A 72,089-nucleotide genomic window follows, 5' to 3' on the forward strand; every position below is an offset into this window, starting at 1 on the left:
AGCGAGAGCGTGGAATATTCAAACCGTTGGATATTCGATTTCGCCAAGAAGGTTTGTCCGGATTCCGCCCCGGCACAGAAAATCTACCGCGCCGCGTCGCCTTACAATACCGCGAACGAAACACCGTTTACGATGGTGGAGTTCTCACTTGCTCTCTTATCATGTAACAATAAAGCCCCGGGGCCAGATAGAATCAAATTCAACTTATTGAAGAATCTGCCAGACTCTGCCAAAAGACGCTTGTTGAATTTATTTAATAGGTTTCTTGAGGGTAACATTATCCCACATGACTGGAGACAGGTGAGGGTCATCGCCATCCAAAAACCAGGAAAACCAGCCTCCGACCACAATTCGTATCGTCCGATTGCAATGCTGTCCTGTATCCGGAAGTTGTTCGAGAAAATGATCCTGTTTCGGCTCGACAATTGGGTCGAAACAAATGGCTTACTGTCAGATACACAATTTGGCTTCCGCAAAGGCAAAGGGACGAACGATTGCCTTGCGTTGCTCTCAACAGAAATTCAAATGGCATATGCTAACAAAGAGCAGATGGCATCAGTATTCTTGGATATTAAGGGGGCTTTCGATTCAGTTTCGATCAACATTCTTTATGAGAAGTTGCACCAGCATGGTCTTTCGCCAATTTTAAATAACTTTTTGCTAAACCTGTTGTCTGAAAAACAAATGCATTTCTCGCATGGCGATTTATCGACATCACGATTTAGCTACATGGGCCTTCCCCAGGGCTCATGTCTAAGCCCTCTCCTCTACAATTTTTACGTGAATGACATTGACGAATGTCTTGTCAATTCCTGCACGCTAAGGCAGCTTGCAGATGACGGTGTGGTCTCTATTACAGGTCCTAAAGCCGTCGACTTGCAAGGACCACTGCAAGATACCTTGGACAATTTGTCTGCATGGGCTCTCCAACTGGGTATCGAGTTCTCCACGGAGAAAACTGAGCTAGTCGTATTTTCTAGAAAGCGTGAACCAGCGCAACTACAGCTTCAATTAATGGATCAAACTATTGCTCAGGCTTCAACATTCAAATATCTCGGGGTATGGTTCGGCTCTAAAGGTACCTGGGGATGTCACATTAGGTATCTGAAACAGAAGTGCCAACAAAGGATCAACTTTTTCCGTACAATAACTGGAACATGGTGGGGTGCCCATCCAGGAGACCTAATCAGGTTGTACCAAACAACGATATTATCAGTGTTGGAGTACGGATGTTTCTGCTTTCGCTCCGCTGCGAACATACACTTCATCAAACTGGAGCGAATCCAGTATCGTTGCTTGCGTATTGCCTTGGGTTGCATGCACTCGACCCATACAATGAGTCTCGAAGTGCTGGCGGGCGTTCTACCGCTGAAAAATCGATTCTGGGACCTCTCATATCGATTGCTCATTCGATGCGATATTCTGAACCCATTGGTGATTGCAAATTGCGAAAGGCTTGTCGAGCTTAATTCTCAGACCCGATTCATGTCCTTGTACTTCGATTACATGGCACAGAACATCAATTCATCTACATATAACGTCAACCGTGCTCATCTCTTAGATACTTCTGATCCAACTGTATTTTTCGATACATCCATGAAGGAAGAGATTTGTGGAATTCCGGATCATATTCGCCCACAAGTGGTCCCAAATATTTTCTATAACAAATACCATCAAGTCGACTGCGCCAAAATGTTCTACACTGACGGATCAATTCTCGACGGGTCCACAGGCTTCGGTATCTTCAACGAAAATCTTGCTGCCTCATTCAAACTCAATGATCCTGCTTCAATTTACGTCGCAGAATTAGCTGCCATTCAGTATACTCTCGGGATCACCCTCCCCTCAGACCATTACTTCATCGTTTCGGATAGTCTCAGCTCCATTGAGGCCATCCGTGCGGCGAAGCCTGGAAAGCACTCACCGTATTTCCTGGGGAAAATACGGGAATATCTGAGTGCTTTATCTGAAAAATCTTACCAGATTACCTTGGTTTGGGTCCCGTCACATTGTTCTATTGCGGGCAATGAGAAGGCGGACTCTTTAGCCAAGGTGGGCGCATTAGAAGGCGACACTTACGAAAGACCAATTTGCTTCAACGAATTTTTCAGTATCTCTCGTCAGAGGACGCTCGATAGTTGGCAAACCTCATGGAGCAATGGGCATCTGGGACGGTGGCTACATTCCATTATCCCGAAGGTATCAACGAATGCTTGGTTTAAGGGGTTGGATGTGAACCGGGACTTTATTCGTACGATGTCAAGGATCATGTCCAACCATTACTCGTTTGACGCGCATCTCCGTCGTATAGGGCTTGCTGAAAATAATCATTGTGTTTGTGAGAACGGCTATCACGACATCGAGCATGTTGTTTGGCTGTGCGCAGAGTACTGTGTTGCCAGGTCCCAACTAATAGATTCCCTTCGGGCCCGAGGTAGATCACCCTATGTGCCAGTCCGGGACGTCCTGGCAAGCCGTGACCACCCCTATATTTTTCTTATCTATATCTTTTTGAAAACCATTGATGTCCAAGTTTAATACATTTTACCCTCTCTCATTCACAGTAGAATCTCACCAACCTATCCCTGTATCTACAATATGGCATTGCTTCACGAGTCTTCGGTGCACACTCTTCTTGATAACCGTCTATCCAGAACATCATGACATACCGCACATGCAGATGATATAGAGTGCCAATAATTATCCGAAATATCGACCCTCCCCTCGCCCCTGCGATTACAGGCTGGAAACTACAACACTACAACAAAGTGTGCATATCCGCCACAATGATCAATCAGCAAACGACGATGTCAATTACACAATATGTATCCCACTTCCTACCTTTTTCCTTTACTTACATAAGAGGGGAGCAAGCCGCCCCTAAATACGGCTTTCCCTTCCCCCACTAACATGTGACATGTAATATAAAAAAAAAATGAATTATCGGCCTCGTTAAGCTACAGCCTTTGGGCCTAAATAAACGTATTTTAAGATATAAGTGTGTCACCTGATGGCAACGGCGTATATTATCGCATTTAAATAGTAAGTGTAAGCTTATTAAATAGTAAATGTTTCGCCCATGTAAACCATGCTTTTGACAATTTCGGTGACATTATGTGTAAAAACATGCAGAAATATCTAATTCAATGCATGGCAAATTTGGAAGGTTTTGGATGGTAAGTTAATGCTTGAAAATATTTATTTGCATAATTGATATATTAGCAAGTGTGTACAGATAATGTAATTTATGTTCCTTATATTTTTTTGCAGCTGTATGATTTATATCGGATGCAAAAAGAGACGCGGTAATGATGAATTTGTTTAATTCGTATATGAAAGAATAATATTTTATTATCTTATTTTACAGAATGTATATCATTATAATATATTTTTACATTCAAATAAAAAGATACTTAATCAAACCAAAGAATCTTTATTGTCATTGATATACAAATGTTCTCCCATGTAAAAATTAATATTTTTGCGCATGGCTTTTATAGGAAATGATTTAATATTCAAGTTGATGCCAACTTAAATTCGATATGAATTTCATGCAATATTTATTTGTCGCACACTTAATTTGAATACGTCATGCATTTGAAACTTAAGTGTGCGGTTTATTGGATCTAACGTGTTTTCAAAGAAGTGCGTTATTAAGTGTCTGACACATGAGTTCTAAGTGTCAATACAGTTGCGGCAAAATTAAATGTTAAACACTTGAATCTAATGTGCGGATTATTTGAAGTGTGGAATTATTTTTAGCCAAACATTTGAAAAGAGCCTAATTGCAAAATGTTAACAAATTAAATTTTCATGTTTCCCATTAAAAATACCTAACCAAACACGTGCATAACGCAATAATTATTTATATTATGATGAATTTTGATAACGATTTTATCACGAATTAAAAAAAGGGCCTAATTGATTTTTATGACTGAACTGATTATAAAAGGGCATAACTAGCAACACAGAATTATTGTATTATAACCTAGGGGCATATTACTCTAAGAATGTAAAACAAATTTGCATCAAATAAAAAAAAAGCATTTAATTTCCATTTTTGTAACAACTTTGCACTCCCTCACAGAAAAGTTTGTTCAACAAACGTCCTACGCTGATCCACTTTGTTCGACGTTTTGTCGAATGTAGGGCAAGTTTTTTGTAGGGGTTCGATGTCTTGCACACAAAGCAAAATACATTACACGCAACGCAAAATACATTATGAATTTCTATTTTGATGGAAAGAAATGCATTTAATTTCGCTGAGTTTTAAAAATGCATCACAAGTGATCTACCCCCAGATTAAAACTGATTGTAAAAGGCTTAGGAAAGCAGCTCAACAACCACCTCGATGAATTAATCGAACTAGAACTACTTTAAGCCCAACTTTTCCATAATTTGCATACATGGCCAATGGTTTTACGATGTTCAATGGGGCCAATCTGACTATCAAATTAGATTTCACTTAATGCTTCTAACTTTCGGTGTAATATCAGACCTGAAAAGCATTTTCTTGTATTAGGTATACAAGTAGAAGCAATTTGCTCAATCAAACGCAATAAAATAGTTTCAATTTTCTAAGGCTGTTCGCAACGCTTATTATTTTGTTCTATATGGGCTGTTCTATTTTACATCACCGACTAAAACAGATCGATCGCAATGCTGAGATGCAGTTCTATTTTTCGAGCACTTTTTAGATCAGATTTAAAACAACTCGCCTAATAGACTAATAGTCGTTACAGTTGAAACCTGGAAAATCTAACCAGCGACAATCGTTTTTTCTCTTGTTTAGTACCAATCCATGATGTCGGAAGTTGTGCGCTGTATAGCGCATCGTTGTACGAATATAGCGCACTACTTCCGACGTGATTCCATTGTTTAGAACCAGAGAAAATACGATTTTCACTGGTTGGATTTTCCAGTTTTCAATTGTAACCAGAATATTGTTTTAAATTTTGCACAATTTGAAACAAGAGTAGAACACTGTTTCAAATATTTTTCATTAGTATGTGTGACAATTGACAGCAGAAAACGCAATATGTGTCACACAAGTGATAAAGAATAATAAAACCGAATAAACTATATTTAGAACAGGTGGCCAGATCATCGCATTGGGAAATCCGTGTTCTAGATGTATTTTGACAGATCCAAATTATCCGACATTTTGAAACAAATTTACATCACAGCATTGCGATAGGATAAATAGGATTAAAATGAATTATTTGACTACAAATTCTTTTGCAATTTTCTCAATGTTTACGTTTTGCAGATAGGCCCTTTTCAAAAGTTTGGTTGGATATCAGTCGCTGAGGGCAAAGGCCTTAGTAGAAAGGTACGCAAAGAGTGTGCAGAGAGTGAAGCCAAAAAAGTCTACCTATCGAACAAAATTAGAATCCAGCTTTGCTGTAAAGATGTAGAGTTTTTGTCTTCACTCTTTGCGCAACTATTCTCTATAAACTGTGGCTGAGGGTTGCTGTGATGACACCAGGAGGGTGTCACTCCTGTCATCCGCTATTGAGATATACACGGTTAAATAAAACAACCTGCAGAAAAGTTCTTTTAACTTACTTTTGAGTTGTGTGTCGCTTTCGCACTTACTAGTGTTGTCAAAAACAAAAAGAGAGATTCGACTCAGTCGAGGTCTTCCGTGGAGGAAGGTACTTTTGAGTTGTTTGGGGTGAACTCAAAATTAGGTAAATTCAACTTAAATTTGAGTATGAAAAACCTATCAATGAGTTGTAATTTTTGCCGTGGTTAAATGGAAACTACCTTCAACACGGTTTACCTAATTTTAAGTTCCCCCACGATACCACGAGATTGAGTCAAAGGAACTCAATTTTAGGTAGTTTTTCGTTTCCGTGTACAGACTTTGATATTGCGCACTTCCCACCAACCTGGACTCCGCACTTTCAAAGTGCGAGTGATCTCAAAACTGCGAGCTGTCAAAACACATGTATTTCCAGTGATAGAGATGGACCTTTCATAGACAGACCAGTCGAACTAACCACCCGCATATTTGGTGACCATTCCTGTAAGATAACCGCAATGGTATTTGAACCTTAAAAAACCATTCCCTGAAGTTTCCTCTTATCATTAACGAAACGATAAACCAACGCTACCAGCAATCATATTGACTATTCCACTTATGGTCAGCGCCACTTGTACCATTTACCGAATAGGTCGTTAAGTAACGTTACCATTCAAAAATGCTGATTTCCTCGAACAAATTTTAGGGCATATTATAAGGTGAATGGTGATCTTATAATCCATTTTTGCGGCACTACATTATGTTTATTGGATTTTTTTTTTGACAATATGACAAATCGTGACACAAAACAAACATGGTACCATACCACAAATCGTTTCAATCATTTGGTGTATTGTGACCACAGATAACCATTTCTCGAATAGTACAGTTATAGTTTTCGAGTGACACTATGCCATGGGCAAAATGTGATGAGTGTGTATAATAAACTACTTTATCGACACTATCAAATGCGGCAGATGTAAAAAGAACTTTATAAATGTTTTTTTTTTATTCACCCAAGAGCCTCTTCCCCCTCCCCCCTCATCAGTTCGAATAACTTTTTTTATTCTATCGATTTATGGTAATCTGTGATTTGATTGCATGCCGTCCTCCATGTTCGCTTGTTGATATCTTATGGTGGTGGTACTGCCGCTTTTACCAATTGAGCTATTTCTGTAATCTTGTGGAACGTATTTTGGTCTTCATAATAATCTAGCCACAATCGACTTTAGGAAAAGGGTAAATCGACATGTCATATACTAATAAACGGTTGATGATTACAAATGGCCATGAATGTAAGAGCTGAATAATTACGGAGCATACCGTATATGGTTGGAACTTCAATTCAAATTTTCCCTTAATTTTCCTTGAATTGGTTTAAGAGGAGGTTTGCGAGCCTTTCGGTGATGGTGAGCCGTGTGTTTGATACAATACATTCATATATAATATATAAACCGTTGAATCTGGTTGGTTAGGCAAATCGAAAATCTGGATGATGCATCCGTTATTAGAATTGACCGTCTCTCCTCGTCTTGACAGGTGTAGCAACTTCCGGCAGCTGTGTACTTACGTTGTTAAAAAGACTCGTGAAGTATACGAAAAATGTAATACATTTAGATTGATCCACTTAAGAAAAAGGTATAAGCTCGGGTATTAGAGCAGGATTAGAAATTCTTGGGTTGCTAGAACTGCAATACATGGTGTTAGCCCTTCTCTAGAAGTCCATCCTAAATTCGTGAAGCTCCTTCCTACTAACAGAACTTCTTAAACGGCAGTGTTACGATGTGATATATTTCGCCATATACGAAATTTGATTATGATTAGTTTTACCATTTTGCTGAATGTGCTTATAAACAAATTGTTGCTATAGATGAAATGTGAATTAATCTAATCGACCTTCGCTGAGTAAAACATTATTGACAGCCTTGTGGATTCATTTCACCTTTTACAGAAAGGTATGAAACTTTAGATTTTGTCCAAAAACGAAACCTATACGCCAAAAATTAAATTTGGAATTTCTTTTATCCAACCTAAATAATCTGATTTCCATTTGGTAAGAAATAATAATAAAGTATTAAAGCACTTTATTCATGGATAAATTATTTTTTTTCCCAATAAATATGTGCAATAAACAAAGATTTGTTATTTCATTTTAACAACACATTCAATTCAATATAAAGGATTACTGTAAACTGTAACCAAACGATTCGACTTTAGTAAACTCCGCTAGCGAATGACGGATCCCAATAGTAGCATGTCTGTAATAACATACGTACATGGAACTATTGAGAACCAGAGCTACAGGTCCAAAGCCCTGGTAAAGGAGGATGGTTGTGATGATCCGGGCCGAGATCACCACGTAAAGCAAGGTAGGGCATAACCCCAATTCCAAGGCGTGAAGCGACCCGTACCGAGGGATGAATGATCGAGGGGGTGAAAAAGATGCTCGATCGTTAACGGAGCCTGTGGGGTACCTGGGCAACCCCCACAGTAAGCGTCCCTTACCACGCTAATGCGGAGCTCTGGCGTGGCGGACATATATTTCTCGCGCTACTCGTGGGACTATACATGGAGGTAAATAAGAATAAAAATAAACAGACGGAGGTGCCCCTTCGCAAGAGGGGGTTTGGCGAGGTCTCCCCCCCGTGGGGAGAGTAGTGGAGCGATGAGTGCTGCATCCGAAAGCACCAGTGACCCCCCAGCAGCGGTAGGCAATATCCCTACCAACGCATCGGAGGGGCCAATAGCTGCGATGCGCAAAGTAGCGAAGCAACTCGATTCTATAATCGACTTCGCTAGCGCAAAGCAGAACATAGCCAAGGAGTTGAAGTTGAGCCTCTTGGAGCTTCGGAAAGCTGTTCGTGTCGCAAGACAGGAACAGCAGGCATATGTTGAGAGGGTGGAATGTCGGGAGAGGCCCGACAGAGAAACCCAGACAGTGGCCTCCAATAGGGAGGAAAGAGAGAAGGTCGATAGAGGTTCACAGACAGTGGCCTTTACCTTCTACGGAGCAGCCACGTCGATCGGAGCGGCGACCGAGTTCCCCTCGAAGGGAAAGGGCAATCGCAAGACGGCATCGAATGCGAAGCGCCCTAGGAAGTCGCCAGGCGAGGGTGCCAAAACCGACACCACTCGGCGTGCAACCGTCAAGGTCAAACGCCGCCTGGGTGAGGTAAGCGAGGGCGAGAGTGACCTCGCTGTGGAGAGCGATGGTACCAGCAACCCGGCACGACCGGGGCAGGGGGGCTCAAACCCCTGGACGCTGGTTACCAAGAAAAAGCCGGCACCGAAACCGGAGGTACCGCGGCCTGCGAGGAAGGCCAAGGACAGAGGCGAAGCCTTGTGGTTAAAAACCGACAAGGACAAATACGCCGATGTCCTTAAATCGATGAAGGCGGCCGAAAGTCTCTCGGCCCTTGGGCAGGATGTGCGCAGCGTAAGACGCACCAACACGGGAGAGATGCTCCTGGTGCTGAAGCGAGGCGCACAATCAAGTGCAGTATATAAGGCCTTGGCCCAAGAGGTCCTTGGTGAGGGCGCCCAAATCAGGTCGCTAGGTGCGGAAACAACTCTCCAGTGCAAGCACTTGGACGAGTTCATGACCGCAGAAGACGTCGTCGCAGCCGTCAAGGAGCACTGCGGCGTCACAATCGAGCGGGCCTCTGTGCGATTGAGGGATGGACCCTCTGGCACCCAAGTAGCCTACCTCAGGCTACTGAATGCGGATGCCAAAAAGGTAACCGAGAAAGGGAAGCTGAAGATCGGCTGGTCGGTATGCCCTATTAGTATACCCCAGCCGCCTTCAGTGGACAGGTGCTATCGGTGCCTAGAATCCGGCCATAAAGCTTACGAATGCAAAGGCATAGACAGGAGCAAGCTATGTCGTCGATGCGGCGAGGAGGGGCATAAAGAGCGGGGGTGCACTAAGGCATATAAGTGCCTTATCTGCACCGCTAAGAAGCAAGCCCATAAACATGCTATGGGCGGACCTTCGTGTCCCTTCGGCGAGTTAAATAAGAAGAAGCCATGAGAGTCACACAGCTAAATCTTAACCATTGTGCAGCAGCCCAACAGCTGCTGTGGCAGTCGGTCTCGGAGTCGAGGACAGATGTCGCCCTCTTATCAGACCCGTACAGCATCCCTGCCGGCAACGGCAATTGGGTGTCGGACGGGTCTGGAATGGTGGCAATCTGTAAAACGGGAAGGTTCCCGGTTCAAGAGGTAATACACCCCTCCGCCGAGGGTGTGGCGATTGCCAAGATCAATGGTGTGTTCTATTGCAGCTGCTACGCCCCACCAAGGTGGCCAATAGAACAGTTCTACCAGATGATCGACAGGCTCTCGTCGGACCTCGTGGGCCGGAAACCGGTAGTAATAGCGGGAGACTTCAACGCTTGGGCAGTGGAGTGGGGCAGCCGCTGTACAAATAGCGGGGGTCAAGCGCTAATGGAAGAGTTTGCGAAACTCGATACTGTGCTAGCTAATGATGGCTCCGCTAGTACATTCCGTAGAAACGGAGTGGAGGCGTGGATTGATTTGACCTTTGCCAGCCCGAGTCTGGCTCCAGGCATGGAATGGAGGGTAGACGAAGGCTACACCCATAGCGATCATCTAGCAATCCGCTTTAAGATCAACTATGGTGTGCAGCATCCGAGGGCGGGAGATCCCTGTCAGGTACGCGGGTGGAAGTCCAATCACTTCGACAGCGAAGCTTTCACCGCGGCCCTGGGACTGGAGGCCAACACCGACAGTCTAAGCGGGGATGCGCTGGTAGCTGTTCTATCACGCGCGTGCGACGCCACTATGCCGAGAAAAACACTGCCAAGAAACGGTAGATGCCCGGTATACTGGTGGAGTGCCGAGATTGCAGCTCTACGGTCAGCCTGTCTCAGAGCTAGACGTAGGATGCAAAGAGCTCGCACCGAGGATGCAAGAGAGAACCGCCGTGAAGCGTTTCGAGCTGCGAAATTAGCCCTTAACAAGGCTATTAAAAGCAGCAAGAGAGCGTGTTTCGACAACCTGTGTGAGAGTGCCAACGCGAATCCGTGGGGTGACGCCTACAGGATTGTGATGGCCAAGACCAAAGGGGGCTCCTCACCCCCAGAACGGTCTCCGGACCGGTTGGCAACGATTATCGAAGTACTCTTCCCGTCTCGAGCCACAAGCCCCTGGCCACCTGCACTACGAGACAGTGCGGGCACGGTCGAAATGGTGGCTCCAGTGACGAATGAAGAACTACTCGCAGTGGCCAAAAGCCTAGCAATGAACAAAGCTCCAGGGCCGGATGGAGTTCCAAACAACGCTCTCAAGGCAGCGATCATAGCGAACCCAAACATGTTCAGGCTAGCTATGCAGAGATGCCTTGACGAGTGCCGTTTCCCCGATAGATGGAAAAGGCAGAAACTGGTGCTGTTGCCGAAGCCCGGGAAGCCGCCAGGCGACCCATCGGCGTACAGACCAATCTGTCTGATAGACACGACTGGCAAACTGCTTGAGAGGATCATCCTCAACAGGCTCACCCCGTACGCGGAAGGTACGGACGGTCTGTCAAGCAACCAGTTTGGCTTTCGGAAGGGTAAGTCCACAGTGGACGCTCTCAACTCAGTGATAAATACTGCCGAGATAGCGATCCAACGAAAAAGGCGAGGTATTCGATACTGCGCGTTAGTGACACTTGACGTGAAGAACGCATTTAACAGCGCAAGCTGGGATGCCATCGCGCTCTCGTTACACCGGTTTAGCCTACCGGTGGGTCTGTACCGGATCCTGGAAAGTTACTTCCAAAACCGCGTACTGATATACGAGACCGATGCCGGTCAGAAAAGGGTTCCGATTACCGCCGGAGTCCCGCAGGGCTCGATCCTAGGCCCGGTGCTATGGAACCTCATGTATGACGGGGTTCTGAGACTGAAGTTCCCTCCTGGGGTCAAGATCGTCGGCTTTGCTGACGACGTAACCTTGGAGGTCTACGGGGAGTCAATTCCTGAGGTAGAACTAACCGCAGAACACGCGATTAGCACGGTGGAGGAATGGATGAGCGCGAGAGGCCTGGAGCTCGCTCATCATAAGACGGAGGTAGTTATCGTCAACAACCGCAAGTCGGCACAACATGCAGTTATCCATGTGGGAGAAGTCGCGATCACTTCACAGCGAAGTCTGAAGTCTCTCGGAGTCATTATAGACGACAAGCTGACCTTCGGCAGCCATGTCGACTATACGTGCAAGAGAGCGTCGACTGCTGTTGCGGCACTATCGAGAATGATGTCCAACAGCTCAAAGGTGTGCGCCAGTAGACGTAGGTTACTGGCAGGCGTTGCCGTATCTATCCTCAGGTACGGCGGCCCGTCATGGTCAAGAGCACTGAGGGTAACCAGTTACCTACAGAAACTGGAGAGCACCTACCGCGTGATGTGCCTCAGAGTGATATCTGCCTACCGCACGGTATCACACGATGCATCCTGCGTGATAGCGAGCATGATGCCAGTCGGGCTGGTCATTCGGGAAGATGAGGAGTGCTTTGAGCTACGTGGAAATAGGGGAGCCCGCGAGCGCACCAGGGTGACCTCGGTCGCCAGATGGCAGCGTGAGTGGGACAACTCCTCGAAAGGTAGGTGGACCCACCGGCTGATACCTAGCATATCGAGCTGGGTGGGAAGACCCCATGGGGAAGTTCACTTCCACCTGACACAATTCCTGTCAGGCCATGGCTGTTTCCGTCAGTACCTCCACAGGTTCGGGCACGCGGAGGTCCCAGTCTGCCCGGACTGCCCAGGTGTAGATGAAACTGCCGAACACATACTGTTCGTATGTCATCGGTTCGACGTCGAAAGAAGAGCAATGCTTGACGTCTGTGGCTGGGACACAACCCCGGATACCCTTATTCAGCGGATGTGTCAAACGGTGGAGAAGTGGAACGCAGTCTCGGCTGCTACCATCCAGATTGCCAGTAGGCTACAGGTAATCTTCAAAATAATTTATGAAGAGGTGCCTATTAAGAAAAAAAGACGACACGGCAACTCGAAGCATCCCGTTTGGTATAATAGACAAATTAAGAGTTTGAAAAATAGGAAGCAAAAAGCCCATAAGCTATATAAGAAAAACCAAAATAATGAGGACTTGGAAAAATATTTCGACATTTGCGATAAACTAAATATGGCCATAGATTCTGCACTTGCGGATTATAATTCAAAAACGGAACAGCAGATCAAATCTTGTCCAAAGAATTTTTTCAACTACGTCAAAACTAAATTAAAATCAGACAATTTCCCATCAACAATGCACTTGGATGACAACGTACGTGATAAATCGGAAGAAATCTGCAACCTATTTGCAACATTCTTCCAAGAAATATATACGACTTTTTCTGAACAAGACCGTGATCGCGATTACTTCGCTTTTCTTCCCGATTTTCCTTTGGATATTAGTGTCAATCATGTCATAGTGGAAGACATTTTCAATTCTCTAAAACATTTAGATGTATCAAAAGGATCTGGCCCTGATGGAATCCCACCATTATTTATGAAAAACCTAGCAACCGAGTTAACTGCCCCATTGTTCTGGCTGTTTAATATGTCTTTGCAATCTGGACAGTTCCCTAAAATATGGAAAAAATCTTTTTTAGTGCCTATATATAAATCTGGCAAAAAATCTGACGTACGTAATTATCGTGGTATAGCCATAATCTCCTGTATTCCGAAACTTTTCGAATCAATCATTAACGAAAAAATATTTCTTCAAATAAAAAATAGAATTTCCAACCTCCAGCATGGCTTCTTCAAAGGTCGTTCGACCTCAACAAACTTACTAGAATTTATTAATTATACACTGATTGCAATGGATAATGGAAACTACGTGGAGGCACTTTATACAGACTTTAGTAAAGCATTTGATCGCATTGACATCCCAATGTTACTTTATAAATTGACAAAGATCGGCATTGAGCCTGGGCTACTTACATGGTTAGAATCATATCTCTCCGAACGTCAGCAAATAATTAAATTTAAAGGAAAGCAATCTAATCCAATTAAAGTCACCTCAGGAGTTCCACAAGGCTCTCATTTAGGCCCTCTATTGTTTATTTTATACGTGAACGATATCTCCTTCATTCTCAAAAAACTGAAAATACTAATTTATGCGGACGATATGAAACTTTATTTGGAGATAAGAAATGCCGAGGATATTAATACATTTCAAAACGAAATACAAATTTTCCACATGTGGTGTCAAAAAAGCCTCTTACAACTGAACGTGAAAAAGTGTAATTCAATAACCTTTAGTAGAAAACGACAAACACCGAATGTTGAGATTACCTTAGGAAATCAGACTGTAGTAAAATGTGAAAGAATTAGGGATTTAGGTGTTATATTAGATTCAAAGTTAAATTTTATTGATCATTATAACACAATTATACACAAAGCTAACAACATGCTCAGTTTTATAAAACGCTTTAGCTATCATTTTGAAGATCCTTATACAATAAAAATATTATATATTGCATATGTTAGGTCGATATTGGAATATTGCAGTATTATTTGGTGTCCTTTTTCAAGTAGACATGAAGAACGAATAGAATCGGTACAAAAACAGTTTTTATTATTTGCCCTTCGTAAATTAGGATGGACAGCATTCTCTCTGCCATCTTATGAAGCACGCTGCTTGCTTATCAATATTCAAACATTAAAGGAGCGTCGCGAATTTGCAATGCTCTCATTCATTAATAATATCGTTTCGCATCGTATCGATTCAACTGAAATTTTATCCAAATTGAACTTTTATGCACCTTCACGACAGCTACGAAATCGAAGTATATTTTCAATAACTCCTTTTCGCACAAACTATGCAAAATATAGACCCATAAATCGAATGATGTCTATTTATAATCACTATTGCGACTCAATTGATTTTACAATGTCTAAACTGAAACTAAAGCAATATTTTATACACAAAAGAAATTCTAACGCGTAAGAGGATTCAGTAAAAGCCAAAATTGCTTCATTCACGAAATATACACATTAGTAATTAAGGAAATCTGTAGTCTACATCGATTGACGAAATAAATAAATAAAATAAAAATCTGGCGAACCGAGCAACAGACGGCGGGCACGGCTAACTAGTGATTGGTTAGCTGGAGCGAAAAAGGCCAAGCGCAAAATAAGAGAGTGAATGGTCTGTTCATGCCGAGGTAGGTTGGCGCAGCGAATGGCAACCGCGTAAGGGGTAAACCCAGCCACCCCGAAGCAAGACAGAAGAGTGAGTGTATAGGCGTATAAGTGGACTGCCTCATGCCAAGACGGGAGGGTCGTAGCGTAGTATGTTGGAACTAAGCTATCGATGCCTCATGGCGTGGCAGAGGAGTGAAAGGGTGAGCATCCAAGTCAGTCTCACATTGCATGTTAAGGGTGAGCATAAAAGTCAGCCTCACAGGTTGGTAGAGGCTAGCACAAAAGTCAGCCTAGCAAGGAATGAAAAAGGTGAGCACAAAAGTCAGCCTCGCATGGTATGTCAGAAGTGGGGCCTAAGGAAAATGTCCCACATGGGATGCCAGAGGGAGTGACAAAGGTACAATAGAGTGGCACGATTGAGAGTGAATCAGGTGATAGGGTGAGCACCCAAGTCAGCCTCACATGGATGGGTAGGGCGAGCACAAAAGTAAGCCTAGCAAGGAATGAGTAAGGTGAGCACACAAGTCAGCCTCGCATGGAACGTAAAAGGTGAGCACAAAAGTCAGCCTCATGTGGGAGTGTTTGAGAGTGAATCAAAGAGTGATTGAGAGAGCACCCAAGTAAGCCTCATACAGGATGTATGATCGCGTGAGTGAGAGTGAATGAGTACATTCAGTACAGCCATCCCCCCAGAAGTAATACCGAGAGGTAGTTCCTGGGAGGAATGATGGCGGAGCCCAATGGAGTTTAGTCGGTATTAATGGCTGGTCACCATTCGAGTCCGACATGCCCCCAGTGCACCCCGTGTGGTAGATTGGACCCTACCGTTAGCACGTGTACTGGGCTAGGACATAAAGGTCTTCTCCATTGTAAAAAAAAAAATCGATTCGACTTGATGTGAACATTATGGTAATCTTGTAAGGAAATTGTAACGATACACGTTTTTCTTTAAAGCAAACCTTACAGAACCATATGAAAACGACTAGTATAATTGTGACTTCAATACAAATCGTTTAGATATATTTTTTTAATAATCCTGCGGAAGCACCTCAATTCTTTTCTAACTTACAATATTATATTATAACTATTCCCTATATTGTAATAATAACTCGTATCTTCATTCTATATTTTCATATAATTTTACTGGAAAACGCATTTATCGTAATATCATAAATAGACTTTAACGTATGTGGTTACCATAGCACTTATGATTTTTGTATAATATGGAGGATTCCAGATAAAGTTTTTATTTATGCGGGCAGTCTATGAGAAGAATTTAATGAAAGAGTGGTAAGTGCGCAGTGCGCTTAGAATCCAGTTTTTAGTGCCACAAACAATAGTAGTCAACATATGTTGGCCTAGCCGGCTCTAGGCCCATGTCGCCCGTGCAATAGCATTGGGTTGTTTTGATTTCAACAAAGGCAGATGTTGGCTAGGACAAAATGGCTGCCTAGCAGGAGCCTGGATGACACTGCATATGCTTGTTCATCAGTAGTTGAATATGTGTCAGTCGAATTATTTATCTATTAATTAAATATTAATTAATTAATAATATATCTATTACCTTATCACACATTACAATTAGTCCAAGCCCGATTGTTGGTTGCAAGTACAACCGGGACCGTACACTCAAATCTGGGATCACCAGCACTGACGCAAGTGCATGTGCTTCCAACAACTCCCGATTCGCTTCTTTCCTCATGCCTTAGATTTTTTTTTGACGAACAGAACTCGCAGGATGTGATTTCTTCAAGTCCGTGTTAGGAAATTGAATGTGCAGAGCCAAAAAATAATTGGAGAGTCAAAACTTCGCAAACCTTAGCAACACACTTCCAAGTTGGTACGATAATTTGTTTCTGTTAACTAATCAACAGCAGTGTTATTTCGTGCACATACTAGAATCGATTCGCCATTTGAATTTACCAGCTGATAGACGTTTCACAGTTTTACCCGCTAGGGCAGCTTTTGAATCAGCTATTTTATTTAACGACCTACATCTGGGAACGAATCAAATCAGGCAAGCTCGGAGCACTGAAGCACATTGGCAAATTGTTGATACGGAGTGTAACATCATTGGAACCATTTTGATGGCCGTATCCCAATATCCACGAGTAGATCTACAATTAGAATCGCTATTATCAGTGCACATTCTCTCAAAGCAGAAAAATACCTTCTTAGATAAAATCCACCGCATAGCGTAAGGCGCACTCGACCTGTGACTGATGTTTGTATTTCAATTAAAAATAAATATCCTGTCTTGTCCGTAAATATTGGGAACTTTCATTGCACACCAATGATTTTTGCAGTTCGCTTGTAAATCCCAACATCAACCTTCATGTCAACATCGAATAGACAATTGTTTTCTTGTTCAATCCCATATTCCATCGAATCTCAACGTTCTCCTGTGTCTGGTTTTCTTTGGAATGCATATTACAATCTGCTTCGAGCTTCTCCGAAAATATGTTGGAATCGAAAATATGTGGAGACTGATGGTCAAAATAAGGTCATTGAACTGGCGACGATTCCTTCTCAATGAGTTTGTTTTTCCAATATTGGAATATTGCATCCACGGTACAAGCTTGCTGATATGCGCCGCCAAAACCTGACGTGCTCGTAGATCCTCTCGATCGATGGAAACCTTCACCGTCCAGAATAAGGAGCATCTGTTCTTGTTCCCAGCTTAATATCTCCTTGATGTCGTTCTGTGCTGCACATGGTTATCTGTTAGCTAGGAGTAAGATAATTAGAGTCCATGACTATACTGCCGTGATACGCATAACAGTCCCATTTGCTATGGATTTCCTATGCAGGTGGGACTGTTATGCTTATCACAGCAGTATAGTCTGTATAAGGCGTTTGATTACCTGCAAAGCTGACAGCAACACAACCGAATTTACCTTGGTAGGGATGAAACCAAAGATAAACACACTACACATACCACACTAGTAGCACTCTAAGCGGTTCATCGCCAAAGGAACTATCGCCGTGCAAGGTATCTCCGCCCGGACCGAGGTGATTCTGCAGCCGTTTTGCACATCACTAGTATGCTTGGCCCTTGAATATCACAGAACGGACATGGGTGCGAAAGAAGTTTCTGATTTTTCACTATTACATCGCCTTCGTGCTACAGCATACTGATGCCAATAATCTCCGATGAATTCGAGTCTAGTCGACGTTCGAATTTGTTAGTGAGCTGCAAATTATAATTGAAACATTGTAAATCTTCATACTATGTTGCGTTTCGGCTTCGCCTCATCAGAAACCGACACTAACACATTGTCGGAATAGATTAGCGCCGGCTTGACGCAAATCCCTTAAAACTAAAACACACTATGTGTTTCAATCAAACGACTGATCAAACGTGATGTCCCGTTCGAGCAGAAGTTCTGTTTATGCCGATGAGACACAAGTGAAGCCGAAACTTGTCTTGGCTTAGCAGGCCTATGCGAAAGCACTATGCTATATTTCACCCTAAAGCTAAGTATGCACCTCTTGCGAAATGAAATTTCCTATGCAAAACCTATGCATAAAAAACGCCGCGAAATGCTCGCGAAAAAATTTTTCGTTTCGATTTCGTAAGCGGTACGCACCTCTCGCGAAAACGATAACGAAAATTGAAGTTAGTCAAGACACGGTTCGACAAACGATAAGATTTATATCATTTCCGCGAGATAGCGCTGGTTTCTACGCGCTGTCACCAAGGCAAGCTTTTTCCTTGCGAAATAATGATCGGATGCATTGTTCCGCTCGGAGGCTTGCGGAATTTTGACAGATGGTGATAAAAAAAGGTAAAAAATGACACTGATTTTACTTTTAAGTTGTAGTTGTATAGGTTTTCAAAAAATTTAATGACAATAGCAATCAAGGTTGAAATATTTTATTTTACACGAAACAGGCGGGTACAGCCGAATACAAGCGCAGATGCGACCACCGTAATTGTTAGAAAGGCACAATGTCTCGTGCTCTAGCATCAGCAGTAACTGCTCCAGACTCAACAACAGCAAATTCAGTACCTAACCATGCCGACTTGAACATCCAGCATCTGGCAATCAGCCAAACATTAAGTCGATCTAACCGCAGCAACACCAGCAACTTTAAATTCAGCAGCAGCCACAACCTCAAAAAAGAACCATATTGTAATTATATCAGTGCAGAACCCACAAAGCAACAATCTTGATCGCTACCGGTATTAAGTTCCAGCCTTGAAACCAGTTCCTACATTGGCATCAAAAGCAGCAGACTTCCTTCATGACAGGAAACCCAACGCAACAGAATAATATGTGATACGTGTTGGTTATATCTCCAAATGATAAACAATTTGCATCTAACTTATCCAACATCCCCAAAGTGTTTAATCAGAAAGGAGTTATTTCATGTACAGTGTACTCTTCAGGAAACATTGTTTATCAGCCCACTGTTTCGCAAAACGTGTCTGATCTAGGTAGTGGTACAATGGTCATCAACAGTTGCCCTGATTTAATGTAATCTCAGCCTTTGTTGTTACCAGCTCCTTACATGAAAATATCCATGCCTTGACAGTGCTCGTGATTCAACCATCTCAAAGCCAGCAAGCAACCCCCTGCTTATTGCCAACATTTCACAAGCAACATCCCCTTCAAAAATAACAGCAGAAAAATCTATAGACGACAATCATCGTCTTACCGGTTCGTAATAATAACGTTCAAACGACGCTTTTACCTCAGGGTTTGACGCTAATTAAACAATCTGGGCAACAACCGCAACTAGTGCAAAGTTCAGAGAAAGAGAATACGGAAAAACTCTAGTCCACCGGCAGTAGAACCAGCGTTGGTTACTCCCGTACAAACGGCTGCACCTGCAGTTTTGAGTTCGGTAGCTACGGAAATTCTGACTTCAGCAGGTTTTGAAGAAAAATAAGCTGAAGAGAATGCAAGAGAAAATGGAGAAACAGCTTGCCCCATGATGATGCAGAGGCATTCAAGTAAGTCGAAATTTGGAGAAAATTTTGATTAGGACATAAGTAACATTGATATGCGATCCTCTCTTTGTTTACTTTCTTTTCCAAATATTACGACGTCACTTTAAAACTTTGCACTAATTTTCCAGAACATCGAAAGCCGATTTTTTACTAGAATTTTAGGCAAAGAGTAGAGTACTAAATATTGAAGCGATTGAGCAATTAACAGAAGAGAAAAAAAAACCCAAAGAGAATCTCATTGTTACTTACGTCGTATTCTAAATTTTCTCTAGAAATATTCAGTGTCAGCTTTAAAATTATCCATGATTAATCTTTTAGCCCGGTGGATGTAAGTTTGCTAATGAAATTTATTAGCAAAGGTCTAGTAGTAAGATCTGGCGGTGCAGCGGAAGGATCTTTCTTCGCCGTTATACTCGGTTAAAACATTCGAAGCTTTGCACATGAAGCCGGAACTACTTCAAAGAGCATATGCTATGTGTTTCAACACACCTTCCAAGATTCAGCAGACGGCTCGGTTGGCCGATCCGCCACAGAACATGATCGCCCAGAGTCAGTCGGGAAAAGGAAAAACCGCTGCCTTTGTGCTGGCAATGATCAGTCGAGTCGGTCCGCTACAAAACTATCCGCAGATGATTTGCCTTTCACCCACGTATGACCTGGCAATTCTGAAGGGGGAAGTAGCTGCCAAAATGGCAAAGTTTTGTCCGGAAATCAAACTTCGTTACGCCGTTCGCGGTGAGGAGATCGTCAAAGGGGCGAAGCTGACCAATCATATCGTTCCGTACGATCACCCGGCAAGCTCGTGGACTGGGGTAGAAAGTTCTGGGCGTTCGACCTTTAGAAGATCGCAATTTGATTGTGCTGGACGAGGCGCGATCTGTTCTTGGCCACGTACGAGCGGGAGGTGATGAAGTTCGCCGAGTACATAGTACCCAATCCGACCGTGATTCGGCTGGCGCGGGAGCACGAATCACTCGATAACATCAAACAGTACTAAGTCAAGTGCCACAACCAGAACGAGCAATATCAACGAATTTTGAACAAGCTCCAGGTAAACTTATTTTCGTCATGTCGTATGTCCGGTAATCTAACGGTGGAGCGATGATTGGTCGTTCTGGATCGATTCCGAGCCGGACTAAAGAAGGTACTGATTAGAACGGATGTTTTGTCTAGGGGTAAGTTCCACTACTTGATTCTGGCTGCAGCACCAGGTTTCGGAGAGATTCTTTCGCCTTAGATATCTATGTCGAACATATGACAATTCTCGTCAACTTCGACCTGCCAATGGATCAGTAGGGACGAGCCTATATCGAAACGTGTCTGCATCGATTTGGACGCACCGATAGATTCGTGGACAGTGATCGAAGCAGGATGATTTGCAGATCAATCGACAAAATACTTCCACAAAAAAATTCAGCTTCTAGACGCGGAGAACTCGGGCGAGATTGAAACGAGCAGATCGTAAAGTGTTTTCGACCAGCTACTGATGAAAGGCGCTTGAGCTTTTTTGGTTCATAATTCTTGAGCGTTTTTTCAAAACGTCATATCTGCAATGAGTTACTCTGTTTACTTTCTCTTTCGATTTTTACGGCGTCACTATAACACTTTTCACTTATTTTACAGTACAGATCGAAAGACGGTGGTTTTAACTAGCATAACAGAAGAGAAAGTAAACAAAGAGAGTAACTCATTGCAGATATGACGTTTTGAAAAAAACGCTCAAGAATTGTTCGTATCCTTAAGTTGACGAGCAAAGTTTTTCCTTCGCGAAATGAGCATTTGTTAGAAATAGGATGTGCAAGGATCAGTGACGCGAGGATTGTTTAGCGTATGTTTAATTGCTATAATTATAGTTATATTGTTATATTATTTAATATTTAGTATTTGATATTATATATTATGTAATATTTAATATTCAAAACTTAATGTTCATAATTTATTATTTGATACATCATAAAAATTTTATATTTATCAATCGATATTTGATATTCAGTGTTTTAGATTTTTTGGATACAGTTGATACCGTGTATTAATTCTAGAGATGCACCGAATAGTGCTATTCGGCTTTCAGCCGAATACCGAATATTTAATGTTCAATTGTTCGGCGTACCGTATATTCGGCTTAAATCAAAATCGGCTGCTATTCGGCCCGAATATTCGGTGCATCTCTAATTAATTCATTCGTATGTAGCGTTTTGGGGATAGGGGGGGGGGTTTACAAAATTTAAGACGAAGTGTGTCGAGGAAGAGGGTAGTTTCAGTAGTTGAGCAACGGTGCATTAAGTTAGATTTTTTTACGGGTATCAAAACCCATGGATTAAAGAAAATTTAATGTTACACCATCTATATATATAAAAGTCGATGTTTGTATGTATATAATTTATGGTCTCCCAAACGGCTTAACCGATCGCCATCAAAATTTATACGTAGTAGGCATTTTTTATGGAGCGTGTTTGTGTGCTATTGGTTGGGGAGTTTCTGCCCGATAGATGGCGCTTCGGAACAAATTGTGTTTTCCTCCTATTTTGTCGAAAGTCGCAGCAACGCGCGATGGGTATCGGCTAGTTCCCAATAAAAATAAATGTAAATTCTTACAAGTTAATTTTCACACGGCCTTTTATGTGCTAACTAGAAGTTTTAATTTGGCAGCGGAATTATTTTTTTTCTGATTCACCCAAACTAAATGATGAACGTATGCGTTTTAGAATCGTTGCCACGTGCAACCTGCAACTGCAGGAATGTGAACTAAGAAAACTCTTCATGTTCGATGGTATCAAATTTAAAACAAAACAAACACGATATTTCAATAGTAATTCTTCAAAAGGGCTAATGAGACTTTTGTAAACAAACTTATTTCGCTCATTATTCCGCTACCGAGTTGAATTTCATGAAAAATACACATAAATCAACATCTTTATCCTTGGTAGAATCAATTTCAAATGTTTTCTGTGTTGAAATGATAACAAATTAGGAGAAATCAGCAAAACAAAAGTTTGTTTACAAATCTTATTAGCCCTATTCAAATGTTGATATGGATTTGTTAAATGGGCAATTTTGTTGATACAATGAAAATATTTATAAAAGCTGTCAAAAAATTGTAAGAAAATGGTAAATGAACCAACGAGTTAATTCTAGAGATAAAGTTGAATAAGTAATGCAGTTAGTTTTGAAAATTAACTAGTTGATGAAAAAAACCTTTTGAGTAGATAAGTAAATGTTTAAACGATATATAAATTGAATTGAATTAATTTAATTAATTCAATTAATTAAATTGCTTCCGAATGTGGAGCATTCCGTTCCGTATCCTGCATGGCAAAATATTTCGTCTTCTGTAGTGATATTAGCAAGTCATCGCAACATCAGTGGAGAGTGCAAGAGCTCCCTCTGGTAATGCTCCTGTATTCGATTGACTATCCGCGGGATCCCCCTTTCAATGACATACATTAATAAAAGTCGAAAATAGTTCATTATTCTTTTGGCGATTTCCAAAGTTTACAAAATACTTTTTTAACTTTTTTTACGTATTACGTATTTCATGATTTTCATTTATGATGTTTCCAGATTAGATGAACGATTATTAATTCCGTAAGAAAACATCACTACGTATTCGGTGTATTGGCAGGATGGACCACACGGTCTTAGCCGTCACTTTGACAACACAAACAAAAATAAAAGATTCTGTGTATATGAATACAGTTTCCTCCAAGTTTGATCTATACTGAACATGAATCAATACTCCAAGGGATAGTTTTTGAATATGGCCAAAGGTTACACAGTTGTCTTGGTCATCAGTGACGAATTAAGTGAAATATTAAAAATTGTTTCAAAACATTCAAAAAATGAAGGCAGAAATCCGAAAAAGAAATAATCGACAGCTGATGTCCTTTTTCAGTTATCAAAAGCGACATCTAACAGCAAACGCACAGACTAGTTTTCGCGAGCAAATGTCAAAATTCCGCACGGAAGAAGGAAAAATATTTCGCGACCTCATTTCGCAAGAGGTGCATACTAAGCTTAAGGAGGAAAATTTGGTAAAAACCAAAATTTCTCACTAGGGTGAAAATTTGTTGGTAAAAACCAGTCTTTGTACAGGAGGGCACAAATCCTTATTTCATACTATGTTGCGTTTCGGCTTCGCCTCATCAGAAACCGACACTAACACATTGTCGGAATAGATTAGCGCCGGCTTGACGCAAATCCCTTAAAACTAAAACACACTATGTGTTTCAATCAAACGACTGATCAAACGTGATGTCCCGTTCGAGCAGAAGTTCTGTTTATGCCGATGAGACACAAGTGAAGCCGAAACTTGTCTTGGCTTAGCAGGCCTATGCGAAAGCACTATGCTATATTTCACCCTAAGGAAATAAGGATTTGTGCCCTCCTGTACAAAGACTGGTTTCTGGGCATAAAGCTTTCGCATAGGCCTGCTAAGCCAAGACAAGTTTCGGCTTCACTTGTGTCTCATCGGCATAAACAGAACTTCTGCTCGAACGGGACATCACGTTTGATCAGTCGTTTGATTGAAACACATAGTGTGTTTTAGTTTTAAGGGATTTGCGTCAAGCCGGCGCTAATCTATTCCGACAATGTGTTAGTGTCGGTTTCTGATGAGGCGAAGCCGAAACGCAACAAAGTATGAAATAAGGATTTGTGCCCTCCTGTACAAAGACAGGTTTTTACCAACAAATTTTCACCCTAGTGAGAAATTTTGGTTTTTACCAAATTTTCCTCCTTAGGGTGAAATATAGCATAGTGCTTTCGCATAGGCCTGCTAAGCCAAGACAAGTTTCGGCTTCACTTGTGTCTCATCGGCATTAACAGAACTTCTGCTCGAACGGGACATCACGTTTGATCAGTCGTTTGATTGAAACACATAGTGTGTTTTAGTTTTAAGGGATTTGCGTCAAGCCGGCGTAAATCTATTCCGACAATGTGTTAGTGTCGGTTTCTGATGAGGCGAAGCCGAAACGCAACATAGTATGAAATAAGGATTTGTGCCCTCCTGTACAAAGACTGGTTTTTACCAACAAATTTTCACCCTAGTGAGAAATTTTGGTTTTTACCAAATTTTCCTCCTTAGGGTGAAATATAGCATAGTGCTTTCGCATAGGCCTGCTAAGCCAAGACAAGTTTCGGCTTCACTTGTGTCTCATCGGCATAAACAGAACTTCTGCTCGAACGGGACATCACGTTTGATCAGTCGTTTGATTGAAACACATAGTGTGTTTTAGTTTTAAGGGATTTGCGTCAAGCCGGCGCTAATCTATTCCGACAATGTGTTAGTGTCGGTTTCTGATGAGGCGAAGCCGAAACGCAACATAGTATGAAATAAGGATTTGTGCCCTCCTGTACAAAGACTGGTTTTTACCAACAAATTTTCACCCTAGTGAGAAATTTTGGTTTTTACCAAATTTTCCTCCTTAGGGTGAAATATAGCATAGTGCTTTCGCATAGGCCTGCTAAGCCAAGACAAGTTTCGGCTTCACTTGTGTCTCATCGGCATAAACAGAACTTCTGCTGGAACGGGACATCACGTTTGATCAGTCGTTTGATTGAAACACATAGTGTGTTTTAGTTTTAAGGGATTTGCGTCAAGCCGGCGCTAATCTATTCCGACAATGTGTTAGTGTCGGTTTCTGATGAGGCGAAGCCGAAACGCAACATAGTATGAAATAAGGATTTGTGCCCTCCTGTACAAAGACTGGTTTTTACCAACAAATTTTCACCCTAGTGAGAAATTTTGGTTTTTACCAAATTTTCCTCCTTAGGGTGAAATATAGCATAGTGCTTTCGCATAGGCCTGCTAAGCCAAGACAAGTTTCGGTTTCACTTGTGTCTCATCGGCATTAACAGAACTTCTGCTCGAACGGGGCATCACGTTTGATCAGTCGTTTGATTGAAACACATAGTGTGTTTTAGTTTTAAGGGATTTGCGTCAAGCCGGCGCTAATCTATTCCGACAATGTGTTAGTGTCGGTTTCTGATTAGGCGAAGCCGAAACGCAACATAGTATGAAATAAGGATTTGTGCCCTCCTGTACAAAGACTGGTTTTTACCAACAAATTTTCACCCTAGTGAGAAATTTTGGTTTTTACCAAATTTTCCTCCTTAGGGTGAAATATAGCATAGTATTGTAAATCTTGTCAAATATTTGAAAAGGGCCAAACTGCAAAATGTTAACAAATCGAATTTTTATATTTTCCGTTTAAATCTATCTAACCGAACACGTAAATAACACAATAATTTATTATTAAAAAATTTGATAACAATTTTATCACAAATCATAAAAGAGCTTTATTGATTTTAATATTTATAAAAAGTTATGTGGCAATATTATTGAAAATTGCTAAAACTTATCAATTTAGACTGTCTTTGGCTACATTTTCCACGCAATTGGACTATTGTAAATATTGTAGGGAATTGTATTGAGTATTGGAAGATAAAATTTGAGCAGCTTCTAGCACTGCGAGGGAAGCACCTATCTTTATGAAAAAAGGCTTTTCGCGTTCCTGGACCCCACCGTTTTCGAGGAAAAATAGTTTTAAAACCCTACATGCACGAGAAAAAAGTTGGGCATGAAAGGGTTAAAGCCAAATTTACACCTTTCCGATCCGATTCAGTACCGTGCACAGACACCAATATTCTTTCATATATTTTATACGCGACGTTCACACTTGTCGAAGACATGCTAGAGCCACAACGTTCGGTGGTCGTACTGCGAACAGAACATTATGACTCGCCAGCCTGCGTCGTAAGATCCGGACGTGCGTCATAAGGTGAGATTTATTTTCGGATCCTATAAACACCTCTTGTGCGTCATAATCTCCCGGACAATACTACGCACTATCGTTTCGAATCTTTGGTCACAGTCGATATGTGGGATACTGTGTCGCAATAAAAGCTTAATATTATGACGCATAAGAACTGCGCCCGAGTGTCCCCGGGACTTTATAACGCAAACCAGCTGTCGGAAGCGCAGGCAAACCTGTGATCATTTTGTTTGTCCGGTATACTCACAATAGAAACTAAGATTACTTTAAGTCCGACTGAACTGCAGCGACTGATTATCGCTTCCAGAACCTGGTTCCGTATCACATTGAGAATTTATTTTGACCACCAGAGGATGTCCTCCTACAACTGTGGACAAAATAACGTTTTCAGCAAATGGAAACTACTCTTCAAGCCTATTTATTTACTTACCTTAAATTCTGAACCAAAAAATAAAAATGTTCATTCGCCGCAAAATTTTGTAAAACAATAACAAACTGCAGGGAACACACGAGAATAATGGAACAGTGTTGGATAAAAAATTAATCATTTTCTAACTAAAACCAAAATAATCAGAGCAATGATTAAATTTCAATCAGAAGAGTAATCATTGTAAAGACTAAACCTAGTTTAGTTTCAGAATGATTAAAATCTAGTCATTTCTAGATTACTTTTATTTAAGAGTGTATACAAAACCTATGCATAAAAAACGTCGCGAAATGTTCGCGAAAAAATTTTTCGTTTCCATTTCGTAAGCGGAACGCAGCTCTCGCGAAAACGATAACGAAAAATGAAGTTAGCTGAGACACGGTTCGACAAACGATAAGTCTCATAATACTTCCGCGAGATGGCGCTGCTTTCTATGCGCTGTCACCAAGGCAAACTTTTTCCTTGCGAAATAATGGTCAGCGGTATTATTTCGCACGGAGGCTCGCGAAATTTTGACAGGTTGCAATGAAAAAATATAAGAAAACACAAGATTGGTAATTTTTTGTATTTTTTTCATCGCAACCTGTCAATATTTCGTAGTTTAGAAATTCAATATATCGAATTTGAATAGTAAGCTTAAAAATATTACTGGAAATGTGATTGTTTCTAGTTTCAAACAATTAAATTTAAATAATTAATATTATTTGCAGCACACCCGAACAAAGCAAATCAGCTCAACTAATCTTGTCTCAACATCCTGGATCTGGCAATCCGCCAATCAACATTAAATCGATGCAACCGCAGCAGTACCAACAACTCCCTATCCAGCAATAGCCAACAACCCCTCAAAAAGGACCACATAGCAATTACTGCTCAAACGAACAACAGGAGTTTACGAATGATGGACACATCGGAAAACATTTCATCGGCACATTAAAACTTGTCTGCCACTATTTTTACCAGCGGTTGCCTTCTTGATTTAGGGAAATCGGAGTCATGCACAAAAGTCATATTCCAGCCTTGGTTCCTACCAGTTCCTTGCATGAAAATATCACTGCCTCCACAGTGCTCGTGATTCCATTCCAGCAGCAGCAAGCAATCACTATTCGAGTGCTTATCGTCAACATTTCACAGCAAGCTCAGCACCAGAACCACCTTCAACCATAACATCAGAAAATTAAGATTTCCTCCAGACCATGACCATTATCCTAAAGGTCGGTAGCAATAACGTTCAACCGACGGTACAACCTGGTCAGCAACCGCAATTAGTGCAATAGATCCAAGCCAAATGTAAAAGACCATTGACCAACTGCAAAAAAGATAGCAACAGCACATTCTAGCACAGTAGCAGCAGCATACTATACTGTACCATGCGGTGTGCAGGAGGACTTTTTTATTCAGTTGGTGCGGCAAGGTGAGACATTTTTATTACCTTTTTTTATTTCGAAAGGATCAGTACCGTGTTTAGTACATTGTAATGTAATACCCTATTCTTCTTTAAAAAGCTCGAGTTAACTCATTTACGGATATTTTTTATCATGATTTTTTTTCAGATCGAACACCAACAACATAATATCATGGTAATCACCCAGCAAGAGAACGCAGTGATAATGGGTCAACAGAAAACACAACATCAATATGCTCGGAATGGACTTTCTCTTTCGGTATGTATTTACCAGTAGCATCCCTCCTCCAAACATTCCTTTGCATATCTAGATGTCCTTATCAATTCACAGAACAAACATAATGGCACGTCATGTTCAATCGGCTAACCGTTTGGAATAAGCGCTCATCATCGGTTTCATGGCAGGGAAGTGAGCAGGCAAAAGAAGGCATCGTTTTTTCCGCAAGGTCGCTCTGGTCAAAATTTCAGCGAATTGCAAGGAATAAACCACCCGAGGGACAGTAACCGTGCTGATTCAGGACGATTTCCCATACTTTGTACCTTGCTATTGAATTTTAATACCTGATCGAAACGATGGCAAGCGCTGCTGATAGCTGGGTCAAAAAGACGACGGATCAAGAAATTTCTGCACTCGGTAAGTGTTTTTTTGTTATAACCTATTTTTGAAGCGATCATTGGGATGGGATTTGAATTTTTCTTTTTAATACAAATAAGTTAGCGAACTGAGTACATATCACCAAGGATAAGGATTCAGAGCCGGCGGCTGGCAGTCCAGAGAAAAAGAATGCGGAAAAACCTATTCCACCGGCAGTAGAACCAAAGCTGCACCTGATGTTTGGAGTTCGGTAGCTACGGAAATTCTGACTCTAGCAGCTCCAGAAGAAAAACAAGCTGCAAGAGAAAATGGAGAAACAACTTCCTCCGCGGAAGATGCAGAGGCATTCAAGTAAGTCGAAATCTGCAGAAAATTTTTAATAGGACATAGGGTACATTGAGAGCCTCTCTTTGTTTACTTTCTCCTTCGATTATTATGACGTCACTATAACACTTTGCACTAATTTTCCAGTACATAGCCGATGGTTTTTACTAAAATATTAGGCAAAGAGTTGAGTACTAAATATTGAAACGACCGAGTAATAAACAGAAGAGAAAGACCCCAAAGAGAATCTCATTGTTGCTTACGTCCTGTTCTAAATTTTCTCCCGAAATATTCAGTATCAGCTTTAAAATTATCTATGACTAATCTTTTAGCCCGGCGGATGCAAGTTTGCTAATGAAAGATGTTCGCTAAGGTCTAGTAGAATCAAAGCTGGATCTGGAGGTGCATCAGAAGGATTGGTTGTTTAAAACTTTCGAAGCTTTGCACAGGAAGCAGGAATTACTACAGAGAGTCTATGCGATGGGTTTCAACGCCCCTTCCAAGATTCAGGAGATGGCTCTACCTACTCTGTTGACCGGCCCGCCACGGAATATAATCGCCCAGAGTCAGTCGGGAATAGGAAAAACCGCTGCCTTCGTGCTGGCAATGCTCAGTTGAGTCCATCAGTTAAAAAACTATCTGCAGGTGATTTGACTTTCCCCCACGTATGAGCTGGCAATTCAGAAGGGGGAAGTAGCTGCCAAAATGGCAAAGTTTTGTCCGGAAATCAAACTTCCTTACGCCGTTCGCGGTGAGGAGACCATCAAAGGGGCGAAGCTGACTAATCATATCATCATCGGAACACCCGGCAAGCTAATGGACTGGGGTATATAGTTCAGGACGTACGACCTAGTTTTCTCTTTTTGTACTGGACGAGGCGAGTGTTATGGTCGGTGTTCTTCTTGGCCACGTACGAGCGCGAGGTGATGGAGTTTGCCGAGTACATCGTACCCAATCCGATAGTCGTTCGGCAGGCGCGGGAGCAAAAATCACTCGATAACATCAAACAGTACTACGTCAAGTTCCGCAACCAGGACGAGAAATTGTGTGATTACCGTCGGACAAGCGATCATTTTCTGTCATATGATGTATAGGACAGTTGTAAACTCCAAGTAAACTTATTTTCAGAACTGTTAATCGATCGAAACAGGTACGCAAAACGGCCGGTTGGTTGACCGGCAGGCTGTCCCAGGATGGTCACTCGGTAGCGGTACTGTCCGGTGATCTAACGGTGGAGCAACGGTTGGACGCTCTAGATCGATTCCGAACCGGACTAGAGAAGGTACAGATTATAACGAACGTTTTGTCCAGGGGTAAGTTCCACCACTTGATTCTAGCTACAGCACCAGGTTACGGAGAGATTCTTTCGTCTTAGGTATCGACGTCGAACAGATGACCATTGTCGTCAACTTCGACCTGCCGATGGATCAGCAGGGACGAGCCGATTGCGAAACGTATCTACATCGAATTAGACGCACCGGTAGATTCGGTAAGTGTGACTCATTCTCGTGATCCTATAGATTGTATTTCTTCCCACTTCTTTAGCAGAACGGAATCACCATCAACCTAGTGGGCAGTGATCGAAGCATGATAATTTGCAGATCAATCAAAAAACACTTCCGGAAAAAGATTCAGTTGCTAGACGCGAAGAATTCGGACGAAATTGAAAAGATCGCACCGTAAAGTGTTTTCGACCAGCTACTGGTGAAAGGCGTAGGAGCTTTTTTGGGTCATACTTGTTTTGATTCTGAATTTATAATTTCATTATATTTTTTTTATTTTTTTTTTCCTTGACCTGACATAAGATATACAAATGTAACCAACAGGGTATCGTAAGCTAATAAATTTACAATTACAATTACAATTTAGCTCTACCCAGTTCTATCCAAACATTTGAAAAGGGCCTAACTGCAAAATGTAACAAATTGAAATTTCATGTTTTCCATTAACAAATATCTACCTGAGCACATACATAACGCAACATTTGATTATGAAGAATTTTGATAGCGATTTTACAACAATTTATAAAAGGGCCTAATTGATTTTTATGACCGAACTGATTATGAAAGGACCTAACTTATTGAAAAGTGCCTAACTAGCAATACACTCGTTTTAAATGGATTATAACGTATTGTATTATAACTGATTGTAAAAGGCTTTTAACATCTTTTCCATAATTTACATACAGGGCCAATCTGATTTTATGATGTTCAGTGGGGTCAATCTGACCATCAATTTAGAATTCAGCTAATGGTTATAACTTTCAGTTAAATGGACTTTTAAGAACCCGACTTTGTTTTTTATTTTATTTTGTCGTTGAACGGCCAGTAGAGAAAGCGGTGGAAAAATTATCCGAAAGACTAACCTTGAAGCAGAAGATGAAAAATATTTTGCTCATTATCATGTGAATCAAAATTCCAAGAAGACAAAACATAGCTATAAAAACACAAAAAGATATCTTAACTGATATATGCTTTGAAGCGATTCAAGGCGAAAGCGACTGGGTTTGAATTTAGTATATTTTTACATTTATTTATTCCTTCATTATTTACTTATATGTTCATTTATTTCTGGGGAAAATTTTCATTAGGTCGTATCGTAAGTAACAATGTTATTCTTTTTGTTTACTTTTTACTCTGTAATAAACCAAGCCGCTTAAACATTCGCCCCTTCGTTCTTTGCATAATGTGCTAGACGAAACCATCGTCCTTCGATATGTGCTGAAACATATGTGAAATGTTTATGTTAATGCCTATAAACCGAGAAATTATTCATTAATTTATTTACCAATTTAATTACTTATTGGTGTATTAATTTCTCTATATATTTATTATTCATTTATATTTTATCAGTGTAGATGTCTCACAATCCTTTCTGATTATTTAGGTTAAATATTCCTTAAGCGGGTCTGACAGTGCAAAATTTAAAAAAAAATCAGATTTTTATTTTTGGATATTTTGGATCCCTAATACTACGTTCACACTACGAGTTAAAACGTGTTTTAACGCTATCTTGATTACATTTTTCTTGTTGCTAATTATTAAAACATGTTTTAACTCTGTAGTGTGAACGTAGTATAAGACAAGAAATATATGCCCAAGAAAGGATTTACTCGAATTTAACTTGGTTCGACTGCTAGAGCCCATCATACTACCAACTATCAATTTTAATATGAGGGGGCTGATAAAATCGGATCTTTAGTGCATTTAATATTTTATGTTTTTTATTTTATATTTAATATTTATTATTGAATATTTAACATTTGATATTTAATATATAAAATGTAATATTCAATGTTTAATATTCATATTCAATGCGTGATATTTAGTATTTAATGATCAATGTTTTATATTTGATATACACTACTCAATGATGATGAATGCTCTACTAGACTCGTCACACAAACGTCACATAAATGCGCGCATCACATAGCAACGCTTGAGAACTTTGCGATAATACAAACCCGGTCGCAAACGTGATCATTCACACACACCGGTACCCACCGTCTAGCATACAAAAAAGCAGCCTGGTGATTAGGTAAACGTGCTATAGCACATACGGTATTTTTGAAGTACAGCAGTTGTTGATCCGATTGGTTGACGATTCGTTTGACCTTCGGTTTTGTTAAGTGACTAATTTAGTTATATAATATAATCCAGTAATTTGGAATCACGATTCAGACCATGGAACACTTTCCCGGGATTCCTTAAACCTTCTTTAGTGTTTCATGCAATAAGAATTACCACGAATTACTTATGGTAATAAATTTGAATTGCGCTTCTCACAATTGTTATACTAAAAATAGGTTTGTATCCGTACTGATTATTGGTAGCATTCCCTGAAACTTCCAGAACCTTTAGTAGTAGCCATTGTTATCATAATCGATTTTTAACGTCAGCCAAAGTTTAAAGCCTAGAGTTTGGTTCGACCTGAAACCGATTGAGTCGGAGTCGGTTGTTATATTTGCGCTGGAATCCATTCCGGATTCCGAAACGTGTTTCGAAAGGTAGTTTCCCCGAGACTTGTGAAAGCGGTAAAGGCGGCCAAGGCAATCAGATTTGCTTCCTAATGGTCAAACGCCGATTTAGACTTACGATTACAATAGATTTGGTTTGAGCGAATTTCGATCATTTCCCTGGGTCTTCTAGAACCGGTAGAAGCAGCCAATTTAGATAGAAAATGGCCAGCCAATGATTTAAATTTCCGATTGCAGGAATTGTGCTGTCTAAATTGGTCAGACTGAACTTCCCCGAGTCATCCGGAACCGTCACAAATAAGCATTATAATTAATCATGCTCGAAATATGATTCACGCTGAGTACGTCACTTCCCTGAGAGCTTCATGAATGGCAAATAGGTTACCGACTTCATACACATCCGTGATGAATTAATAAAATACATCATTTAAAACATTTAAATGACAACAGAAATATAAAAAAGAAATAAACAACAGCTGATGTCGTTTTCCAGTTATCAAAAGATTGTAAAAGGCTTTTAACATCTTTTCCATAATTTACATACAGGGCCAATCTGATTTTATGATGTTCAGTGGGGTCAATCTGACCATCAATTTAGAATTCAGCTAATGGTTATAACTTTCTGTTAAATGGACTTTTAAGAACCCGACTTTGTTTTTTATTTTATTTTGTCGTTGAACGGCCAGTAGAGAAAGCGGTGGAAAAATTATCCGAAAGACTAACCTTGAAGCAGAAGATGAAAAATATTTTGCTCATTATCATGTGAATCAAAATTCCAAGAAGACAAAACATAGCTATAAAAACACAAAAAGATATCTTAACTGATATATGCTTTGAAGCGATTCAAGGCGAAAGCGACTGGGTTTGAATTTAGTATATTTTTACATTTATTTATTCCTTCATTATTTACTTATATGTTCATTTATTTCTGGGGAAAATTTTCATTAGGTCGTATCGTAAGTAACAATGTTATTCTTTTTGTTTACTTTTTACTCTGTAATAAACCAAGCCGCTTAAACATTCGCCCCTTCGTTCTTTGCATAATGTGCTAGACGAAACCATCGTCCTTCGATATGTGCTGAAACATATGTGAAATGTTTATGTTAATGCCTATAAACCGAGAAATTATTCATTAATTTATTTACCAATTTAATTACTTATTGGTGTATTAATTTCTCTATATATTTATTATTCATTTATATTTTATCAGTGTAGATGTCTCACAATCCTTTCTGATTATTTAGGTTAAATATTCCTTAAGCGGGTCTGACAGTGCAAAATTTAAAAAAAAAATCAGATTTTTATTTTTGGATATTTTGGATCCCTAATACTACGTTCACACTACGAGTTAAAACGTGTTTTAACGCTATCTTGATTACATTTTTCTTGTTGTTAATTATTAAAACATGTTTTAACTCTGTAGTGTGAACGTAGTATAAGACAAGAAATATATGCCCAAGAAAGGATTTACTCGAATTTAACTTGGTTCGACTGCTAGAGCCCATCATACTACCAACTATCAATTTTAATATGAGGGGGCTGATAAAATCGGATCTTTAGTGCATTTAATATTTTATGTTTTTTATTTTATATTTAATATTTATTATTGAATATTTAACATTTGATATTTAATATATAAAATGTAATATTCAATGTTTAATATTCATATTCAATGCGTGATATTTAGTATTTAATGATCAATGTTTTATATTTGATATACACTACTCAATGATGATGAATGCTCTACTAGACTCGTCACACAAACGTCACATAAATGCGCGCATCACATAGCAACGCTTGAGAACTTTGCGATAATACAAACCCGGTCGCAAACGTGATCATTCACACACACCGGTACCCACCGTCTAGCATACAAAAAAGCAGCCAGGTGATTAGGTAAACGTGCTATAGCACATACGGTATTTTTGAAGTACAGCAGTTGTTGATCCGATTGGTTGACGATTCGTTTGACCTTCGGTTTTGTTAAGTGACCAATTTAGTTATATAATATAATCCAGTAATTTGGAATCACGATTCAGACCATGGAACACTTTCCCGGGATTCCTTAAACCTTCTTTAGTGTTTCATGCAATAAGAATTACCACGAATTACTTATGGTAATAAATTTGAATTGCGATTCTCACAATTGTTATACTAAAAATAGGTTTGTATCCGTACTGATTATTGGTAGCATTCCCTGAAACTTCCAGAACCTTTAGTAGTAGCCATTGTTATCATAATCGATTTTTAACGTCAGCCAAAGTTTAAAGCCTAGAGTTTGGTTCGACCTGAAACCGATTGAGTCGGAGTCGGTTGTCATATTTGCGCTGGAATCCATTCCGGATTCCGAAACGTGTTTCGAAAGGTAGTTTCCCCGAGACTTGTGAAAGCGGTAAAGGCGGCCAAGGCAATCAGATTTGCTTCCTAATGGTCAAACGCCGATTTAGACTTACGATTACAATAGATTTGGTTTGAGCGAATTTCGATCATTTCCCTGGGTCTTCTAGAACCGGTAGAAGCAGCCAATTTAGATAGAAAATGGCCAGCCAATGATTTAAATTTCCGATTGCAGGAATTGTGCTGTCTAAATTGGTCAGACTGAACTTAAAGCTTAAAGCTTAGTATGCACCTCTTGCGAAATGAGGTCGCGAAATATTTTTCCTTCTTCCGTGTGGAATTTTGACATTTGCTCGCGAAAACTAGTCTGTGTGTTTGCTTTAGATGTCGCTTTTGATAACTGGAAAACGACATCAGCTGTTGTTTATTTCTTTTTTATATTTCTGTTGTCATTTAAATGTTTTCAATGATGTATTTTATTAATTCATCACGGATGTGTATGAAATCAGTAACAATTGTAAACCTATTTGCCATTCATGAAGCTCTCAGGGAAGTGACGTACTCAGCGTGAATCTTATTTCGAGCATGATTAATCATAATGCTTATTTGTGACGGTTCCGGATGTCTCGGGGAAGTTCAGTCTGACCAATTTAAACAGCACAATTCCTGCAATCGGAAATTTAAATCATTGGCTGGCCATTTTCTATCTAAATTGGCTGCTTCTACCGGTTCTAGAAGACCCAGGGAAATGATCGAAATTCGCTCAAACCAAATCTATTGTAATTGTCCGAATCGTAACTCTAAATCGGCGTTTGATCATTAAGAAGCAAATCTGATTGCCTTGGCCGCCTTTACCGCTTTCACAAGTCTCGGGGAAACTACCTATCGAAACACGTTTCGGAATCCGGAAATATAACGCAAATATAACAACCGACTCCGACTCAATCGGTTTCAGGTCGAACCAAACCCTAGGCTTTAAACTTTGACTGACGTTAAAAATCGATTATGATAACAATGGCTACTACTAAAGGTTCTGGAAGTCTCAGGGAATGCTACCAATAATCAGTACGGATACAAACCTATTTTTGGTATAACAATTGTGAGAATCGTAATTCAAATTTATTGCCATAAGTAATTCGTGGTAATTCTTATTGCATGAATCACTAGAGAGGTTTAAGGAATTGCGCATATTGCTACTACTTGTATTACTGCCGCAAGAAGCATAATAGACCTTTCTCGTCAAAAAATTTTATATGCAGAACAGCTTCCGTTTTCATCGCTGGATCAATTCTGAATACTGTCACGTTCATTTGGTGTCTCTAACTACTGAAAAAATCAAAAATTCTTCGAGCTGCCCATTTTACTCTGTATTCCCCTGTCCTATTTTACCTCGATTCTCCATACTTTTTCACCATTTGGATGAACTTCGAGTGGGGAATATGAAATAAAGTTACGGCGGGTAGCCTATAACATAGATCCAGTGCCTACCGCTAGCCGGCATCTGTTTTAATTTGGCTATTCGCCGTTTCGTTTACTGGGTATCAACTCCAAGAGTTCATTCCAATTTGTCAAAAACATTGTTTTGACGTAGATGAACCCCAAAACAGTGTTGCAGAATATACCGATTTATCGATATTTAAACCTATTTTTAATTTCAATACCAATAAAGTTACTAAAAATACCGATTTCTTTTTTCTTACAAAAAAATCACGATTTTCATATAATAAGATCAACTAATATTACGTATGGGCCTTTTTAGAAAATGTCTTCACCTTTCCACATCAAATCATCCAGAAATTGATTCAGCCATCTGCCAGGTTACACACAGAAAAATAATGTTGGTAAAAATAAGAGTTTTTCACTCAGCAAAAAACAACCAACGCATACTCTTAGTTTGAAAATAAAACTTTTATTTTGATAACAATGCTTCATTAGCTTAAAAGGAAAACTTTTATTTTGATTATTATTCTTGATTAATTTAAAAAAATTACTTTCAACCTAAAAGTGGGCGTTGGTTGTTTTTTGCTAAGAGCGGAACACTTATTTCAACCAATATTTTTTTTTCTGTGTGTACTATCAAAATTTCAAATGAAGATCAACAACCGATTCTGAAATTGATTGAGCTCGGTAGGTTTGATTACATAACATTAGAATGATCTATAAGTTAAAACCAATAATTTGCAGGTAACTTTTGGTTAGCATACATTTTCACACCGATGAATACCTATTTTTTATTTAGAACTATACCGATATTAGATTTGTTCCAGTACCAGTAGAAAGTGGAAGTACTCCGGAGCAAACAGAGAGAAAATCGTTCCTATGTTCTCTTCTCTTTTTTCTGCTTCCGTTAGCAAACCGGAGTAAAAAGGAGTATTTTTTGCTTCTGTTTGCGCCGGAGCAACTTCTGTATACTAGAACAAACCTACTATATAAAACCATCTGACAACGCTGCTCTAAAGTGAAAAGTGCTCATAAAACATCGATGACATCTTTTTTGTTTTTTCTGTTTTCTCTACCTATCTGATGTGTTTCATCCTGCCAAGGAATCCAAAAACATCAGCTGTCTCCCGTTTCCAGAGAGTTCGCCGACCAGTTTTGCTTTCAAACTGAAGAGAAAACTACAGTTTAACTTCACCAGGCACAATCATCAGAATGAGATGCAGGAAAATATTAACCCAGAATGGTTTCATTTTACCGTCCAGTTAGAGAAACATTTCACAAATGATAATCGTGTATGCCCAAAAGGTTTTGTGCGGATCTGCGAATTCGGTTTTTGTGGAATAATTCGACCAAGGGCTATGATGTAGCAGCGGTCAGAGTAAGTCCAATCATACGGCTTCATCCCACCCCGAGAGCAGATGAGCGCTGGGGAATGTTTTCAGCCACCTGGAGGAGGAAGTTCAGCGCGGAAGAAATGTTACCAGACTTCGCCGATCTGGTATCTGGACTTTTTTGATGATCTCATAGAGATTGGGTGTGCAGATGGGCGGTTAAAGTTCTGGGAGGGAACGACTGGTAACTTTAAGGTAAATTGTTTGGAGTTATTTGCTTTTATTACAACTATTGACGTACGTTTCATTGCAGGATATATATGAAGCCGAAAACACCCACAACAATGGGGTAACTAACTTAAACCTCGCCGGTGACAAAGTGATAGTCGCACGGTTGAGTGAACGAATCGATTTTCTGAGACTGGAAACGTACACGTAAGGTTGTCAGATCGATTGGGAATTTACGTCTGCATATGGGCGAAGTAAGTTCTATGTTTCAAGCAATTTTTTAAGCTCACCTAGGGCGCAGACAGATTTTACTTATTCTTTTAAAATACTGTATATTCTAAGTCATTTTATTTTCAGTCTGTAATGAGTATGTCATCAAGTGCCTTAATTCTTATTCTTTTTAGCCCACGTACGAAGCGGTTCGGCAGCAAGCATTAGTTTATTTCAGCAATCCGCCGGCTCAAATCCGTCCACAGCGTTGCCAGCTCAACATCACGCATCCGAGGAGGAGCTTCGGTGTATCGTGGAGTTTCACCAGCAGGGTCATTGGTGACATGTTTGGAAGTGGCGGGCGGTACAGTCATTACTGGCAGCCAGGGCCACACTGTTAACGTGTTGACCAGTGGCAGGCCGAGATGGGCGCATCTGGTTGCCAGGATGGTGTGCTATGTGTGTGGGACTTGATACGGGGTATGTCAGCCAAATTTACGGTATGGCCTAAATCTGCATAATTAAATTGATTGGTTATTTATAGGTGCCTGTATGTACAAAATTGAACTACGGAAATCAAATGAGAATCGTTCGTTTCCCTCTTGTTGCGTCGGAAAAGTGGTTAGGTCGGGGGAATCGTCCAGCTAACGAAAACAAATGTACAGCAGCAGTTTCTGAACGAAGCCATTGCCAGCACGAGTCTTTGATTTGGAAGGATAGTTGCTGAGGACCATTCTCACAATAGTATAAAAGTTCTAACCTCAAAAACAGTCAACAATAAAATGTATTTCTTTCAAAGTTGATAATATCCATTACATGATCAAATGCGCTGATGGGTTAGGATTCGGCTATATTCCATCGTCATTGAAGCTAGATCATAGAATCATGTTAATTTGACAGACTGCAAGTGTTATTAGTAGCACAAACAACTAGCAGCCCAGCTAGTATTGTTCTTTCTGCTTGCAACCAACCTGGTTATATTGTTGTCAATGCTAAATTCACTGTTGCAGCTGTATGGTCGCTATACTGTCCCATGTGTTATGGGATTCGCTATTAACATGGGACAGTTATGCTTAGCGCACCAGATTCTAAAAGCGACCAATTTTGGTCAATCACTGGAGACAAAATCACGCGTAACAATTAATAATAAATTAAATTGTTGCTGAGTAATTTTTGTTGTACATGAATAAAACATACCGATTGCCTCGTTACCTATGCTGCCGTGATCCGCATAACAGTCCCATTTGGGTTTCCTATGCAGATGGGACAGTTATGCGTATCACGGCAGTATGGCTAAATAACCATTAGAAAGGTTATGAGCTTATGTTGTGGCATTTTATAATCATTTATACTACGTAACAATTAATGATAAGTTACATTATTGCTGAGTATTTTTTGTTGTACATGAATAAAACATACCGATTTCCTCGTTACCTATGGCTAAATAACCATTAAAAAAGTTATGAGTTTATTGTTGTCGCATTTATAATCATTTATACTACTTTCAAGTGTTCGATTTTAACGATACGACTCGCACTTTAACCACCCCTGCACCGCGCCATCAAAATAAAAATAAGTCATACTCCTAATGAGCTAATATTTTTTTAAAATATTTACTAAATAAAAACATAGACCTGATAGTTCGTTTGCAAAAAAACACCGAAGCACAGTGAGTTGGTGTTAATGCTCTATCTTTGATCCTAGTGCTGCAGGATTTGGCCAACATTTATACTATTTTTATTCAATCAACTTCAAGGAAAATGTATCACGTGAACGCTATATATATGGACTTCTAAATTTGGTAATTGTTCCGAATCACAGTCGACCTGGCCTTGGGTACAAGATATTTACTTGATCTCCCACGAGCATGGTCCTGCCGGAGTGTTTGCCTCGCCCGATACCGGGGCAGCCTGTCCTAGCGAGGCTGCCTCTTGTGAATCGGAACCGCTGAACATTCCGATGAGGGCATGTCCAACGGTGTTACCGACGGAGCCGATCGCTACACTACCAGCAGTAGCTGCGATTTGAGCAATTAATCCAAAGGCCTGGTTGGGAGCTACCATTGGTGCAGCGACAGCCGAGTGTGACGCAGGCTGGACCATCGGCTAACTCGATTCCGGCGAGGTGGAGCGGCTGCAACTGGTGCAGACCTATGTTGCGATGTATATAATTTCAAGGATTACCAGAGATTACCAATTACCAGAGATCATCAAAATGTTTTGTGGCTAACGTTGTAATTTAGCAAAAAAAACAAAACAAGTTGAATTGATCGCAACAAATAAAATCGCTTTCTTCAACGAATCGTGGACAAGAAAAATCCAAATGCCAAATTTAACGGAACATTACCTAATGACGTCAAATAAAAATGAAATCCTAGCGAGCTTGTTAATACAAGATATTCACATTTAAAAGTAAACCAAATCAAATTTCTCATACTGTGGTCGAATAAAAAAATTCCAAGTCTATGTAAACAAGCTCTGCGAAATGTCAAAAAAGTGAGGTTAAACATTTTCATCCAATGTTCTACAGCGAGAGGTTCATTTTAGTTTGTTTACATTGCTAATGAATTTTGTACTGCGATTCACCACTTCATTTACCGCGTTGCCAAGAACTTAAGTGAAAATATTCAAAGCAGTGCTGCCCAAACGCACATTTTAAGTCCCACCATTCTTGCTGAGGTGAAAAAAAAATTCAACATTCTTGCATATTTCAAATTTTAAAAAATCATTAAAAAATCATGATAGCTCCTGAAAATCTCATTTTTACGGAAATGTTCTTATCAATGTGTAATCTTTCGATTAAAAATAAGAAAAACAGGTGTTAGGTCGGACGAGAAAGGTCTATTGTCCCATGTGTATAGGGATTCCCATGGCACATGGGACAGTTTTGCTTCTAGCGGCAGAATACCTCACACAAAAAATGCTGTTCAAGTCTGATATTACACCGAAAGTTAGACGAATTAACTGAATTCTAATTTCATGGTCAGATTGACCCTGTATGTAAATTATGGAAAAGATGTTATAAGCCTTTTACAATCAGTCATAATACAATAATACGTTAAAATCCATTTAAAACGAGTGTATTGCTACTTTTCAATCAGTTAGGTCCTTTCATAATCAGTTCGGTCATAAAAATCAATCAGGCCCTTTTATAAATTGTTGTAAAATCGCTATCAAAATTCTTCATAATCCAATGTTGCGTTATGTACGTGCTCGGGTAGATATTTGTTAATGGAAAACATGAAATTTCAATTTGTTACATTTTGCAGTTAGGCCCTTTTCAAATGTTTGAATAGAACTTGGTAGATAAATTGTAATTGTAAATTTATTAGCTTACGATACCCTGTTGGTTACATTTGTATACCTTATGTCAGGTCAAGGAAGAAAAAAAAATTAAAAAATATAATAAAATTATAAATTCAGAATCAAAACAAGTATGACCCAAAAAAGCTCCTACGCCTTTCACCAGTAGCTGGTCGAAAACACTTTACAGTGCGATCTTTTCAATTTCGTCCGAGTTCTCCGCGCCTAGCAACTGAATCTTTTTCCGGAAGTGTTTTTCGATTGATCTGCAAATCATCATGCTTCGATCACTGCCCACTAGGTTGATGGTGATTCCGTTCTGTTAAAGAAGTGGGAAGAAATACAATCTATAGGATCACAAGAATGAGTCACACTTACCGAATCTACCGGTGCGTCTAATTCGATGTAGATACGTTTCGCAATCGGCTCGTCCCTGCTAATCCATCGGCAGGTCGAAGTTGACGACAATGGTCACCTGTTCGACGTCGATACCTAAGACGAAAGAATCTCTCCGTAACCTGGTGCTGTAGCTAGAATCAAGTGGTGGAACTTACCGCTGGACAAAACGTTCGTTCCTACCGTTGCTCCACCGTTAGATCACCGGACAGTACCGCTACCGAGTGACCATCCTGGGACATCCTGCCGGTCAACCAACCGGCCGTTTTGCGTACTTGTTTTGATCGATTAACAGTTTTGAAAATAAGTTTACTTGGAGTTTACAACTAACCTATACATCATATGACAGAAAATGATCGCTTGTCCGACGGTAATCACACAATTTCTCGTCCTGGTTGCGGAACTTGACGTAGTACCTGCGCCTGCCGAATGACGATCGGATTGGGTACGATGTACTCGGCAAACTCCATCACCTCGCGCTCGTACGTGGCCAAGAAGAACACCGACCATAACACTCGCCTCGTCCAGTACAAAAAGGGAAAACTAGGTCGTACGTCCTTAACTTTATACCCCAGTCCATTAGCTTGCCGGGTGTTCCGATGATGATATGATTAGTCAGCTTCGCCCCTTTGACGGTCTCCTCACCGCGAACGGCGTAAGGAAGTTTGATTTCCGGACAAAACTTTGCCATTTTGGCAGCTACTTCCCCCTTCTGAATTGCCAGCTCATACGTGGGGGAAAGTCAAATCACCTGCAGATAGTTTTTTAACTGATGGACTCAACCGAGCATTGCCAGCACGAAGGCAGCGGTTTTTCCTGTTCCCGACTGACTCTGGGCGATTATATTCCGTGGCGGACCGACCAACAGAGTAGGTAGAGCCATCTCCTGAATCTTGGAAGGGGCGTTGAAACCCATCGCATAAACTCCCTGAAGTAATTCCGGCTTCATGTGCAAAGCTTCGAAAGTTTTAAACAACCAACCGGCGAAGAAGAATCCTTCCGCTGCACCTTCAGATCCAGCTTTGATTCTACTAGACCTTAGCGAACATCTTTCATTAGCAAACTTGCCTCGGCCGGGCTAAAAGATTAGTCATGGATAATTGTAAAGCTGATACTAAATATTTCGGGAGAAAATTTAGAATAGAACGTAAGCAACAATGAGATTCCCTTTGGGGTCTGTCTCTTCTGTTTGTTACTCGGTCGTTTCAATATTCAGTACTCAACTCTTTGCCTAATATTTTCGTAAAAACCATCGGCTATGTACTGGAAAATTAGTGCAAAGTGTTATAGTGACGTCATAATCAAAAGAGAAAGTAAACAAAGAGAGGCTGTCAATGTTCCTTATGTCCTAATCAAAATTTTCTGCAGATTTCGACTTACTTGAATGCCTCTGCATCTTCCGCGGAGGAAGGTGTTTCTCCATTTTCTCTTGCAGCTTGTTTTTCTTCAGGAGCTGCTAGAGTCAGAATTTCCGTAGCTACCGAACTCCAAACATCAGGTGCAGCTTTGGTTCTACTGCCGGTGGACTAGGTTTTTCCGCATTCTCTTTCTCTGGACTGCCAGCCGCCGGCTCTGAATCCTTATCCTTGGTGATATGTACTCAGTTCGCTAACCTATTTGTATTAAAAAGAAAAATTCAAATCCCATCCCAATGATCGCTTAAAAAATAGGTTATAACAAAAAAAACACTTACCGTGTGCAGAAATTTCTTGATCCGTCGTCTTTTTGACCCAGTTATCCGCAGCGCTTGCCATCGTTTCGATCGGGTATTAAAATTCAATAGCAAGGTACAAAGTATGGGAAATCGTCCTGAATCAGCACGGGTACTGTCCCTCGGGTGGTTTATTCCTTGCAATCCGCTGAAATTTTGACCAGAGCGACCTTGCGGAAAAAACGATGCCTTCTTTTGCCTGCTCACTTCCCTGCCATGAAACCAATGATGAGCGCTTATTCCAAACGGTTAGCCGATTGAACATGACGTGCCATTATGTTTGTTCTGTGAATTGATAAGGACATCTAGATATGCAAAGGAATGTTTGGAGGAGGGATGCTACTGGTAAATACATACCGAAAGAGAAAGTCCATTCCGAGCATCTTGATGTTGTGTTTTCTGTTGGCCCATTATCACTGCGTTCTCTTGCTGGGTGATTACCATGTTGTTGGTGTTCGATCTGAAAAAATCATAATAAAAAAATATCCGTAAATGAGTGAACTCGAGCTTTTTAAAGAAGAATAGGGTATTACATTACAATGTACTTAACACGGTACTGATCCTTTCGAAATAAAAAAGATAATAAAAATGTCTCACCTTGCCGCACCAACTGAATAAAAAAGTCCTGCACACCGCATGGTACAGTATAGTATGCTGCTGCTACTGTGTTTGAATGTGTTGTTGCTATCTTTTTTGCAGTTGGTCAATGGTCTTCTACATTTGGCTTGGATCTATTGCACTAATTGCGGTTGCTGACCAGGTTGTACCGTTGGTTGAACGTTATTACTACCGACCTTTAGGATGATGGTCATGGTCTGGAAGAAATCTTAATTTTCTGATGTTGTGGTTGAAGGTGGTTCTGCTGCTGAGCTTGCTGTGAAATGTTGGCGATAAGCACTCGAATAGTGATTGCTTGCTGCTGCTGGAATGGAATCACGAGTACTGTGGAGGCAGTGATATTTTCATGCAAGGAACTGGTAGGAACCAAGGCTGGAATATGATGTTTGTGCTTGAATCCGATTTCTCTAAATCAAGAAGGCAACCGCTGGTAAAAATAGTGGCAGACAAGTTTTAAGGCAGAATGTGCCGATGAAATGTTTTCTGATGTGTCCATCATTCGTAAACTCCTGTTGTTCGTTGAGCAGTAATTGCTATGTGGTCCTTTTTTGAGGGGTTGTTGGCTGTTGCTGGATTTGGAGTAGTTGGTACTGCTGCGGTTGTATCGATTTAATGTTGGTTGGCTGATTGCCAGATCCAGGATGTTGAGACAAGATTAGTTGAGCTGATTTACTTTGTTCGGGTGTGCTGCAAATAATATTAATTATTTAAATTTAATTGTTTAAAACTAGAAACAATCACACTTCCAGTAATATTTTTAAACATACCATTCAAATTCGAAATATTGAATTTCTAAACTACGAAATTTTGACAGGTTGCGATGAAAAAAATACAAAAAATTACCAATCTTGTGTTTTCTTATATTTTTTCATTGCAACCTGTCAAAATTTCGCGAGCCTCCGTGCGAAATAATACCGATGACCATTATTTCGCAAGGAAAAGTTTGCCTTGGTGACAGCGCATAGAAAGCAGCGCTGTCTCGCGGAACTATTATGAAACTTATCGTTTGTCGAACCGTGTCTCGGCTAACTGCATTTTTCGTTATCGTTTTCGCGAGAGCTGCGTACCGTTTACGAAATGGAAACGAAAAATTTTTTCGCGACGTTTTTTAAGCATAGGTTTTGTATAGGAAATTTCATTTCGCAAGAGGTGCATACTTAGCTTTAAGCTTAGTATGCACCTCTTGCGAAATGAGGTCGCGAAATATTTTTCCTTCTTCCGTGCGGAATTTTGACATTTGCTCGCGAAAACTAGTCTGTGTGTTTGCTGTTAGATGTCGCTTTTGATAACTGGAAAACGACATCAGTTGTTGTTTATTTCTTTTTTATATTTCTGTTGTCATTTAAATGTTTTCAATGATGTATTTTATTAATTCATCACGGATGTGTATGAAATCAGTAACAATTGTAAACCTATTTGCCATTCATGAAGCTCTCAGGGAAGTGACGTACTCAGCGTGAATCTTATTTCGAGCATGATTAATCATAATGCTTATTTGTGACGGTTCCGGATGTCTCGGGGAAGTTCAGTCTGACCAATTTAAACAGCACAATTCCTGCAATCGGAAATTTAAATCATTGGCTGGCCATTTTCTATCTAAATTGGCTGCTTCTACCGGTTCTAGAAGACCCAGGGAAATGATCGAAATTCGCTCAAACCAAATCTATTGTAATTGTCCGAATCGTAACTCTAAATCGGCGTTTGACCATTAAGAAGCAAATCTGATTGCCTTGGCCGCCTTTTCACATGTCTCGGGGAAACTACCTTTCGAAACACGTTTCGGAATCCGGAAATATAACGCAAATATAACAACCGACTCCGACTCAATCGGTTTCAGGTCGAACCAAACCCTAGGCTTTAAACTTTGGCTGACGTTAAAAATCGATTATGATAACAATGGCTACTACTAAAGGCTCTGGAAGTCTCAGGGAATGCTACCAATAATCAGTACGGATACAAACCTATTTTTGGTATAACAATTGTGAGAATCGTAATTCAAATTTATTGCCATAAGTAATTCGTGGTAATTCTTATTGCATGAAACACTAGAGAGGTTGAAGGAATTGCGCATATTGCTACTACTTGTATTACTCCCGCAAGAAGCATAATTGTGTATAGGGATTCCCATAGCACATGGGACAGTTTTGCTTCTAGCGGCAGAATACCTCACACAAAAAATGCTGTTCAAGTCTGATATTACACCGAAAGTTAGACGAATTAACTGAATTCTAATTTGATGGTCAGATTGACCCTGTATGTAAATTATGGAAAAGATGTTATAAGCCTTTTACAATCAGTCAGTTATAATCCATTTAAAACGAGTGTATTGCTAGTTAGGCACTTTTCAATCAGTTAGGTCCTTTCATAATCAGTTCGGTCATAAAAATCAATTAGGCCCTTTTATAAATTGTTGTAAAATCGCTATCAAAATTCTTCATAATCAAATGTTGCGTTATGTACGTGCTCGGGTAGATATTTGTTAATGGGAAACATGAAATTTCAATTTGTTACATTTTGCAGTTAGGCCCTTTTCAAATGTTTGGATAGAACTGGGTAGAGATAAATTGTAAATTAATTAGCCTGTTGGTTACATTTGTATACCTTATGTCAGGTCAAGGAAGAAAAAAAAATTTAAAAAATATAATAAAATTATAAATTCAGAATCAAAACAAGTATGACCCAAAAAAGCTCCTACGCCTTTCACCAGTAGCTGGTTGAAAACACTTTACGGTGCGATCTTTTCAATTTCGTCCGAGTTCTCCGCGTCTAGCAACTGAATTTTTTTCCGGAAGTGTTTTTCGATTGATCTGCAAATCATCATGCTTCGATCACTGCCCACTAGGTTGATGGTGATTCCGTTCTGTTAAAAAAGTGGGAAGAAATACAATCTATAGGATCACAAGAATGAGTCACACTTACCGAATCTACCGGTGCGTCTAATTCGATGTAGATACGTTTCGCAATCGGCTCGTCCCTACTAATCCATCAACAGGTCGAAGTTGACGACAATGGTCACCTGTTCGACGTCGATACCTAAGACGAAAGAATCTCTTCGTAACCTGGTGCTGTAGCCAGAATCAAGTGGTGGAACTTACCCCTGGACAAAACGTTCGTTCCAACCGTTGCTCCACCGTTAGATCACCGGACAGTACCGCTACCGAGTGACCATCCTGGGACATCCTGCCGGTCAACCAACCGGCCGTTTTGCGTACCTGTTTCGATCGATTAACAGTTCTGAAAATAAGTTTACTTGGAGTTTACAACTGTCCTATACATCATATGACAGAAAATGATCGCTTGTCCGACGGTAATCACACAATTTCTCGTCCTGGTTGCGGAACTTGACGTAGAACTGTTTGATGTTATCGAGTGATTCTTGCTCCCGCGCCTGCCGAATGACGATCGGATTGGGTACGATGTACTCGGCAAACTCCATCACCTCGCGCTCGTACGTGGCCAAGAAGAACACCGACCATAACACCCGCCTCGTCTAGTACAAAAATGGAAAACTAGGTCGTACGTCCTGAACTTTATACCCTAGTCCATTAGCTTGCCGGGTGTTCCGATGATGATATGATTAGTCAGCTTCGCCCCTTTGATGGTCTCCTCACCGCGAACGGCGTAAGGAAGTTTGATTTCCGGACAAAACTTTGCCATTTTGGCAGCTACTTCCCCCTTCTGAATTGCCAGCTCATACGTGGGGGAAAGTCAAATCACCTGCAGATAGTTTTTTAACTGATGGACTCAACTGAGCATTGCCAGCACGAAGGCAGCGGTTTTTCCTATTCCCGACTGACTCTGGGCGATTATATTCCGTGGCGGGCCGGTCAACAGAGTAGGTAGAGCCATCTCCTGAATCTTGGAAGGGGCGTTGAAACCCATCGCATAGACTCTCTGTAGTAATTCCTGCTTCATGTGCAAAGCTTCGAAAGTTTTAACCAACCAATCCTTCTGCTGCACCTCCAGATCCAGCTTTGATTCTACTAGACCTTAGCGAACATCTTTCATTAGCAAACTTGCATCGGCCGGGCCAAAAGATTAGTCATGGATAATTTTAAAGCTGATACTGAATATTTCGGGAGAAAATTTAGAATAGGACGTAAGCAACAATGAGATTCTCTTTGGAGTCTTTCTCTTCTGTTTATTACTCGGTCGTTTCAAAATTTAGTACTCAACTCTTTGCCTAATATTTTAGTAAAAACCATCGGCTATGTACTGGAAAATTAGTGCAAAGTGTTATAGTGACGTCGTAATAATCGAAGGAGAAAGTAAACAAAGAGAGGCTTCCAATGTACCCTATGTCCTATTAAAAATTTTCTGCAGATTTCGACTTACTTGAATGCCTCTGCATCTTCCGCGGAGGAAGCTGTTTCTCCATTTTCTCTTGCAGCTTGTTTTTCTTCTGGAGCTGCTAGAGTCAGAACTTCCGTAGCTACCGAACTCCAAACATCAGGTGCAGCTTTGGTTCTACTGCCGGTGGACTAGGTTTTTCCGCATTCTTTTTCTCTGGACTGCCAGCCGCCAGCTCTGAATCCTTATCCTTGGTGATATGTACTCAGTTCGCTAACCTATTTGTATTAAAAAGAAAAATTCAAATCCCATCCCAATGATCGCTTCAAAAATAGGTTATAACAAAAAAACACTTACCGAGTGCAGAAATTTCTTGATCCGTCGTCTTTTTGACCCAGCTATCAGCAGCGCTTGCCATCGTTTCGATCGGGTATTAAAATTCAATAGCAAGGTACAAAGTATGGGAAATCATCCTGAATCAGCACGGGTACTGTCCCTCGGGTGGTTTATTCCTTGCAATTCGCTGAAATTTTGACCAGAGCGACCTTGCGGAAAAACGATGCCTTCTTTTGCCTGCTCACTTCCCTGCCATGAAACCGATGATGAGCGCTTATTCCAAACGGTTAGCCGATTGAACATGACGTGCCATTATGTTTGTTCTGTGAATTGATAAGGACATCTAGATATGCAAAGGAATGTTTGGAGGAGGGATGCTACTGGTAAATACATACCGAAAGAGAAAGTCCATTCCGAGCATATTGATGTTGTGTTTTCTGTTGACCCATTATCACTGCGTTCTCTTGCTGGGTGATTACCATGATATTATGTTGTTGGTGTTGGATCTGAAAAAAAATCATAATAAAAAATATCCGTAAATGAGTGAACTCGAGTTTTTTAAAGAAGAATAGGGTATTACATTACAATGTACTAAACACGGTACTGATCCTTTCGAAATAAAAAACTACAAGGGGCAGCCTTATGGGGTTGCACGAACTGTAGACGTAGAACTATACTACTTAATGTAAAATATTTAGTGTGTGGGAAAAAACACCCGGACCGGTGAAGAAAAATCAAATTTTAGACAATATAATAACATCTCATGTATAGGACAAGCTTTCTAGTTGCTCTCAAACAGATCCTAAAAGTCCAAACACCCATGGATAACCCCAAGTTTGTAGATGTGTTTTCGATGCCACAGGATTGTAAAATGGTAAATATTACGTCATGAAAATTCAATTCTTCCGTGACCATTTTTTTTGCCTGCAAAATGCCCTGTGTGTATGCAAAGCTCATGATTTGTTGGGTATTAGCATTGATCGGAAAATGCTTTCCAACGCTGGGCATTGGAATTTTGCAGGTCACCAGAAGCTGTTCATTTTACCCACTTGCTATAAACATGTCTTATTTTTGGACATGTTTAGAAATCAAGAATCATGTTTGAAAAAATGTGTTTATGACGAATTATTTTTACCAGATATGTACAAAACATGTCTAACAAGAAACATATAAGGTGATTGTAATATCTCATTCACTTATTAGTTAGAAAATAATGACATTGCTTTGCACATTCGCTCCAAACATTGAACCCAAGCGCACAATGCAAAATGAGTCAACGCTGATGATGATGGGTAGAGCGAAAGAGACAACTAGTACCACCACGACACTATTAGCGCGTTTCACCAAAATTCTACGCGGCCTTTTCCGATTGAAAGAAACGGCCGCGCTTAGCCCATCTGTTATAATGTCGTGATTTTGCATAGCGAAGGGCTGAATGATTTTGTTCCAAAAACAGCCCTGCGTTATGCAACACTTTGTGCAGGTTGGTTATACTAGTTGCAAGTGGGGCCAAATTCACCAAGTTCCGTAAAATTCCTTTTAAATTGCAGAATTGATAAAATTGCTTAGATGAGCTAAACTAATTAATCAAATCCTGTTTTAAAAACTCTCCTTGCGTTTAAACCAAAATGGGAAGCTTATTACTACCACTACATTACTTAATTTCAAGCGCAAATAGCAAATACATGTGCTAGTTAAACCAAAAATTTACTGGCAGCATTACAGCGGCATTTAGGAAGCAGTTGGAGCGGTCGCCTGTTGGACGACACAGGGTAACGTCCCTCCACAGCCAGTGTAACGGACTTCTAGCTCAGCTACACTGGCTGTAAAAAACACAGCGCAGTGATCTGCTTCGCCAGCCGTTCAACAGGGAACTGAGCGTGTCTGGCCAAGTCCGTTCTTTAAATAATCGATGATGACGTCATTCATAGAAGCGTTGCGCGCTAGGTACACCAATTCGTCGTACAGGGCTTGGGAAGCGCTATCTTCTGTGTGTTAATGCGCGATATTTTGACAAGGTTGTATATTATTTAATTTTTTAATGCTATGATATCAAAAATCTTTGGGTTTATCTATTGGAATCTATTCTTAGAAGTATTTCGGGGCGATTTGCGCAAAAAATTTGAAAATTTATCGTGAGATGGCTGAATTATATGCGTTTAAAATTGGACCACTTTTCGTTACATACCATTTTTGTAGAATTTGCAGAGTGCACCCCCATATCGAAAACAAAGACGTAGTCCTACGTCAAAAGGTAATAAAAATGTCTCACCTTGCCGCACCAACTGAATAAAAAAGTCCTCCTGCACACCGCATGGTACAGTATAGTATGCTGCTGCTACTGTGCTAGAATGTGCTGTTGCTATCTTTTTTGCAGTTGGTCAATGGTCTTTTACATTTGGCTTGGATCTATTGCACTAATTGCGGTTGCTGACCAGGTTATACCGTCGGTTGAACGTTATTGCTACCGACCTTTAGGATGATGGTCATGGTCTGGAGGAAATCTTAATTTTCTGATGTTATGGTTGAAGGTGGTTCTGCTGCTGAGCTTGCTGTGAAATGTTGGCGATAAGCACTCGAATAGTGATTGCTTGCTGCTGCTGGAATGGAATCACGAGCACTGTGGAGGCAGTGATATTTTCATGCAAGGAACTGGTAGGAACCAAGACTGGAATATGACTTTTGTGCTTGACTCCGATTTCTCTAAATCAAGAAGGCAACCGCTGGTAAAAATAGTGGCAGACAAGTTTTAATGTGCCGATGAAATGTTTTCCGATGTGTCCATCATTCGTAAACTCCTGTTGTTCGTTTGAGCAGTAATTGCTATGTGGTCCTTTTTTGAGGGGTTGTTGGCTATTGCTGGATTTGGAGTTGTTGGTACTGCTGCGGTTGCATCGATTTAATGTTGATTGGCGGATTGCCAGATCCAGGATGTTGAGACAAGATTAGTTGAGCTGATTTGCTTTGTTCGGGTGTGCTGCAAATAATATTAATTATTTGAAACTAGAAACAATCACATTTCCAGTAATATTTTTAAACTTACCATTCAAATTCGATATATTGAATTTTTTTTTTCTCTCTTTATGGCTCAGACCTGTCGGTCCATAAAGCCAGGTCTTGTGGATTGTTGTGTTGCTAAATGCATCAATTTATATACGTTTCGAGTATATTTTGGTGATCTGTGAGCAAATGTAGTGTGTGGGTTTTTCTTGGTGTATTTTGGTTTTTATGGTTGATTTTTGTTTTGTATTTGGTTACTATAACTCAAACATTTTTGTTAATCCTTCGTAGATACTGAGCTATTGATTCATATGTTTCTGGTTTTGTTTCTGCGAGGATTTCTGTGAGCGGTCTTTTATTACTTAAATATGGGAAAGAGATTCTAATGGAATTGAACTTCTGACACAAAAGGTGAGTGATGTCTTCAGTTATTGCACATTGTTCGCATCGGTCATTTGCAATCAAGTTCCATTTAGCTAGTCGTTCTTTTGTAGCTGTATGTCCTGTTCTAATTCTAGTCAGTCTTATTATGTCTATTGTTTGTAAGTTAGCCTTTGTTAGTAGTCTGTTTTTAAACCAGGGTTGTAGTGATACTTGTTTTGCGTGTTCGTAGTGAAATCTCCCTTTTTCTTCCGAAGTCTTAGTGTAATGTTCTTGCCATATTTGCATCAGTTCGTTTCTAATTGTCAATTGTGAATCTCCCAAACAGAAGTTTATGTCATCTATTATATTTCGTTTGGTGCCCAATTTAGCTGCGTGATCTGCTCTATCGTTTTCTGTTTGTCCTAATTGTCCTGGAATCCATTGGATATAAATTATGTTTATTTCTGATTGCATTATGTTGTTCAAAAATTCTGTGATTAGATTGTTTTCGTTTTTATTCTGTTTTTGTAGTAATTTGCAAGCACTTTGTGAATCTGTGAATATTGCCACCTTTTTGATTCCCTTTTGTTTTACATATTCTGTCGCCCGTAATATGGCAGTAATTTCAGCGTTCATTATCGTGAATCCTGATTTTAATCTGCCACTATATGAAATTCTTTCCTGAGGGTCATAGTATCCGTATCCTACTTTGTTATCAATTATTGATCCGTCTGTGTATATATGATAATAGTGTTGATATTTTACTTGTATCAGTTCTTCCACTATTTGTTTTTGTAATTTTATCGGCAGGTTGTTTTTTTTGTAGTCCGCGTATTTCACTGTTTATTGTTAGTTTTCTTTGTAATTCGTCTTTATTTGTTTCTAGGATTTTTCGTTTTTCCATTCGATAGAAATGGTAGTTATTAAGTGCTGCTGTTTTCTCTAGATATGATGTGTGTTTTGGGATGTGATCCATACTCATGATATTATAGAGTGTTTCAACTATAGGACTATTGTTAAAGTACATCATTTTTGAAATTTCTTTCATTGTTAGGTATTCGGCTCTAAGCTTGAGAGGTAATTCTCCTGCTTCGTATAGTAATACATGATTTGGTGTGGACTGAAGTAATCTGAGTGATGTACGTAATGATAGATGATGCACTGATTCTAATTTTGAAAAAAACAGTTTTTGGTGCTGCTGCTATTATTGATAAACCATAATCTAAATGTGGCCTCACTATTGCTTTGGATAATCTTAGCATTTGGTCAGGGTGTGCTCCATTTCTTTTTTTACTTATCATTTTCAAAATGTTAATCTTTTTCTTAGCCTTTATTATTGTACTTGTAATATGGTTTTTGTATGATAGTTTGTGATCTAATTGTATACCTAATATTCTATGACTGGTTACAATGGGGATTGGGCTATTTTGTATTTTAATACTAACATTTGGATTAAATTTGTTTGTAAATATTATGGAAGCTGATTTACCCGGGTTTATCTCCATACCTATACTTGTAGATAATCTATCCAGAAATCTGCACATTTTGTTGGCTGCTGAAGCTACATTAATACCTGTTGAAAGTGCTGTGAAATCGTCTGAAACTGTATTAGTTCCTCATCTTCTTTAACTGTTGAATGAATTATTTTTGTATATATGTTGAACAGCAATGGTGAGAGTGGACAGCCTTGGGGGAGTCCCTTGTTTGTTGTGTTTACTATTTCCGTACCGTCGTGGAGGGTTAAAATCATTTTCCTTGTTTTTAAATATTCATATATCCAGTTTGTTATTTCATATGGGATTTTCTCTTCAATCAATACATTCAGTAGAATGTCTACTTTTACGTTGTCAAAAGCTTTGCTGAGATCGATAAATGTGGCTATGATTATTTTTCCTTCTCTTTTCGCTTGGTGTATTCTGGAGACTATTGTATTTACACAGGTGATAGCTGACGTACGTTGTTTGAAACCAAATGAATTAATGGGAATAATATTGTTTTGTGTTAGATAGTCTGAGAGTTTGATTTTAAATACATTATTAATTATTTTAATGAGGATACTTATCATTGATAGTGGTCTATAGGAGGTTGCTATTGTTTGATCTTTGCCAGGTTTTAATAATGGAATGATTTTTATTGCTCTCCATTCTTCTGGAATTCGACATGTGTTTAGTACTTCGTTCAACAGTTCTATTATTCTGATTTGTAATTTTAAATGCATGTTTTTGAATATATAGAATGAAAATTCATCTACACCGGGTGTTGAATGATCTTTTTTTGATTTTATTATGTTCAGGATTTCTGTGAAATTTATTTTGATGTGACTAGAAACTGGTTTTGGGTTGTATTCTATTTCTTTTGTGATGGTAGGAAAATTTTGGTGCATGAATATGTTTGCCAACTGTGGACTGTTTAATAAGAATTGGTTGTTTTTTGCAGGTCTGCCTCCGTTTATCATTCTAACCGTGTTCCATAACTCTTTTTGGTTCATATTCGGATCTATTGTATTTATTAGTTCATTCCAGCATTTTCGTTTTTCTGTGCGTATTTTCCTTTTAAGTATGGCCCTTGCTTGCTTGAAGTTTACGAGATTTTCAATCGTGTTATTTTTATGGAATTCCTTGAGTTTATTATTTTTTATTTTTAATAATTGTTCTATTTCTGCTGTCCACCACTTTTTTGGAGTTATGGTTTTATTTTTTATTTTCAGGTAGTATTTAGATGGTTCTATTTGTTCTTTAATTATCGGTGAAATGTCTGCTGGTGTGTGGATCATGTGGGATTGTAGTTGGTTGATTCTTTGTATTGCTTGGTTTTTGTTCAAGTGTTTAGTTGGGATTTGTTGTGGAGCTGTATTTTCTATTTCGATTTTGATGACTCTGTGGTTACTGTTGAAATCTTCGTTGATTACAGTCCAATTAACTTTGCTAGCTAGATTGGAAGTTACAAATGTTAAATCTATTGCTGAAGGTATTGTATTCGGTGCTTTTATCAGGGTGCTAGTGCCGTCGTTCAGTAGTATAAAGTTTGTGTTCTCTATTAATTTTTCGATTAGTTCTCCTCTTGGACAATTCTGATGGCTATGGTTCCAGAGCTGGTTATGGGCGTTAAAGTCTCCTTCTAGTATTGAGTGTCCATTATATTGTTCTAGAGTATTTAATAAAGTTTGTAAAGGAGTTTTAATGTCGTTGTTATTGATTGGTGCTGGTGGTATGTAAAGTGATGTTATTAGGAGTTTGGGTATAGTGTTAATTGTTTCTATGGATATTGCCTCTATCGGGTGTAACTTAGGTAGTTTGACTTCTTTCACTATTATATCTTTTTTAATTAAAAAACCTACTCCTCCATATCCGGTAGTGCGAACTTCTGTAATAAGTTATAACCAGGAAATCTAAAGGTTTCTTTAGGTTTCATCCATATTTCACTTAGTATTGCTATGTCTATTTTTTCCCTGTTCAAATATTCTTTTAATAACTCTCTGGTGCCTAATGGTCTAATACTTGTGACATTGTTTTGTATTATTGTAATGTTTCTGTTTGTGTTTTGATGCATTGTGCGTAAAAGTAATATCTATGTGTTTAAACAGGGAGTGTTATTGGTTCTTTTCATTTCAATGATTTTATTCGGGTTGAATTATTGAATTTAGTTGGTTGCTTATGTTTATTAATAATAAATCCTGTTCAATTGTATCAGTTTTGTTTGTATTTTGCATGATTGTGTTCTGTATAGCTTTTATTTTATTAATTATATTTGTCATATTGAACTGTTTCATTATTTCATCTTTGATTTGCTTGGCTATTATTTCAATTTCAGTTGTTTTGTAGGGATTTGGCTCAAATATATGCGGTATTTCTGTTATTTTCTCCGGTTGTGGGAATGTTTTTGGTTGTGGTTCGAATTTTCGTCTCTCTTGTTTATTTTGAATTGGGTAACTATCTTGTATTTGCGCGTTTGGAAGTGCCGGGTATTCTCTTAGTGATTGTATTCTTTGTTGAACGGATGTGTTCGTTGGTTTTTTGTATTTTCGTGAAGCTTCGAAGTAAGAAGTTTTGTTGACTGCCATGTCTTTCCTAATCTCGTCTTGTCTATGTCTTTCCGGGCAGCTTTCGTCAGAGGCTTTATGTGTACCCTGGCAATTCACACAGACAGCGACAGTTGCTGTGCATTCCTTTTCGTTGTGTTCAAGTCCGCAATTGCAACAACGAGGTTGCTTCGATTTGCAATAGATGTTTCTATATCCGTAACGCCAGCAATTGTTACATATTTTAAGTGGGAAGATGTATGGTTCACAAAATGAGTTAATTCCGTAAATTTTGACTGAATCTGGTAATTTTTGGCCTTTTACAAATATTTTTATTGAGTAGGTTGGTTTGAATGAGTTTTCAGCTATTTTCCTATTGATTCTTTCAATTTTTGTTATTTTAATGTTGTCAGCTACTATGTTTTCTAGAATTTCATCTACTGAAAGTGAAGGCGGGACGTTACGTACTACACCAATGCTTTCTTTAAATCTAGTTGGGACGAACCAAGTAAATCCAAATTTGTCCTCGAGCAGTTTCGAGTTTATAAGCTGTTCTGCGTCTCTCGCTTTCTCGAATGTTATCTGAAAACGGCCTCTGCCGACTGTTTTCAGCTCTACATATTTTTTTACACCAATGTTTTGTAGCATTTTCGCTACTTCCATTGGGTGGGGGTATTTTTCTTTTTGTTGAAATTCTCTGTTATTCAGCTGTTCTGTTGGTGTTTCTGTCCTCCTGTATTCTAGTATAAAGGTCGTGTCGATAGTATTTCTTACCCAACCATCATTGTATTTTCCGTCCGCTCCGTTAGGTTTTTGTTTGTTTGTTTTTTCAGTATTCTTATTTGTATTTTCTGAATTTTGTTGATTTGTTGGATTTTTTAGTAAATCCCGGTTTTTGTCGTATTCCGATTTATTTTTCATCGTGTTTGGATTGGTTTTGTTTCGTTTTGTCTTCTTTTCGTCCGTCTCACCGTCGCGTTCTTGTTCTGTCAGATTCTGGTTCAATTTCCTTTTCTCTTTCATGGCGTATGCTCCTCCGAAGAAAGAGTTATCGCCATCTTCGTCGTCGTCGACAATCATACACACGCTTTTTACACAGCGTCTCGCACTATAATCTTATCTTCAATAGCTCTAAATCTAGGAATAATCAATCAAATGGAGTGAATAAACTTACTTCCACACAGTATACTTACACCTCTTCGTATCACCAAAATAATCTATGGAAAATTTTCCACGCGTTCGCGCCTAAATCCACAAGCCCGTTTTATTTTCCGATGTTGTCGCTTCAACGGTTTGAGAGAGAATTAATAATGAATTTCTAAACTACGAAATATTGACAGGTTGCGATGAAAAAAATACAAAAAATTACCAATCTTGTGTTTTCTTATATTTTTTCATTGCAACCTGTCAAAATTTCGCGAGCCTCCGTGCGAAATAATACCGCTGACCATTATTTCGCAAGGAAAAAGTTTGCCTTGGTGACAGCGCATAGAAAGCAGCGCCGTCTCGCGGAAGTATTATGAGACTTATCGTTTATCGAACCGTGTCTCAGCTAACTTCATTTTTCGTTATCGTTTTCGCGAGAGCTGCGTACTGCTTACGAAATGGAAACGAAAATTTTTTTCGCGAACATTTCGCGACGTTTTTTATGCATAGGTTTTGTATAGGAAATTTCATTTCGCAGAAGGTGCATACTTAGCTTTAGGAGGAAACCACATAGTTATCAGTTCTTCGCATCCTGATTTCAATATTGACCATTCTTTTCACATCTTCAATCTGGTTAGATTTATAAACTTCGGCATAAGAACGTACATGCGTCTTTGACGGTGGTACTTAGAAAGCGTAATTCGTCATGTTCCGGCACAAAATTATAAAGACGACCGACGACGACGAATTATAATAACTTAAACATTTAAAACAACAGAATTTAAAGGTATACAATTTCTGTTTATAGCGAGCGTGTTTATTTGTTTACATATACAGTTCAATCGTAAATCGACCAAAGGGTCTAACTAAGCCGCAATGTCGTTGAATCGAGCAACAGCGATGCCAGATTTACAGACTGTGGACAGATTTGCTGCACTGAGAAACAAAAATATGCAGAATTAGCATACTTTCATTCCCGTCTCTTTTGCTGTAATTTTCATACATTTTCTAGCATATACTTCTAGTAAATATTCAATGAGTGGATTGGTGATTTGCGGCAAAGCCAAAATTAGTTATGCGACACCTATGATTCAGCTCATGAACTGGCAAAGTGATACAGTTTGCTTTTTTACCCGTAAGTGAGTCGTAGCTTACAACAAAATCTTCATTATCTTCTCGGAAAAAGCTTACCACTGCCAAAATATGAATGAAACGAGTAAGAAATTTAGTTTTATTTGCAATTATTCTGAAATTACAGCCTTTTGCAACTATTTCACTCATACATTTCTTCGAAATGTAATCGGGGTTTTATTGTGGTTATAAAAAATCGTTCCATAAATAAAGTTCCAACTTGAAACCGAGACCCAATCAGTACCAATGTCAAACTCCTTCATATTTTGAACTACGTAGGAGATTCAGTGAAGACTATCGGAGAGAAGGATCGGCTGTGCATGATACAAAGCTGACACTTTCCTATTAGCCGGATATATTCTTTCCTCGCCTGATCTGGAGAGTTCCATGAATTTACACCATCTCATGAAGGTTTAGCTTAACTTAGGACGAACGGGAAATGCTGTTGCGGCGGCTACGGTGCTCAATAAATTACATTTCGAAACAGCGCGCATATAGCTCTGCGAATAATATTAGAAACCACTATGTTTTACACTCTTTTCGCAAGATGTTTACTCATCTTATAAAATGATGGTTTTCCTTCATTTTCATAAACAATTATCAACAAATTGATCGGTAATTTGGTGTTTAATAGTCATTTTTTACCAATGTTTACAGAAAATATATGCACTATGACAGAACAGAATCAAATCAGTAACACTTTCCTTCCAGCGCTATCTGCGAGCGGTTTCAACGTAGAATCGCCAATAGACCGAATACGTCCAATGCACAAAATTTCCCAGTTAAACTCATTCCGGAACCGGTTCGGATTTCTGAATGGAGTCATTATGGATTCCAAATCAAATGCAACAACCGATTCCGACTCAGAATCGGTTGTTGCATTTGATTTGGAATCCATACTGACTCCATTCAGGATTCCGAATCAAATTCCGAATGGTTTGACCGGGTTGCAGCAGAAGAAACGAGAGGCAGATCAAAAAGTATGATATCGGTGATTAAAAAAAAGTTCTGCGTATGCCTGATCCAGACATTTACAGACTTTTAAAACAGTAATAAACTGACCGATTTTCTTCAGAAAATAATAGATGTGTCCCAGCATGCAAAGAATTACGAATCAAATACCGTTCATACTTTTACCATTTAGATTTTTTTAAGAAATTTAGAACTTAATCTTTCACGGAATCTTTTTGGTCTTTTTCGGAGTAACGAACCAATGATCTCTAAATGCGCAGGTATCCTTCTGTTGATCAACAGCATGCGGCAGCTGTTCAAATCGTAAAATTATTTCCACAACTTAGTAATACGCGAGTCACACCAACTGCTCCTGATGAGGTTTGTTATTCTATGCTTATTTAATTTCTCTAATATAATTATAATTATTTTCATGCTAGTCATTTTTCTTTTGGCGCAACGGAGGCAAGGAAAAGGGTGCTCATACTGGCATGATATTTCATCGCATCCGGAATGTCATCAAACAGCTACCTGCAGAAAAACATAAATATAATCGAGGAACTATGCCTGTAGAAGAGTCCGTTTCAACTGAACTTGTAGAGCGGGCTCAATTGCTCACGCAGAAAAATAATTTTTAATGTCAAATAATATGAGGGTTGAAATAATAAATTTACCAAGTTGTTCTGTGTTCAATAAAAAATACATGTATATATAAATAAAACAATTGTTGAAATAATTCTGAAGAATTTATTGGATCAAACATGGAAAATAGTTGGACCAACAAAATTTTTTATTAATTTTATCATAACAACAATCGAAACAACATACAACTTTGTTGAATCTATGAGCTTATTTTGTTGAATAAAACTAATAAAATATTTGGATCAATGCATGTCAAATGTTCAATACAAAAAACATTTTTGTTAAATCAAATAATCTTTTATTGTTTTAAACACAACAAATATTTGAATCAATGCATAGCAAATATTGAAGCAAAACCAATTTTATTGTATATAAAATATGCCTATTCTTTAATAGGAACCAAAGCCCAACTGGCATGGTGACAAATTTAGAACAAACCATTACTCGCTGACAACAGATAACATCAGTACAAATGAACCTCACAAAGTAAATACTTGCCATTGATTGGCCTTTCTCTAAAAACAGGCTACAAAGGCATTAATTTTACGCAGTCAAATCATTCTGGAACCGCTTCGGAATCTTGAATGGATGCAGTATGGCCTAGTCAAACCCATTCCGGGATCGGTTAGGAATTCTGAATGGATTCATTATGAGTTCCAGCTCAAAGGCAACAACCGATTCCGACTCAATCGTTTGTTGCATTTGAGCGAGAATCCATAAGGGATTCCAAACCTGTTCCGAAGTAGGTTTGCTTTGAATGAAATGAAATTTTATTACATGCAGCGCATACGATTCCAATCACCGTCCCTTTATGTAGTACCTTTGGCCGTGCGCGTGGTTTATTCCAGATATGCGCTATAATGTAGTGCTTCAGAGTCTCGGCTTTTCCAAAAAGATTGCAGAAGGCGCACGAATACGCTGTGTCTTCCTGTTGGACCAGAGATTGTGAAGTACAGGAAACTGCCCTCTCGAACGGGTATTATTTATCTCTGGTGCGGTGACGTGTTTTCAGTTCTGCGATTATCGTTTTTAAGCCACAAAGTGTGTTTTGATTGAGTCCTGGAATAGAGGAAGGCATCATAAAACGCACCGTGTGCATTCGACTTAATTTATTCACTAACCTTTGTGCGACATAATGATTATTTTCAAGCTGCACTTGCGCCCTTCGAATCCGGAAAATCTGAGCACTATACGAATTCACCGAAAACTGAATTCCCTGAATTAAAAATAGCGCATTTTTCCAGCATTGACGCACGTGGAAAAGGTTTTCTTCTTCGTAGCAACTTTTATTTTTTATTTGTTTCAATTCAACAAGGACTGTTGATGTAATGCATTCAGTCCTTTTGAATCAGCTGCATGCTTTTGTTAGAATCACTGATTTGTTTGGAACAAACAATAATTTTGTCGATCTTCGAAAAGCACAGATAAAAAAACTTGTAAGATTGATTCAAAAGATATTTTGGTTGATCTACCCAAAAAAAATAAGTTTGGTTTAATAAATTCCTTGGTTCACAATAAAGAATTTTTATCGATTAAAAATGAAGAAATAATTTATAGAATCAAACATGCACAATTCTTTTGCGTGCTCCGAGTAATGCTTGCGTCGGCATCAGTAGCAGAACATATTTGTGATGAAATGGACCGATGCTTTCCAGTCCTCAAACTGTTATTAAAAGAAAAGAAACCCGTTAATGATATCTTGGATATGTTTCCACACCTGTGTTCATATGAAGGATTGGTGGTAACATGTTTATTTTTTATTATTTACTATTCCACTTTATGGTATTCACGGAACATATGAATATTTATATCATATCACTTTTTCTAGATTCGTCAAATGTTTGAGAGATTGTATCCTAACAGAACAGAAGGTCTCAAAATCGAGGATGTCTTCTCTCAGTGTCTATCTTATTCACCGTCCAGATTCTCTAGAGTAGAAGATGGTGAGATATAATTTTTTTTTAAATTAACCCAAAGGTCTGTCATCATAAAATTTTAAATTTGTAAAACTATTCACAGATCACATTCGAGGATGCTTGAGAATAATTTCTCATATGCCAATTCGCGGACAAAAAAGAATGCTGGTAGGCTGTCCAACTGTAGGCGAAGAACATTCGGCTTCAATTTTAATTCGTTGGATTGGGGTAAATGCAATATAATATACATAAGGTTAGATGTAATGATTTTTATATCATCATTAGGAGTGCTTAGATACATACGTGGCATCCCCCGCAACTGATACCAACCTACACATGGTGTGCGTAGCAAGCCCGATGAAAAGAGGAAATTATGCCGTCATTTGTGAGAAAAAAGTTATATTCGAGACTAACAATTCTATTCATGCAGTGGAAATTTTATTCAAATGCCACGCAGTTCTTGGAGTGGAGGTGCCACCCAATTTTAGAATGTTTTGGGACTTTCTGGCATGTGCCATATATAATATAATTCCGCACAGTCAGAGGACAACTGTGAATAGACTCGTCCAAACTTTTATTGAAGTTTCCCGCGCACGTAATGACAACAAATAAAAGGACAACTTTTTTATACAATACTTACTAAAAACCATAAAATTTAATAAACAGAAGTTTCTTTAATTATTATTGTAAAAATATTCCATAAGAAAAGAAAGACTGCATTGTGTTGTATCCAAAACAAAATTTTGACGGCCAATTTCTTCACTGGATGTAAACCGGTTTAGTTCCAGTTCAAATGCAACAATCGATCATGAACCAATTTAAATAGGAATCGGTTGTTGCATTTCTTCTTACAGAAACCATTCAGAATTGCAAGTCATAATCCGGAAGTTTCTCAGTAAAGTTCAGTCGGAAATGAGCCGGAATTCTGGCTGGCTCCAGTCAGTATTCCGGCTCCAGTGACACAACCTATTCTAACTAGAATCGGTTGTGTCACTGGAGCCGGAATACTGACTGGAAACAGCTGGAATTGCGGCTCATTTCCGGCTGAACTTTACTGGGTTTTAATGAAATATTGCACTCATAAATTGGGTAATATTCTACCCAAAAACTGAGGAATTACAACTCAATTTTTGGCTTTGTTGTCTACTCAAAAATTGGGTAAGCTTCTGCTCATAATTTGAGTAAAAATCGATCAATTTTTGGTTTTGTTGAAGTTCTCCTGAACCCAAAATTTGAGTAATGTTCAACTCAAAGTCTGAGTAATAATTACTTAATTTTTGGTTTTGTTAAATTTGTACTGGAATCAAAATTTGAGCAATGTTGAACTCAAAATCTGAGTACTAGTGAAGCACTTTTGGGTTTAGTGTAGATAATATTGTACTCAAAAACCGAGTAATAATTATTCAGTTTTTGGTTCAGGCTGGCTTATTCAAATTTGAGTAACTCCGGAATTACTCAATTTAAAGGTTGTTCCACTTTAAGCTAAGTATGCACCTCTTGCGAAATGAAATTTCCTATACAAAACCTATGCATAAAAAACGTCGCGAAATGCTCGCGAAAAATTTTTTCGTTTCCATTTCGTAAGCGGTACGCAGCTCTCGCGAAAACGATAACGAAAAATGCAGTTAGCCGAGACACGGTTCGACAAACGATAAGTTTCATAATAGTTCCGCGAGACAGCGCTGCTTTCTATGCGCTGTCACCAAGGCAAACTTTTTCCTTGCGAAATAATGGTCATCGGTATTATTTCGCACGGAGGCTCGCGAAATTTTGACAGGTTGCAATGAAAAAATATAAGAAAACACAAGATTGGTAATTTTTTGTATTTTTTTCATCGCAACCTGTCGAAATTTCGTAGTTTAGAAATTCAATATTTCGAATTTGAATGGTATGTTTAAAAATATTACTGGAAGTGTGATTGTTTGTTTGTTTGTTTGTTTATTTGGGCTTTAACCCCAAGGGTCATTCGCCTTAATGAATTAAATGGATATATGTTTACATTGCATTTAACAAAAGTGGGTAAATTATCGTTCGATTGATAAATCTCCTTTTTTAATTTCAAAGTCTCTGTAGTTGTGTTGTTTCTTGCGCTGGACCAATGAGAATTACAGTTGTGTTAGTATTTGAAGCGTAGGTCTACGATGAATCTTCGGCTCCCAAAAAATTAGGCGAAGGAGCTTCACATGTTGTTTGAAGGGCTTGGTACTGGACTTCTACACAGCATCGAAGATATTGGCGTCCTTGAGGAAAAGCAGTAGAACTTCTTCTTGCGTCGAGTCGTTTGATAGGGCGTCTCTGATAGACGTGGGTATATTATAGAAGCGACGCAAATCAGCAAATTCCAGGCAGTTGGTCAGAAGGTGCTCAACGGTGAGCCTAGTGTTGCAGGAGCTGCATACTGGTGGATCCACTCTGGAAACTGTATGCGGATGAGTGACTCTGGTGTGCCCCACACGCAGCCTAGAGAGCACCTTCTGCTCAGTTTGGTTCTGGCGGTCCGTCCATTTGTCAATGGATCCTTTAATTTTCTGGAGATAGCCGGTAGAAGATCTCCAATGGTTGGTAAAATGCTGAACAATGCAATGGTGAAAAGCCTTGACAATGTCCTCTTTCGGTACCTTCTTGGTAAAGGATGTGGGCGAGGTTCTACCGAGAGAGGCCAACCGATCGGCGTCTAAGTTTCCCTGGATCCCACTGTGCCCCGGAACCCAACAGATGGTGGTCAGTGGGTCATAGGTTGCTTCGATGGCTTGTACAAACGGGTGTCGTGACTCCCCTGTTCGAAGTGCTGATAGCACTGATAAAGAGTCTGTTAATATCACTGTCGGAAGATTCTCTTGCCTCCTGCGTATGGCCAGAAGGATTGCAGCTGCCTCTGCCGAGAAAACGGAGCAAGTGGCTGGAAGGCGGAGTGAGAGACCGGCTCCAATGCCACTAACTCCTATCCCTACACCCTGGTAAGACTTGGATCCGTCTGTATAGAGCTTTGCGTGGTTTGCGTATCTTCTTTCAATCACTTCAAGAAATTTCGTTTGTGCAACACTTGGAGCTGCGCCCGCCCCCACTGATCTAGAGAGGCTGATGTCCAGGTTTGGGCCACGTACACTCCATGGACGATGCCACACTCTGACTAGACCCGCTAGCGGTGGAAGAGGTGTTTGGGTATATTCCATGTGGATTTGTTTGGCTGTGTCAAGTGTCAGGCAATCTCCTCCGTAGGTTCTTTCCAGAAATCCGAGGGCTCGCCTCAGAGTGACTAGTGCTGTCGCCCATCTGCAGGGCAAGACTCCGGCTTCAACACATGCACTATTTGCTGGTGTGCTGGGGAGTAGGTTGGAGGCAGTGCGTACTGCTCCATGGTAAAGTGGGGCAAGGGTGTTGATCAGACCTTCGAGATTTTGGCATGTTAGCTCAATACCATAGAACAAGCGGCTGAGAATTAGGGCTTGGATGATGTAGAGGGCAGTATTGCGGTTGTTCCTCGGGTGTCGGGAGCAGATGGTGCGAACAAGCCTTTTCCGACTGTCACAGTCCCGTTTAAGTTGCCGAAAGTGCGTAAGGAGTGTGAGCTTCCTATCAACTGTTACACCAAGTATTTTCGGTTCCTTCTTAAAGGGTATTAGGAAGCCGTTGAGTTTTATTGGTCTGCCAGTTGCCACGTGATTATATGGACAACAGTGAGCAGTAACACATTTGCTGGTGGAGATCCGGAAACCTACCGAAGATGCCCATTTTCCGATGGAGTTTACAGCCGCTTGCAACTTGATTTTGTTGCGGTTTCTGGATTCACCAACGACGACTAGTATGATGTCATCAGCATAAATGAAAATGAAAATTCCCTTCGGAAGATGGGCAAATACAGACTGAATGCTGACGAGAAACAAGGTCACAGCCAGTACAGATCCCTGAGGGACTCCGTTTTCTTCGCAAAAAACGTCGGATTGGCTACCACCAATGCCGACACGAAATCGCCGGTTGAGTAGATAGCGTTGAAGAAACTGCCCTAGATTGCCCCGGATTCCCCACTGTTGAAGTTGTCTAAGAACTCCGTGGCGCCACACGGTATTATAGGCCTTCTCCAAGTCCAGAACGGCGATGTCCGTATGCATTCCATCAGCGACGGCCTGCCCGACTATTTCCCGGAAAGACCCAAGGTAAACACCGGTTCCAAGGCCTTTACGGTAAGCGAATTGACGACGGTCAAGGCGATTTTCTGATTCAAGTAGGGTAATGAGTCTTCTGTTGACCATTCTTTCCATGACTTTTCCGGTACACGGCAACAGACTTATTGGTCGAAAGTCGTTCGGCGTTCTCTTGCCTTGATTCCTTTTGGGAAGAGGTATGATGAGGGCGGTACTCCAGGACTCTGGGAAAGACCCGCCTTCCCAGATCCTGTTGTAACTGGCCAGCAGTGCCCTTTTACCCTCTGGAGGCAGATGTTTCAAGAGAGGATATCCGATATTATCTATACCGGTGGCTTTTCCTTTTCCTTGGTTGAGTGCTGCTGTGAGTTCCATTCCCGTGAATAACTGATTGTACTCGGGGCCGTTGTCAGGTGGAAAAACGATTGGAGATAGTTCAGCTTGTTGTTTCCTCCTGAGGAAGGCTTGCGAAAAAGATGTATTGGCCGATAGAGAGGAGAAGTAGCGGCCTAATTCATTGGCAATCTCGATTGGTTGGGTGGTTGTGATGCCGTCGATTTCGAGCGAGTATCCAAAATGCCTCCTTTTCCCGCTTAATGCATTGATTTTTCTCCATAGTTCGCTGGTTGGTGAGTCAGTATGGATCCCGTCAAGAAATTCGTTCCAACTGGCTTCTTTGGCGTCGGTGATGGTTTTTCTGACAGTGTTACGAAGTTGGCGGTAGTTGCTGGCTCGTGCTTCCCAGAGAGGGTGATTGATGGGTGTCCTTCGAAGGGTTCGGAGTGCCTTCCTGCGTTCGCGAATTAGTTGGGCTACTTCTGGGTTCCACCAATGTACAGCCCTTTTGGGGGATGCTCCACTTGTCCGAGGAATGCACGGTTTTGCCGCTTGGATCATGAGGTTGCCGATTTCATCTGGTGAGTACATCCGGTCCGGTTCGATTCGATCAGCAAGGTTTGACTCGTACTCCTCCCAGTCAGCGTTGTTATAAAGCCAGCGTTTACGTCTGGTTGTCGTCGGAGGTATTCGGTCGTAGGAAATGTGAATCGGGTAGTGGTCACTTCCTCTCTGGTCATGAAGTACGGTCCACAAAAGCTTCTTTGCGATGGAACGAGAGCAGATGGTGAGGTCGAGTGAGGACACGGCTCGTCCCCGGAGGAAGGTGGTGGCTCCGTCATTAAGTATTATGAGGTCATTTTTCTCTACTGTTTGAAGGATGTCGTTGCCGCGGCGGTTGCATCGAATAGAGCCCCATGCGGTGTTATGGGCGTTCATGTCACCCATAATCAGGACTGGAGTTGGGAGTTGATCGATGAGTTGGTTCAATTTTACTCCGACTTGGTTCACCCCCTGGGGGAGGTAGATTGAGACCACTGTGCACGCGAACGGGTAGTTGATTCTCCGGGCAACTGCTATCAGCTCCGTCTTGATTGCTACCGCTACTGATGGTACATCTGTTCGAATAGCTAAACCGATCGTTTGATGAATGTTGGCTCCGGACGAGGCCACCCAGGAATAACGGTTGCTGAGCCAGGGAGTCGGATCAGTCTCTCTCCGGATGTGGGTTTCCTGCAAGGCTAGACAGATAGGGTTTGTCTGGGCGATGGTCCTCTGCAGATCTCCGAGGTTGTTTCTTAGACTGTTAATATTCCACTGTATTGCTAGTGTGTATTGGTGCGTGTGGTAACTGGGTTCCGGGGAATTGACATTGGGGCGGTTGCTACTGGTGGATGGCCTTCCGTTGGAGAGCCAGCCGATACTGGCAGTAGATTCCTCTGCGGGGGAATTGATTGCCGGTGGTATTTCTGCAGTGGTCTTTCGTGCGTCCCTGCCCAAGGTCTGTCCGAAGGGAGAGGCGTTTTGCCTTGTCGAAGAATGATTGCTTTTTCCGGATTTGATGTGAGATGTTAAAGTTTCTGCTGTGGGCGTTGCGACCTTTTTCCGGAGGGGAGTCGGGCCCCCCGTACCGGCAGCCACCTGGAGCTCGTCGACATCAGTCGGGACATCGCAGGACAGGGCCAGTGCAGGGGAATAGGCATTTTCCTCAAAGGTCCTACTTCTGGGTTCTGGACTGGTGCCTGTGTGGGGTGTTGTAGACCTTTGCCGTTTTCTGGGTGGTGGTAGGTTGGCAGGTCGTGCTTCCGGTGAAGACAGATGGTATGGTGGGCGGCCCACTTTGCTGTTTTTTGCTGCCTCTCCTCGGGAACTTCTGTTTCGGAATCTTGTTGGGTGCCACGAACATCCAGCTATCGGGCTAAGGGCTTGTGCCTGGTCGGTTTGAAGTCTGTGGTCGGTGCGACCAGGCGGTCGTCCTCTGGGGCTTCCAGCTGGAGGCCTGCCGGGAGGCTCCGGGTCGCCAAGAGATGTGTTCGGAGTTGCGCAGGACTGACTTGGTGTTGAGGGAAATACAGTCAACGTCTTTGTTGCCGGAGAGTCCGGCGTTATTTGTTTTACATATTCTAGGCGGGTGGTCTGCCTACACAGTGTCCCATCGTTAGGCGGGGCAGCGGAGACGGCCGGGTAATCCGCCGTACGTTGGTTGATGCGTTTGTGGTTTTTTGTTGTGGCTGTAGAACAAGGAAGCAGGACCATAACTGTATCAAGGATGTGGGAACCTAAAGTACTTGCCTGGGGGTTGTCCGATGGTCCCGCACCGACAGCCGCCGGGGGCTCATCGGTGTGGACCGGTACTTCCCCGGACAGGGTCGATGCGGGTGAGATGGCTGATGGTATGGTGCCCAATAGGTCTCCTGGTTTGTCTTGTGTTTTTTTGTTGTACTCTGTTCTCTGTTGGTTCATCATTTAGTTTTTCCGGTGCTGTGGTTGTTGTTACTGGTGTGTGCTGTTGTTGTTGTGTAGTTGTTGCTTTTTGTTGAAATTGTTTCTGTCTATTCGGAGATGTCAATCGAAGTGGCGCCGTCCTGGATAGTTTCCCACTGGGAGGTGGAAAAGTGGTCGGTGGGGTTTAGTTTTAAGGTGGTTGCTTCATCCGGTGCGATGTTCTGGGTTCTGATTTTGTTTTCCTTCGTTAGTGGACTTCGGGATTTGTCCTGATTTTCTAATTCGCGCTCTTTCTTATTTCGGTTTCGGCTTTTTCTTCTGTTCTCGAGTTCTTGTTGGGTTGTGCTTGTGGTGAATATCAGATTTCCTTCCAATAGTGAAGTAACTTGATCCTTGTTTAACTTCTTGACCGGTATCGTTGAGACTGGCTTTGGTCGGGTGGTATCTGTGGGTGTCTGCAGTGCTATTTGTCTTTGTAGATCCGAGAAAGCGAGTCGCAGAGCAGCCATCTCATTGCGAAGATCTTTGTTCAAAATTTTGGCGCCAAGCAGTTCCTCTTTTAACTTGGCGATTTCGACATCCTTGCTGTCGCTTGATAGCTGATTGGCGGTTCGCTCCCTGAGCTGCGCTAGCTCCTCTCGAAGCAGGCGGATTGTTCTTTCCTTCTCATCAGATCCTGGCGTTAGTCTGCCTTTTAGGGTAGATGCGTATGATGTGTTTGGTGTTGTTTGCTTGACCAGTGCTCTGGCCTCAATGAATGTCAGATTATTGTCGGTTTTGAGTCTTATCACTTCGGTTTCCTTTAGGAAGGTCGGGTAGCTTCTATCACGGGCCGAGTGATTGCCTTTACAGTTAACGCATTCGCTCACCTCGCGACATGGGGCTTCTTTGCTGGTTTGGTGGTCTTTCCCGCAATTTAAGCATATTTCCTTCTGGTCGCAAGTTCTGCTTCCGTGTCCAAATTTACCACATCGGAAACATTGCATGGGAGAGGCATAATATTTCCGAACATGGACTCTTACTAGACCGAGAAAAATAAATTCCGGCAGGTGCGAACCGGCGAAAGACAATACCAGTAACGGGGTGTTTGTTGACGTGCCGTTTACCAATTTGGTAATTCTCCTGACCTCGATGACGTTTTGTTCCTTCAATGCATTAAAGATTTCTTCCGTAGGAAGGTTCTTGGTGTCCAGGTCGTGAATAATGCCCTGCACTTTGTTTAGGTGAGGATGGGGTATCACTTCCACATTTGTCCCGTTTGACAGTTGGTTTATTTTGAGCAATTTTTCGTACACTTTCTTCGACGATGTACGCAGCACATACTGGGTACCTTTGGCCTCTTTCGACGCTTTTATATATTTAGTTGGCTCCATCCCGATCGCTTCTTTAAGGTATAGGTAGTAAGTGACTCAAAGGCAGCACCCCACTAGGGGGTGGCGAGTCGACATCCATCTGCAAATGATTGTCGAGGCGGAAAAATTCTTTCAACTTTCGGAATGTCTAAAAGACTATACCGATGGTTGCTTTCCCGTATATGGTTCTGTGGACGCGCTCTGTATTGTGTGCAACTATTAACTTGTATACAATCTTGCAGAGCGTTCTGCAAGGCAATATCTCTATCGATACTCTATTGGTGTGATTGTTATCAACGAACGGCCGGGTGCATGTACTTTAATATGGCACTTTTGGAAAAAACAACAAAGTTCACCTGCCAGAAGACCACCATACAAGGTGGTCCGCGCCCCGCACAGGGAGTCGACGGCCCGTTATGCGGTGACGCGCTCACTTTCCTACTGATCTACCTCTTAGACTGAATATTCCTTACACTGGCGATAGGGAAAGCACAGCCGGGTGGCTGAAACCGAGCTGAAAAACATTAACGATGCAACGATACGCGGAGCTTTGACCGATTCGTACTGTTCACAGCGAGTGTTCAGATCGAACTGAGGAAGTGTGATTGTTTCTAGTTTTAAACAATTAAATTTAAATAATTAATATTATTTGCAGCACACCCGAACAAAGCAAATCAGCTCAACTAATCTTGTCTCAACATCCTGGATCTGGCAATCAGCCAACCATCATTAAATCGATACAACCGCAGCAGTACCAACTACTCCAAATCCAGCAACAGCCAACAACCCCTCAAAAAAGGACCACATAGCAATTACTGCTCAAACGAACAACAGGAGTTTACGAATGATGGACACATCAGAAAACATTTCATCGGCACATTCTGCCTTAAAACTTGTCTGCCACTATTTTTACCAGCGGTTGCCTTCTTGATTTAGAGAAATCGGATTCAAGCACAAACGTCATATTCCAGCCTTGGTTCCTACCAGTTCCTTGCATGAAAATATCACTGCCTCCACAATACTCATGATTCCATTCCAGCAGCAGCAAGCAATCACTATTCGAGTGCTTATCGCCAACATTTCACAGCAAGCTCAGCAGCAGAACCACCTTCAACCACAACATCAGAAAATTAAGATTTCTTCCAGACCATGACCATCATCCTAAAGGTCGGTAGCAATAACGTTCAACCGACGGTACAACCTGGTCAGCAACCGCAATTAGTGCAATAGATCCAAGCCAAATGTAGAAGACCATTGACCAACTGCAAAAAAGATAGCAACAACACATTCAAACACAGTAGCA

At 40.4% G+C, this 72,089-nt stretch overlaps 1 protein-coding gene, 4 long non-coding RNA genes and 3 pseudogenes across 5 annotated transcripts; 3 read left to right on the forward strand and 5 right to left on the reverse strand.

The window, feature by feature from the left end:
- Positions 1-15,780: 15,780 nt before the first annotated feature.
- LOC131677155 (uncharacterized) lies at positions 15,781-17,878 on the reverse strand. The gene is made up of 3 exons (XR_009303294.1): positions 17,553-17,878; positions 16,859-17,416; positions 15,781-16,805 (listed from the first exon to the last, which is right to left on the reverse strand). It is a non-coding gene; the product is annotated as an uncharacterized LOC131677155 (long non-coding RNA).
- A 10,167-nt stretch (positions 17,879-28,045) lies between these two features.
- LOC131676607 (uncharacterized) lies at positions 28,046-28,872 on the forward strand. Its single transcript, XR_009303210.1, has 3 exons — positions 28,046-28,259; positions 28,399-28,509; positions 28,582-28,872. It is a non-coding gene; the product is annotated as an uncharacterized LOC131676607 (long non-coding RNA).
- Positions 28,873-29,502: 630 nt separating this feature from the next.
- Positions 29,503-30,760, forward strand: LOC131696426 (DEAD-box helicase Dbp80-like; annotated as a pseudogene).
- A 6,818-nt stretch (positions 30,761-37,578) lies between these two features.
- On the forward strand, positions 37,579-38,989 carry LOC131677260 (uncharacterized). The gene is made up of 3 exons (XR_009303320.1): positions 37,579-37,609; positions 38,026-38,735; positions 38,886-38,989. It is a non-coding gene; the product is annotated as an uncharacterized LOC131677260 (long non-coding RNA).
- A 1,549-nt stretch (positions 38,990-40,538) lies between these two features.
- On the reverse strand, positions 40,539-40,793 carry LOC131696427 (hemiasterlin resistant protein 1-like). Its single transcript, XM_058984968.1, has one exon. The coding sequence runs from the start codon at positions 40,791-40,793 to the stop codon at positions 40,539-40,541; it is 255 nt and encodes an 84-aa protein (XP_058840951.1).
- A 1,204-nt stretch (positions 40,794-41,997) lies between these two features.
- LOC131696430 (DEAD-box helicase Dbp80-like) lies at positions 41,998-48,753 on the reverse strand (annotated as a pseudogene).
- On the reverse strand, positions 42,764-43,472 carry LOC131693243 (DEAD-box helicase Dbp80-like; annotated as a pseudogene).
- Positions 43,690-45,151, reverse strand: LOC131677121 (uncharacterized). Its single transcript, XR_009303285.1, has 4 exons — positions 44,698-45,151; positions 44,458-44,560; positions 44,083-44,385; positions 43,690-44,002 (listed from the first exon to the last, which is right to left on the reverse strand). It is a non-coding gene; the product is annotated as an uncharacterized LOC131677121 (long non-coding RNA).
- Positions 48,754-72,089: the final 23,336 nt, after the last annotated feature.

This window comes from Topomyia yanbarensis, chromosome 1 (assembly GCF_030247195.1).
Source record: "Topomyia yanbarensis strain Yona2022 chromosome 1, ASM3024719v1, whole genome shotgun sequence".
Taxonomy (NCBI): domain Eukaryota; kingdom Metazoa; phylum Arthropoda; class Insecta; order Diptera; family Culicidae; genus Topomyia; species Topomyia yanbarensis.

What these genes read in the sequence shown, in the direction of transcription:
- LOC131696427 (XM_058984968.1), bottom strand. Translation starts at nt 40,793, where the DNA reads ATGGTCCAGCCTGCGTCACACTCGGCTGTCGCTGCACCAATGGTAGCT.